The following is a 72089-nucleotide window of genomic DNA, read 5'->3' as shown; positions in this document are numbered from 1 at the left end:
AATAAGCTACTTTTCATCCGGAAAAAAATATCGCAACGGAGCTACCGATGGACATGATTTTTAAAATAAGGATTGACGAGTAGCTAACCAGTTTAGTGTCAACAGATATTTTTCATCCCGAAAAAAACATCTCTCTCTCCCGGTAAAATTCTTATTGGAAAAATTCATTTATAATTTTTTATTTGTTTATTCATACAACGACACATATTAAAAAAATAATGTATCCATCACTCAATGAGGCCAAGAGTCTTGTGTTGAGTTGGGATACGACATAATGGAAAGTGGAAGCATGCATATGTTTAAGAATAATTAAAATTAAAATTATTGCTTTTAAAAAAAAAAATTCAACATCTAGACAACACGCTCTAGTACTATATACAAATCTAAGCAATGTCTCGCAACAGTCTCCTGGGCCCCGATTACAATGGGGAGTTAACAGAGTTATCGTCGACTGTCTATAAAGAAAAATCAATATTTGTGTACGAAAATGAGTATATTTGCATGAAAATTTAAAGTATCTTAATTGGCAACCTATAATTGAACATGTTTAAAAGAAAAATAATTCATTTTACTTTGGAGATAAAATGGAAGATAAATGTTAACTTCCCATTGCAATCGGGGCCCTGCAATGGTCTCTTTCCTATACATAATCCAAACTTTCACACTTCTCCTGAAAATGGCTTTCGTTTTGGAAAACTTAATATGTACATTAGGGCCACAAAATATAAATTTCTCTGAGCGAAAGTCTACTGAGCAAACACCCAAATGGAAAGTAGTGGGAAGACCCAGGCTGAATTGGAAGACGGTGGCTGAGGACTAGAGGTGAAATGGATATCCGGTAACTACCCGGTATCCGGCCTAATTTTTATATCCGGCCGGATACCGGATAGTAGCTAAATATTCAGCGTATACCTAATATTCATTTACTCTCCGTTCACGATAATTTATAGCTAGTACACATTGCATTTACTAACTTTAATATCTGAATATTTTTTTGTTTTTTTTGAAAATTTATTTTGTATAAACCCTTCTGGCTAACATACATTTAACAAAATAATTTTTATTTTTTAAATTCATGTTCTTCATCTTCATGATAATATTTTTAACATCTTTTGTTAAGGTTGTCTGAGCCTTTTCGGCCTCGTGGTGTAATAGTCAGCGCATATGTCTACCATGCAAGAGGTCTCGGGTTCGATTCCTATTATTTAAAAGGGTGTTTTTACAACTAGAATATTTCATAATCCCTGGACTGTTACCTTAAGCGTAAGACTGATCACATTACCTTCATGTAACAAAAATTATCGAGATATTCTGCGATTGGTGTACCAATGCAGTGCCTTATGCACAATTCAGTGCGGAAAGGGAATGATGGTGATGATTAGTCTTTTGTTTAGTTTTGTCCGGTAGTTTATTTAAAATATTTAATAAATATTTGTAAATTATAGAAAATGAATGATTGGAACAGTGTGTCTATGAAGATATGTTTAGAATTTTACAAAAACATGTACTTTTTATGAAATTTATGAATAAAAAATACAAAAAAAAAAAAAATATCCCTGTTTTTTTTTACAAGAAAATTCCGTCTTTTGATTGGGGTAATACGATATTACATCACCGCGTGAAAATGAATTTTGTAGCACAGTTTTTTACGAGTTAAATATGAGAGAAATTCGGTATCCGGCTTAGGGGCTCGCCAAATATTCGGTATCCGGCCTAACCACTATCCGCTTTATCACTACCGAGGACAGACGGGAGAAGAGACGAAGTTGCGGAAGACCAAACCTCGATATGGGCCATCGGAGAGAGAGAGAGAGAGAGAGAGAGAGAGGGAGTACCTACATCAATAAATGAATAAAAAATAAAGTAAAACAGAACATATTTTAAAAACTGTCCCTCTATCTGAAACTCAGTACATACATCCTCATACATTAAAATCTAACTATATAATTCGCACTTACAAAGCGTACTGCTGTGCTTAACACGCCCGTTATAAATATGGCGCCACTTAACCCTTTATGCCGAGTGCCAAGTCCGAGGCGTGTACTTGGAGATGCCAAAATACCAACGTGTAATTAATAGCGCGCGTGGCAAAGGGTTAACTAGAACAAGATGCATTATCTACAATTGCCCTCAATTTGATGTAATGTATTTATTTAGTGTTCTCTGTGTCCCGGCGAACGCAGAATACAGTTTTGTGTGTGAAATAGCTAAAATGATACCAAAAATGTTTACTTACGCGCGGTAAAAAATATGTACGACGAAGTGTTTTAAAATGTATGAAAAAATTAATAAAAAAATTTTCAACAATGTTTTGAGTTTCTCCTATTTTCGTAGACAAAGACTGGGTTGAACCCATTAATTTATAATTTTAATGTTATTTTTATTTTTAAAAAAAACATTTATGGACCCCTGTATTTAGTAGCCTTACGTGTCATGTACAAGGCTAAGGTACTCGGAAAAAATCGGTTTTGTTTGTCTTGGAAATGGGATGTTCGATCACTGATTTTGGTTTATTACCTTTATGAGTCCAATCACCATTGTTGCAAAGTCCAAGAACAATGGCGCGTGATAACTACTTTTAACGACAGTGTGGATATCTGTTAAGGATATTCCATCTTTCCTGCATTCTGCTTCAAAATTATGGCATTGTAAACTGAAAAATGAACACGACGATGCAAAAAAGGAATTAAAAAATATATATATATATTTATACTAATTATTTTCAGACGTTGCGTAGTATGTAGGTGAAATAATTCAATCAGATGAATCTCACCCGCACAAATCAAGGTGTTTCACAAACGTCAACAGATGGAATTGAAGGAATATAGATGTTCAAATACAGGCAGAATGCCGAATGTTACATAGCGTATAAAGTGGCTGTTTCAACCAGCCAAAGAAAAGTCCCGGAATTACCTAGTCTTCCATATTTCTTTCTCTATAATGTACTCCGTCTCTGTTGTAATATACACTGTTTTAGTGGTGAAGAGATCTACGAACAGCCGTAAGGTTCCTAGTCGTGTGACGAATTGACTAATCTACACAATCTGGACATTGTGGCATGAACACAAAAGTTGCTCTTAGAAGTACATATTAGTTATAGTATATAATTCGTTACATAGGATTCATTGAATCACTTATAAACGTCAATAAAATTATAACTATGTTATTTAACAATTAGTCAATTAAACCTATCAAATGAATTTAAATAAAAAAAACTAAAATCCATAAATTAAAACCAATAATAGCGAATCTAATGCCAAGCTGTCTTGGTCCTGTAAATATTCATCGACTCTATAGTAGCTTTTTCCAAACAGCTTGTGCTTGACAACATTTTTTAATTTGTTGGCAGAGCCTGAAGTTCAAGAGGTACCTTGCTGTAGAATCGTATGCAGTTTCAGACAAAAGAATTGTTAACTTTTTGCAGTCTAGTGGTGGGCACAACTAGCATATCTTTATTTCTCGTGTTGAACCTATGGAAATCTCTGTTCCTCTCAAAATCGTCAATATTTGTACGTGCATAGATCAAGTTTTCATAAATATATTGACCTGTGACTGTCAATATAACTGACTCAAATCCTCACAGGCCACTGAGGTTTTATAAGCTATCTTCACCGCTTTAAGCTCTCAGAAATCAATATCTGTCCATGTGATGACGAGACACCCCAAGATGTCCCTCATTTGTTGATGTCCCATTTTCAGCTTAAAGTGAATGCAGCTGGAGACGCGATGCAGAAGTCTGGATGAGGACCTAGAAGATATTGTAACAGTAATAAGTCATAAAGACTTGAGGTAATATTGTACATTGTAATAGTAGGAAAGGTAATTGTTGAAATCAGAGGGATGATTATTCAAATATGTTGGATAAGAGGACATGCTGGTATCGTAGGAAATGAGAGAGCGGATGAACGAGCAAGAGCCGCAACTTGTAAAAGAACGGCACCTTTTTTCTCAGAATTTCCCCTTAGCTTTGTTAAACGCTGTATAAAACAAAATACGCAGCAGCGTTGGGAGGATCATTACCGCGCTTCTTCTACAGGTCAAATCACTAAACCCAACGCTGACTGATGCAGCAAACTTCCGTCGTCATCACCAAAGTGCTTTCGAAACGACTCAAAATTTTACCGGACACGGAGCTGTGAGGAGTTACCTGTATAGGTTTAAATTAAGGAATGATGACTATTGCCCATGCGACGATATTTCTTCACAGAGTATCGAACATCTGTTATTTCAGTGCCCATTTTTCAGTTTACAACGCCATAATCTTGAATCAGAATGCAGGAAAGATGGAATATCCTTAACAGATATCCACACTGTAGTTAAAAGTAGTTATCACGCGCCATTGTTCTTGAACTTTGCAACAATGGTGATTGGACTCATAAAGGTAATAAACCAAAATCAGTGATCAAACATCCCATTTCCGAGACAAACAAAAACGATTTTTTCCGAGTACCTTAGCCTTGTACATGACACGTAAGGCTACTAAATACAGAGGTCCAAAAACATTTAATAAAATTTAAAAAAATGAAATTAATAAAAATAGGATATAAAATGCCGAACGCTCTCAAAGTGAAACGAAAGGTCTGTTGATGCCTGTCAATAGTCCGGCTTCTCCTGAATGCGGTTTTCTTTTCCTAAAGCAAATGCGGAGAGGTTCCTTAACAAGGCCACAGCCGATTCCACACCAGATCCTCACACTATAGTCAGAGTAATTCGAAGGAACATACCTATTACAGTTAATATAAGCTTGTTGGTTCTGCAAGCAGGAAGATAAAACAGCTTAAGCTGCCTATGTCTAAGGTAGTCATTAGGAACATTAAAAGAAAAATCTCTCCATTACATCTATGTTGATCGTTATACCACGGATTAATCTGAAAAAATACATAAGCAAGTATGCAGTTCATCTTTTCTCCAAACTATTGTAGCCGAGCATTCCCAGTATGAAGTCAAACGGGTACAACCACGGATAGTATCCGTACTCACCCAGAAATTTCTTCTGAACCATCTCCAGCATAAGAGAGTACTTCAATCCGTGGGGCGCCGAGATCAGAGATCCACACTCAAGTCTGCTTCGCACCAATGAGATAAGAAGACAAATATTCAAGAACGCCTTAGCTGTTCGGAGAACAAATTCCAAAATTTTGCGCGCATTGTCACAGACAGTGCCTATGTGAGTATGAAATTTCAGTTTAGCGTCAAACATAACTCCCAGATCTTTGACAGTGGCAGTTTGCTTGAGAGAACACCCTCCCATACAGAACCGCATAAAAATAGTTTTTAATGCTCTTGTATATGAGTAAACATAACATTTAGAAACATTAAAATTTAGTGGGTTCTGAGTTCCCCAACCAAATATATTATTTATATCAGACACGCATATTGCTTTTGTGGATATAGAAAAAGCTTTTGGCAAAGTAGAATGGAAAACGCTCTTTGAGATGTTGAAATATATATATGTATGTATATGACCTTCCCTATTTAACTGCAACTAGAGAACTTTTTAAACAAACTAAGCAATTAAATATAACTGAACTCTTTCAACTAGAATCATTAAAATTTATCCATAAATTAGCCACTAAGTAATTGTAGACGAAGAACTAAAACTTGTAAAAAATTGTAGTCAACATGGACATAATACGAGAATATCAGACAAATACCATATACAACTTTCTAAAACAAGACAAGGACAATCAAGACTAATGAACCAGGGACTGAAATTATACAATAAACTACCAGACAAAACTAAACAAAAGACTCGGACAAATATTTCAAAAGATGTAAAAAATATTATTTTGAACAACAGAGTATGAATGAAAAATGCATTCAACAATGTTTGATTATGTCCAAATGCTTGCAGACTGGATTTCCTCCCTAGGGAGTTGTTCATATTTAAATTTATTTCAACAGAGAGGGAAATTTTTTGAGAAGGGGATATGGAAGTCTAGGCATTTACAGGGCTTATGACCTGTCACCTGAGAGAGTATCATGAAAAATGACAATTTTATTGTTTCGGCAGTATATATTATATACCCGACACATGCGGGCCATAGGTGTGTGGTATGTAGCATTATTTGAAAACAAAGGCAGTTTAAATATTTCCCGATGTCTGAGTGTTCTCAATCCCGCATTTATTTGTATTTTATTTAGGAGGTTAGTATCTACTTTGTAGTTTAATATTTTATACAGAAATTTTATATCGAAAACAACGCGGCGTTTTATCAGATAATTAAAATGAAAAAGAATTAGAAGTTGCTCGTAATTTGAATTTGAACGTGGGTTAGAAATTTGGAACTTATACAAAAGGTACTAACTTTTTTTGAACAGATTCTATTGAATTTATATGGTTTTGATATTGCGGACTCCATACGCATGTGGCATACTCAAGATTACTGCGAATCAAATTCATGTATAGACATATGACAGTTTCCGGTTTTTTAAAGGGTTTGGTTTCTCTCTTTAGGAACCCCAGTAGCTTAAGTGACTTACGAGTTATGTAATCTATATGATGTTTAAAATTTAATTTTGTGTCAAAATAAACCCCGAGATCCTTAATAATGTTAACCCTATTTAATGGTTTGTCACCAAGAGAGTAGTCAAAAATTATTGGGTTAATTTTACGAGTAAAACTGATAGAGTAGCACTTTTTATTGTTTAATTGCATATGGTTTTTATGGCACCAACTCAATAAAGTTTGCAAATCAGACTGCAATTTAACACAATTCTCCACTCTATCAGTTTTATTATATATTTTAAGGTCATCAGCGTACAAGAGAGACTAAGACTAAGAGATTAAGAGCTAGGTTTGTTTTTGTACTTATGAAATTGTGACATGAAGTGTCAAAAAAAATACACCGCTCTCACGTAAAGTTGAAGAAAATCACATGCGTCGTTTTTCCACGACCCCGACGATTTTAGTTTTCGGTAAGCGGTGTTGAGCGCCTTCTTTTGTAGAGCTTTCGGTGTTTATAGGAACTAGAATAATTACTGGAGCAGTGCTGGAACTATTTGGACGCCTTAATTGGAAATTCTGCTCTTGATGTTCGCGACGTTTCGAATCAATTTGCTTTTCACACTCTCCGATCAGAGTGTGACGTCACACCCCTTTCATTCGCGCCCTTCGGCGGGGCTGCCCCGAGCGCCACGTTGCGAACCGCAAAAAAACTTGAGAATGCTGCAACTGAAATGACTCGCTATCAAACTCAAATAAAGAGAAAAAAAATACGCATCGCGTTCTGTAATTTTGTAAATTGTTCTGCCATTTAACAGTAGAATCCCGTAGCTGTCAAAATACATTAAATGTTAAACAAAAAATACTACCCGCAAACCGGATATCTATCACGACACATATTGACAAATTACAACAGGGATGGAGAATTTTATTTTATTTATTTATTTAACTTTTTGTACATAATGTTATTTGTACATTGGCGGGCTTATTGCCAAATGGCAATTTCTTCCAACCAACCAATAGAATAAAAGTTTTATTTTTATAATTCGAGTTACAGAACATATTCAATAGAAAAAAAAGATTAAAAAGCTAAAGATAGATAAAAATAGAAATAAACGTAATAAATTACCTTAAATCAAAACTATTACTCAATGGGAAAAAGAAAAATAGAGGAAAGAGGAAAAAAGAAAGGAGGAGAGATTAAGGAAGAGAAAGGAGATGTTTCTTCAGATGTGATTTAAACAGGAGATACTGTAGTAACATCTTTGATGGTGGATGAGAGATGATTCCACAGTTGAGCCGCATGGACACCATATGAGTTAGAGAAGAAAGAGGAATTGTGGATGGATATTAAGAGAGTGCCTTGAGAATTAGAACGAAGAGGTAAACCATGAACTGATAAGCGTCGAAAATTTTCACGCAGGTATATAGGAGCGTTAGGACTATGAAGTACATTGAACAGAAGTGAGAGGGAGTGATAGTCTTTCCGCTGTCTAATTTTGAGCCATTTCAGTTTCCTACTATAATCAGAAATGTGGATACAGAGAATACCTTAAATAAGGGAATATGGAAGTCTAGGCATTTACAGGGCTTATGGCCATTGACATTGGCCTTATGACATTGTTATAATATATTTATTAATACAATTTGGAGAAACTCGGCCGTACAATTAAATGCTCTTATTTAAAAAATATATTTTTTCTCTATGTTACAAAAAACTTAAATCTTTATATCTCCCAAGGGAAAAAAATCCAGAAATACTATGCTCAAATACCTATTCATCAAATTACTTTTCCACTGCATATTCTCTTAAGAAATTTACCAAAATGCGTGATGGTACAGCATCTATAAAGCCCGCCATATCGCCATTTAATCAATTTGTTTTTCGAAAATGGAATGGGGTTCGAATTCCGGCGTTCCTAAAACGAAATTTCAAATTTGAATTTAGAACTCCCGCACAAGATGGCCGCCAGTCAATCCGATTGGCTCCGCTTGAAGAGTTAATTAGTTTTGAATAAGTATTTGTAACACAATGCACGCTCAGACACTAACATTGTGATTTTCCACAAAACAGTCAGCATCATCATTCCCTTTCAACACCTGATGGTGCTTAGGGCATTGCATAGGTACAAAAACCGCGGGGTGTCTTAATTTGTTGTATTTGTTTTTATTTATAAAGGTTTGCGTTATTTTTTAGGATGTTCATGACCACGGAAAATTGGTCAAAAAAAATCTTAAGCGCGTAAAATTCTAGCATAGTTGTACGGCGAAGTGTTTTGAAAATGTATGATGAAAATAAACATATATGTAGATGCTTGCATCAATAATATACGACTAATTGAAATTGAACATATTAAATATTTAGGACTAACAGTAGACAGACAATGAGGAAGTTCGGTGTTTTTTAAAAAAAAAATATTTGTTAATAGACTGTTAAACTAAGTCAAAATTTTTTTTAAAAATTTTTATATATCGTATTATCGGCGTTACGATTTTTCAAAGTTTTGTATTTCTGAAATAACTCCGCGTGTGACGTCAGAGGTTCATTTCCGCTTATTCTCATTCAGTTCTTCCTATTGGTCCAGAAGCGACAAGCAGACCGGAAATCTTCCATAGCTCTCAGATCATAGGTTGATTCACATGAACCAGTGACGTCATTTAAAGTAGTGCGTTTTTATCAAAGTAGTATTTTTTATTATTTTTTCTGTACATTTTCAAGAAACTTTGTAGTACAATTTAATGCTCTAATTTTTACCCCGCGTAAGAAAACATTTTTTGTATCCAATTTCCCGAAGTTCCTCATTGACATGGACAGCTCACATCAATAATTTGTTAATGGGCAGAATGGTGAATGTTACACAGTGCGTAAAGTGGCCACTTAAACCAGCCAATGACAGGTCATACGCCCTGCAGATGCCTAGACTTCTATATTACCTTAATAATAATAATAATAATGTTTGGATAATTTATACAGCGCCATTTTTGTGAAATTCACCTCAAGGGCGCTGTACAATAAATAAATATCCCAACACGTCTTGCAGCTACAGAGCGCATGGACGGTTGGGATTCTAGTTCTAAAATGTTCTCCATCTGTGTTGTAATATGTTAATACCAGGGGCGAATCGTCAAAGTAAGCGATTATGCACAGCTTACCATTATATTTGACTTTAAATAATAATAAATTATAGTAACCATGTTTATGGGAAAAAAAATAAAGTAATTGTCATTTATTATAAATCACCGTTTATATCTTTCTACAAAAAAATATCTATGAAGCGCGCCCAGCCCATTCTTACTGAACGATGAAACTAGCCGATTACCTCAGCGTCCATACAAAAAAGTACACTGTATTTTTCGTCTTTAACCCAAGTCGGCTTTTTTATTACTAAAACAAACTTGCAGATTACAAATATTTTTAGAAGATTCTCTATTTGGAAACTAGTATTTCGAACATTATTTCCGAAGGACTATTTTTCTTTGATGGGATACCGTTGACATATTATGTATGACATCGGACAGGTGGCGTTCGCAGTGGCCGTTTTAGGCATTATTCATTTTTAAAGAAATCGGCCAGTGCTCAAGTCTTGACAGTATTGTCAATGACAGATCATAATGGAAATATCTGCGGAATGTCATTGTGGTATTTGTTAATAAACTTTTGTGCAAGTATTGTATTAAAATAGTGTAGAATAAAACTACGTTTATCGCGTGGTTAATAATAATTGTTGTTTGAGTTGATTTTCACAGAATTACAAAAAAATAGTCATTTATAATTACATTACTCACATGTTATGTAAGTATTTATATGTAGTACAAATTAATGAACATTTTTAATAGATTACCTATAAAATAAATCACAGCTCGCCACTGGTTAATACATATATGTGAATAAATAAATTTAAATTTAAATTGGATTCTACAGAAAATAATGACATTTCTTTCTTCGGTTATCACACTATTTCACGTGAAATGTTTTATCACGTGTGTGACGTCGATTATGGCCTTTGGACCCTACATACTTTTTTAAAAATATTTTATATTCTTATATAAAAACTGTTGTTTTTCCCAAATAAATCAAATTAAAATAAAACAAAAAATTAAATAAAAAAATAAACATGAGTTGAGTGTCATATTTTTGGGGGGTTTGGGGAATGTCTATGTGTATTAATATGTCAGTGCTTAGAAGCTCTATTCATTTTTATTTTTTGTGTATCTCCTTCCAAACTCATCACCTGGTCCTACATTCGTCAACTCTTACTATGCATAACATAGTGTTGCCAGACCGTGAAAAATATACACAAATATCAAATATTTTTCTGTTGTGTTATGATACATTTTACAACAAAAATATTTTACAGTAATTTTATTTAACAATCTGACAGATGAAAGATAATCAAATTCTTAAATAATATAACTTGCGAATTCGCTTCTTACTCGTGAAATGTGATCCTATCGTTATTCCCTTTTAATCCCAGCAGTATTTTGACTCTTGCAAACGACACAACACGGCGTAGTTGAATTAAAATCGGCAGTTTCGTACTAAGCGACGTCTATTGAGTACATAATGGCGGCCTCCATGGTGTAGTGATCAAGACGCTTGACTCACGCACGGAAGGTTCCGGGTTCGATTCCCGGTGAGAACACAAAAATTAAAATGTGATTTTTCTCAAGCCTGGTTGTTCTGTAATATAATTCACTACTGAAATTAGGCCTCTTGGCCTGTTGTGGTGCAAAAAAAAAGAGGAAAAAAAAAGAGAAATAAAACTTAAAACTGTTCATTTTTGAGTAAGTTAGTCGGATTAAATTTGATGTGCGTATGCTGTTTCTGAACTATTGTTATACTATGTGTGCAAGCGTTATCTATCCATTAAAACAGCTGTTATTTTGAATTAACTAGGATTTTCATATATGTATTTTTTTAAGTTTTTTAGTACCGACGCGCAATGGAAGCTTTCATCGATGTGCTTGGCTCTGTTTGTAAATAACTTGGATATTTACTCGTTACAATAAATCAAAATCGACAATGGTTAATTGCAGTGTGTTTAGTTGCAGCAGTAGGAGCGTCAAAGGTGTTAAAGAAGTCAATTTTCACTGGTAACAAGACAGACATAACAAGAATACAAAGACATCAAAATAAAATTCTTAAACTAACATACAACCTACCCTACCTGACCTCTACGACTGAACTGTACAAAAAAAACTCACCAGTTTGACATAATCTACTTGACTAAAATTGAGACCTTAAAAATTGTGCACAAAATAACACTGGGAAACATACAAGACGACGACATAATATTAGTCAAAAATGCTGACATACACAAATATAACAACAGACAACAACAACACTATCATATTGAAAAAGCAAAGACAAACACAGGACAGTCAAAAATACTACATAATGGACTTAAACACTAAAACGACTTACCTTACTACTTGAAAACTTTTACTGGAGACAAATTTAAACTCAATCTGAAAAAGCACATGATGACTGAACTAACTAGACTAGACGAGACATAAAATGACTAGACAATATTAAATTTCTAATGTAATCCTAACGGGTTTTTTAAAATTGTAAATAAATAAAAAAAAAAAAAATGTAGTTGATTTCGATTTACATTGATTTTTAGTACAAATTTTTGACTAATTTGTTTTTTGGTTGGCTGGAAGATATTGCTTTTTTCAATAAGTCCGCCAAAGTACTCATTCCTTGTACTCGAAGATTCAAAATAAACTAAATAAGCAAATAAATAAAACGTTCATCGGGCGTTTTAGAATTATCGGGCGCTTCTTTCGCCGAATAAAGATTTCGTTTCTGGAATATGGAGGTAAGTGTGAAAAGGATACTCCATCTTGGAACATTTTCTTAGGCATCGATCTTTGCTTTTATATTCCTAGTCACGTCCAATAACCAACGGCGACTCGTGTTTAATTAAAGCAAACTGAATGACATTTCAACAAAAACGAAGGAATTTCATTTCATACGAGCCAGACCATAGAATTAAGAATAGTCCAGAAGAATCTTAGAATTTATTTATTTTTTTGACACTTTATATACATATACAATAAATATACATATAAGGGCGGGCATAATATAATAATAATAATAATATTTGGCTGATTTATATAGCGCCATTTTTGTAAAAAATCACCTCAAGGGCGCTTTACAATTGTATATCTAAACTTACATTCTAACTAAACTTAAGTGATACATTATATTTCCAGATTTAAAATTGAGGGTATGATAGTCTAAAGAAGTGGGATTTTAGTCGGGATCTGAACTGACTGGGACTGTCGATGATTCGGAAGTTTGAAGGCAATTGGTTCCGGGCAGAGGGGCCGGCGGCGGCAAAAGCACGATCTCCAAATCTAGTGTTTGGGGAGCGCCGGATTTCGACAAGTTTTCCTCTTCCTGAATCAAATGCTGACCTAAGAGTAGATTTTCTTTGACATGTATTTTCCCTAATACAAAGGTCCGATAGGTATTTTGGAGCCATTTCATGAAGGGATTTGAATACTGTCCAGCAAAGCTTGTATTTTATTCTCTCTGGGCTTTTTAACCAGTGCAAATCTCGAAGATGTTGTGAGATGTGAGAATATTTTTTTACTCCCGTAATAAGCCTCGCCGCTGCGTTGAAAACAGATCGAAGTTTATTAGTTTGATATTTTGGGAGATTTGCGTATATTCCATTACAGTAATCTAGACGCGAAACGACATACGCATTTACAAGAGCTTTAGTTGCATCTATAGGAATATTTCTCCGCACGGATTTGATCTGTCGGAGATGGAAGAAACCAGCACTTGCCGTTTTATTGACCTGAGAATGAAGAGAAAGATCTGAATCTAAATGAACACCCAGTAGTTTAACATTTGTACTAGGGGTAAGATCACAACCTGTGATTGAAATTGGAGATTGGTCTAAAAGGTGTTGTCGCTTTTTTGCCTTATATTGCCTTAAGGCAATTTCTTCCTACCTACCCAAACCGTTCAGTTTGAGAAAATTATAAATACATGGACATATTGAATCTTACAATTTTATACAAAAATTAAAAGCAAAGTAATAAAAAAATAACACTGTACTATGAAGAGTGGAAGGGGGATGGGAAGGAAAGAAGAAGGATAAAGGAACAATTGAAATATTTAGATAGTGACATTTCAATCTTGACTTAAATGTAAATAAAGAAGGGGCGTCTCTAACATTAGTGGGTAGATTAGAATCATATTTGAATACATCGGACTGTGTCCAAAAATCCCCCCACTTTGCCCCACTTTCACCGCGTGCATGCGTGAAGTCGCCGAATAATGTTGCCAGATCGCGAAAATTATAATCATTACACAAATATAAAATTATTATATTTAAAAAAAAACAAATTGTTAATTTCTCTAAAATTTTATTGTACACGCGGAAACCTTGATTGACACAACAGAATAGATAAGTAAAGGGTCATTTAATAAGAGCAATTTAACTAATGAACTTTAAACTAATTATAACTAAAATAAAACAAATTTCTATTCATTTAAACATATTACAACAGAGACGAAGAACATTTAAGAGAACACTTGACAAACTTACAACTATGCTCTATTTTTTATAAATTTATTGATATCATTCTAACTTTGCTAGAATTCCACTCGTCCATGCGCTTTGTAGCTGCACGATGATTAGTTATCTAGCTTTCATGTACCAACTTAAAAATACCTAAATTTTATAAATGGGGTCTAGAATTCCAATCGTCTATGCGCTTAGTAGCTGCAAGACGTGTTGTAATCTTACTCCTTTTTATTATTCATATTATTTTTATTTTTTTTTAGTATCAATAATACACTAAATTTATTTGTCAATTTTTAAAATGTGTAAATGGGGGCTAAATTTCTAACTGTCTATGCGCTCTGTAGCTGCAAGACGTCCTGTAATCTAGCTCCTATATGTTATAATTTTTTATTGATCTTAATTGAAAACGAGGAACTAGAATCCCAACCGTCCATGCGCTCTGTAGCTGCAAGACATACTGGGATATTTATTAATTGTACAGCGCCCTTGAGGTGATTTTCACAAAAATGGCGCTATAAAAATTATCCAGCTATATAAATTATCCAACTATATATATATATATATATATATATATATATATATATATATATATATAAGGTATTATAGAAGTCTGGGCATCTACAGGGCTCATTACCTGTCAATGGCTGGTTTAAGTGGCCACTTTACACACTGAGTAACATTCACCATTCTGCCCATATTTAAACTATGTACCTTCAATTCTTTCATCTGTTGATGTTTGTGAAGTTAAAGAGCTAAATTTATGCGGGTGAGATTCATCTAATTGAATTATTTCACCTACATACTAGGCAACGCCTGAAAATGTTATTTCTTCAATTTCTATACTTCTTCATGGACCAGGTGGATTTATCCACAATATTTTGAGTTTGTCCAATTTTTTGTAGACAAGGACTGGATTCAACTCCCTGGGGAGCTGTTTATATAAACATATTACAACAGAGACAAAGAACATTTAAGAGAAGGTAAAATAGAAGTCTAGGCATCTAAATGGCTTTTGACCTGTCAATGTCTCACCCGCATAAATGATGGTTTTAACTCTTTAACTTCACAAACATTAACATATGAAAGAATTGAAGGTATATAGATGTTCAAATAGGGGCAGAATGGTGAATGTTACTCAGTGTGTAAAGTGGCCACTTAAACCAGCCATTGACAGGTCATAAGCCCTGTAGATACCTAGACGTTTTTTATTACCTTCTTTTAAATGTTATTCTTCTCTGTTGTAATATGTTTATATAAACAGCTCCCCGGGAGTTGAATCCAGTCCTTGTCTACAAAAATTTAGACAAACTCAAAATACTGCTTTTTTTTAATAGAAAGCCTTTGATTGCCCTGAACTTTTATCTCTCATCAACTTCAGGGTGCCTGGAAGAATGACTAGACAGGTTCCACCGTTTTGTAGCAACTATTCACGGACAGTGTATACTTGTAATGCCGTATTAAACAGACTTCACGAACTCGGCAATAGTTATTCCCACGTATTTGATAAATTTAGTGTAGGGTATTGTTCCTATAGAACAAACCTTTTGAACTTTTTCAAAGATGGTGAATGGTAATTATATTGATTTATTCATACAATTTATAATATTTTCGGTTTTTAGTTCACTTTGCCTAGCTGTGTGAAAAAGTACTTATGATTTTCTTGTTGTTTTACTGTAGAATGTTTTATTATTTAAACTTTCTACCGAATATGCTGTATATTTTTTAGGTTAATTTTTAAAATATAAATCTTCTATAATTTTTGGTATATTTTTTTTTATAAATCTTGGGTATAAGAAAATTCATGTTTAAAAAAAAAAAATATTGAGCCAAATATGTTATTATTATAAATGTTTGTAAAAGGCAGATTTGCCGTTTATGTTTATAAAATAGAATAAAAAATAATCCGTATATAAAACGTCTACATGAAAACCTGCATCCATTGCATTTAAAACAATATTGGTAAATTCACAAATTATACTTGACTCAGATTTACACTCTCGCCTGATTTCATCATTCGTAACCCTGTCGTACATTGATTTCCCACACATTCGTCGAAGAGATCGCATTTCAACCGCGTTCACTCGGCTTTCATCCTTAACACCAATGTAATAATTGGAAAACTAGCACAGATTATTAGGAACAGGATAAATGGGTGAATTTAACGAGCCACCCCTGTGATTTTCTCAACCTTACATCATCCCCTCTTCTCGTTTTATTTCACCCCCATAAGCACGTTCACGCCACCCTCGAGAAAAGAAATTAAACAAATTAAGAGCAAGTATTTTTTTCACTTTTTTCAACTTTACTGCTCCGAGAAGAGCGAGGTAATATGGCCTCCCTTATCCCATAAGTCAAGGGTTTGGCCATTTTAAATAGAGTTTTACATATTTTTAAAAGTTAATTATTTCAGGAATTAAAAATTCAATAATTTTATTTTATAACGTAATTCAACAAAGATTCTTAACCTTTAGTATACTGTGCAAAAAAACTTCCTCGAGTCACTGTATGATAAACGTGAGGTTAGGAAATGATCGCCTGATAATCGCTGTCTCTTTTCATCTTATTAAAATTATATATGTGTCTTGCTAGGATATGTAATTAGATATCATCTTTTTCTCTCAAATGAATGGTTTATACATTTGTCTCAGGATACTCGATATTTTGTCATTTTCGGAGATCCTGATGGAAAATATATTTTATTTAAAATTTTCTAATTTATTTATTTATTATCATATTTTAAACATAACATTATGCTTTTATACAAAGTTGCTTTGACTATCTAACTAGGGTTATTTACTCTATAGAAAATAAGTAAAGGTAATAGACGTAGTGAAAATATAATAAAAAACATTGTAAAATACATAGTAGAAAAAAACACAGTTGATAAAAACATAGTATAAAATGTTGTTAAAAGGTAATAAAAAACGTATATAAAAACCCAGTAAAATACAAAGTAAAAAACATAGTAAAAGATGTAGAAGAAAAATAGTAAAAAAACTAGTTTAAAAACCCAGTAAACCCAAAAAACATAGCACAAAAATACATGGCCAAAAAAATACATGGCAAAAACAAAATACACAGTAAGGAACATAGTAAATAATGTAGAAAAAATATAGTAAAAAACGTATTTAAAACCCCAGTAAAATATATAGAGAAAACAAAATAATCATCATCATTCCCTTTCCTAATGGTGCATAAGGCACTGCATTAGTACAGCAATCTTAATCATTTTTGTTAGATGAAGTCAGATGATCAGTCTTACGGTCAGTCCAGGGACAATGAAATATTCTTGTGTAAAACACTTTTTTAAATAAATATTTTATCTCAACCATGTCGCGAATCGAACCCGAGACCTCTTGTATGGTAGGCAAACGCGCTGACCACTACACCACGAGGCCGAGAAAATAAAATACATACTAAAAGAAAATACAAAGTGTTAACGAAAAGGCGGACTGTGATGGAAAAACGAATTTCATTCAGTTTTGTGATAGTTTGTAAATATTTGAATAAAGGATAGAAACATGGAATGGACACCTACCTTTGATATGATGTGAATGTTCTTCAATTTCGGGCACTGAATGACGAAATGCACTATGAAATGTAACGATGTTTACCACGACGCGCGACGAATCAAGCACTTTTGATGCAATGTAATGTACTGTCAAAAATGTTGTTTTGTTTTTGTTCGAAATCCAAATCTTCTAATTTTGAATTTCTTCTATCTTCACGTTAGGTAGGTACCATAAGGACGGGTCGGGGGAAAGATGGGAAATAAAGGTGATTGGCCAGGAAAAACATTTTAAATGCTGTTTTTTTACTTAACACAGTAAGAATCATAGTTAAAAAAATAGTTAAAAATAATTTAAAAAACCCAGTAAATACGTAGTAAAAAATTAAATACATAGCTAGAAACATAGTAAAATATATATTTGCGTAGCAAAAAACACATTATTAAAAAAAAACACGTTAAAAGAAGTGATAAATAAAAAAATGTGTACACTCGTATATACATATATATACACATTAAATAATAAAGTAGACTCTTTTAACTGATTCAATAGTCTTAATGTGAATATAATATATAAAGGGGATTGTCTTGACAAAATGATAAAAAAACAAGTTAATGTTCGCACGCTGGGTATAGGAATAACTGGGATTCGAAAAACTACGCAAGACAAAGTTGTTGTCACGATGCCTTCCGCTGAGGATAAAATCAGATTCACATCTGAGTTAAAGAAGAGTCTAAATAACAAAATAACTATTTCAGATACCAAACAATTCAGCCCATTGGTAATTATCAGGGGTCTGATAAAAGACACAAAAGACGAGGACTTAATCGAATCCCTAAAACTACAAAACAAGAACCTTAATATTGACTTTAATCAAAAAAATAACATTAAGTTTAAAACAAACCAGAGAAATACCCTATTATGCAACGTAATCCTAGAAACATCACCACACAACTGGAAAACTTTAGTTGAAGCTAGCAGAGTCAATGTGGGCTATCAACGATTAGCAGTAGAAGATGGGTCACCATTAGTGCAATGTTACCGGTGTATGGGCTATGGACATACTCAACGAGTTTGTAATGAAAGGGAGAAATGTCTTCATTGTGCAGAAGAGCATAAGTTTATATCATGCCCAAATAAAAGTATTGAAGCGAAATGCTGCAATTGCGAAAATGAGTCCAAAGGTCATCGAGCGACAAGTTCCGAGTGCCCGTTATGGAAGCTGATGGATACTCGTGCTAGAGATAGAGTGGTCTACGGTGATAAATTATAAAACTGGTCTCCAAAGGAATCAAGAAAGAATATAAATATGTATGCATTGAAGACTACAATCCAGGAAAAGACTGCTTGAGAGTAATGTATGTAAATGCTAGGAGTGTGCGTAACAAATTTGATGATATCGAAGAAGTGCTGAAAGGGATCTCGGACACTATCCATATACTTGTCATCACTGAAACTTGGCTTAGCGACGGAGAAGAGCCATTCTTCAACATTGAAGGTTACCAAAGTGCGTATGCCTCCCGTACAGGAAGAGGAGGTGGTGTTGCAGTGTATACAAACAATCATTTTTTAAATGTCTCCATTATAGAAAGGATCACGTCTGAAAACTCTGTTGTCGGATTGAATGTACAGAGCGCATACTTTCAAACATTTAATATTTATGCTGTGTATAGGAAACCAAGCTCAAATATAAACGATTTTTTAACATGCTTAGAAAACATATTACACAAAAGCAAACAAAATACTCTTATCTTGGGCGATTTTAACATTGACATAAGTAAACCTTCTCAGAGTTCAACAATATATACAAATACGTTAGAATCTTATGACTTTTTTAGATGCAATAGGAAATTTCCTACTAGAACTACAGAGAATAGTAGATCTTTGATCGATCATATTCTTTCCAACAGAAAGAGTACATTTTCTTCTGTTTCAAATATTGACCATCCGCTTAGTGATCATAACATTTTGATTTTAGAACACTATAATAGTCTTAAAACGTATTCGAATAACCGATTACCTACCCCATCAATCACGAACCCAAAAATTAACATTTCCCTGTTAAAAACATGTCTAGAAACTAATGCATTTCCATATGATTCAAAAGAGAACGTTAACTGCAATTACAATAAGTTTATTGAACATTTTAAAGGGGTGATAGATTCTTGCAAATCAAATCAGAAAAGAAAAATGGGAAATCGCCTACAGGGAAATACGCCTTGGTTTGATTCACATCTAGACTCGCTTATCAAGGAGCGCAACTCGATTTTTAAACAGTGGAAACGGGACCCGTTCAATATTTTCCTGGTAGAATTAAAAAATAAAGCTAGAAATAAAGTTACAAATTATAGAAGATTTGTGAAAAAAAGATACTTCACTGAAATTTTTAAAGAAAACGCAGACAATCCTAGAAAAACTTGGGAAACTATAAACTCCATCCTCGCAAACGCTCCTCAGTCCAAAAAAACGGATATCAACTGTCTTTTAATCAATAATGTTGAGATGAATGAACCTAAGCAGATTTGTGCAGAGTTCAACAAGTTCTTTATATCAGTTGGTAGCAACTTGGCAAAAACAATTTCATCAGATCCTGATGACAAAAATACAATTTGTAATACTGCTAAGACTAATTGTTCGTTTTTTATGCACAGAACAAACAAATCTGAAATTAAAGCTATTATTTCAAAACTTAAGAAAAGATCAGCACCTGGCCTCGATGGTGTCACTCCTGCTGTCCTTGGGATCTGCAGAGATCAATTAGCAGATCACCTTGCAATTCTTGTAAATGAATCGTTGTTAACTGGTGTCTTTCCAGATCAGCTTAAGATGGCAAAAATTGTCCCAATATATAAGAACGACTGCAAAAAAGATGTGTCCAACTACAGGCCAATATCAATTCTTTCGGTATTTTCAAAAATTTTCGAATACGTAATCAAAGATAGGTTAATAAAATATTTGAATCTGAATAATATTATTACAACCCAACAGTACGGTTTTCGGAAAGGCTCTAATACAAAATGTGCTGCTTTTGATTTTATTTCCAACTTACAAAAAAACCTAGACAGGGGCAATTTCGCAGCTGGTATCTTTATAGATTTAAAAAAAGCTTTCGACACTGTTGACCACGAAATTTTACTAAATAAACTTGAACACCTGGGAGTGGTAGGTACTCCTCTTGAACTAATTCGTAGCTACCTCACCAACAGGTACTGTTCGGTTCAAATTGGAGAGTGTTCAAGTGAATTTGGAATGATAACATGTGGTGTGCCTCAGGGATCCATTCTTGGTCCACTATTATTCTTAATCTACATTAACGATGTCACTACTTGGGGCATAAAAGGTACGCTTCAATTATATGCTGATGACACTATCATCTTCTATAACTGCCCTACGATTGAGGAACTGGAGAATGCAATGCAAAGAGATCTCGCTCACCTTGCGAATTGGTTGAGAATTAATAAATTGAGCTTAAATGTTAAAAAAACATCGTATATTCTATTTGGAAATAAAAAAAATATCCATCTCAGCATTTTACTCGGAACGAATCAAATTGAAAGAGTACATGTCACTAAATATTTAGGGTTATTGATAGACTCCCAACTTTCATGGAACCATCAATTTGACCACGTAAAATCCAAGATTGTACCTGTAACTGGAGTTCTGTATAGACTTAGGGGTTTACTTCCTAAACCTATTCTACTTTCAATTTATTATGCCTTGATTCACTCACACTTGATTTATCTATCATGTATTTGGGGTTTTGCAACACAAAAACTGATCTCAGAGATCCAGGTTCTCCAAAACAGAGCTTTGAGGAGTATTTTCGGTCTGCCTTGGGATACACATGTAAAAGATATATACAGGCAAACCAAAATACTTCCCTTTAAAGTCATACCTATGCATGATATCACCAGCACCATACTAAACATTTTAAATTTCTCAGCTCTTACAAATTTAAAACACCCCCTTAATAACGAGATACATAGCCACAATACGCGTAGCTCAAGAAATCTACATATACCGAAATTTAATTCAACGAAGTTTGGAAAAAAGTCTTTGGAGAATATCTCTCGAACTCTCTATAACAAGCTAACAAGTAAAATTAAAGAAAACAAAATTCGTAAAGTGCAAAGCGTGGCCCTTAAGAATTTCTTCCTAAACCTTTTTATAGAAAACAAATATAAAGGTTATTTTTGACTGGATATTAATTTGATGTTTTACTGTTTCTATTTATAAGAAATTGTGTTTGTTTTCCTTCTTTTTGATTGCTTGCTTTTTAATGGTTTGTTTTATTTAAGGTTTCTCTATATCTGATGTTTAATGCTTTTTAGCTAGGATGTATGTTTTCTTTATTTTATAATTGCATATTTGTAGGATAAAATAGTATTTTTCTTGTTTGTTCTTCATACTATGTACTTTTTGGTTAGGATGTATATTGTATATTTTATAATTGTATATTGTAGTATAAATTTATTAGTCTATCATATTATGTATTTTGTTATAATTGTTATACATTAAACTGGTCCATTTCTGGTTGATCTTTAAATGATGTACTTTTTTTATAATTGTTAGATTTTTCTTTCAAGGTAAGATGTTTGTTTGTAGTTAGGATGTATATTTTTAATTGTATAATTGTTACACTTTAAACTGGCATATCTCTATTGAAATTAATCTGATCTGGTTGATCTTCAAATTTCTATTTGTATGAACTGGTTTAAGATTAGCCAGAAATGCGATGTCTCTTGTAACTCTTTATATCATGTACTTTATAAAATTGTTATATTTTCCTCAGTCCCGGAATGAGTTCTAATAACTCCTGGGAGTATAATGGATATGCATTGTATGATTATATTAAATAAAAAAAAATAAAAAAAAATAATCGGCGGCCTCCGTGGTGTAGTGGTCAAGACGCTTGACTCACGCACGGAAGGTTCCGGGTTCGATTCCCGGTGAGAACACAAAAATTAAAATGTATTTTTTCTCAAGCCGGGTGTTCTGTGATGTAATTCACCACTGTTATTAAATAAAAAATAAAATAAAAATAAAATAATATGGGGACCAGATAACAGAGGAGAGATTATGAACATACAATTGATTTTCCTAAATCCACTTGTCTTATTTCGGTATTCGTAGTATGTGATATTACCTCAGAGTAATAATGCGTAACCTAGAGAGAAGCCCCATCACTTTGTTAGAACGCAAGCGATGTTGGTTTGTTGGTTAGCAACCAATTGGCGGCCATTTTGTTTTATTTGACAACATAAACATAACAGTTCGATCGGATGCTTTTGTAGCTGTGCTTGGCTTTGTTTGTAAATAACTCGGATATTTACGTTATAATAAATATAAATCGACTTTGGTGAATTGCAGGATGTTTGGTTGCAGCAGTAGGAGCGTCTAAGCTGTTAAAGGAGTCAGTTTTCACAAGTAATTGATTCCGAATATTTTCCCATGGTTGACATTGATTTTTGGCATTTATTGTCCCGACACGTGTATTATGTTGCTTAAAAACTTTCCTTATATCAACATTTTTACTTCAGATACTAACATTTTCAAGCGTTGCTTTACTAAGCAGTAGGTGAAATAATTCAATTATATGAATCTCACCCGCATAAATAAATGTTTCAGCTCTTTAACTTCACAAACATCAACAGATGCAAGAATTGAAGGAATATAGATGTTCAAATATGGGCAGAATGGTGAATGTTACACAGTGTGTAAAGTGGCCACTTAAACCAGCCAATGACAGGTCAAAAGCCCTGTAAATGCCTAGACTTCAATATTCCGACTTACTTCAATCGACTGTTTGCGCCTTCAGTCCGATATAAACAATATCCCTGATTGGTGTAATACCAATCAAATGTATTTCAATATTTCAAAATGCGTAGTTTTATCTTTCACTACAGCATTGCGCACTGTATATCACAGATACGCAATGGGTGGCCACCAACTCATCCGTGTTTCAACAATTAAGGATCTTGGGGTAATCTACGAAAGCAGATTGACTTTTCATGCTCACATCGAGAGAACATGCGACCTTGAACTAGAGATGTTGGGTTTTATTCTCCGAACTGGAAGGGTTTTTGAGAATCCCCGTACACTCAGAATTTTGTACAACTCGTTGGTTCGCTCGAGGCTTGCGAGTGCATCGGTGATATGGAGTCCGCACGAAGCGAGATACTCCCTCATGTTCAGGGTTCAGAAAAAAATTCTCGGGTATCTCTACATGAGGGAGTATGGTAGTTATCCGTGGCTCTATCCTGCTGGGTTCCTCTCGGGTATGCTTGGGACCAATAGTTTGCAACTTAGAAGGGATGGGTCTACACTGACCCATTTTTTCAGACTGTTAAGGGGTTTCATCGATAACTCGGCCATTTTAGGGAGTATCAGTTTTTATGTTCCTGATGGCTATCTCCGACAGCGTCAGCGCAGACTGTTTTACCTCCCGGTTTCCAGAACCAACCTGCCTCTGGTCATGCCGATTGGAAGAGCAGTCAAGCAGCTCAACATTATCACTTTGGAGATCGACATCTTTCACATTAGTGAAACTATGTTAAAGAGGCAAATACTCTTGCTATTAGAGAGTATTATACCTTAATAATGTCGAACCATTGCTCAAGGGTTCTTGGTTTGATATAAAGTTCCAATTTAACATCTTAAATCCTTTGTTATTTGTTATGTTACTTTGTAAATAAATAATTTGAATTTGAATTTGAATTCCCTTATTCAAGATACTCTCCATCCCTGTTGTAATTTGTTAATCTTAATGACTTCCGAGGGGGTGAAATCCAGTCTTTTGTCTACAAACATTTGGACAAACTCAAATATTGCCTTATATTTCATACAAAAAAAATGTGTATATTTTGAAATTGGGGATCAAAATAAACGCATGTTTTAGAAAACAATTTTATTTAAATATAAAATCTTCATTCCATTATGTAACATCATCCATTTAGGAATTCTCGACCCGAGTACGGCCTATTGTTTTGCTGCGAACTGTAGCTAACTTAATACCCAATAGTCATATATTGGCTTTCTACGCTTGGGCTCCTCAATAGCTTGGCGCATTATTACTCTAAGGATATTTCCCTATTGTTTGGGTTATTTTTTACACAGATCCGCCACTGAAGAGTAGTCAGTAGACGTACCAACCTACGAAACAAAATAGAGAAAAACGCGAAATACGACCTGGGCGGTGAATTGTTAATCTCCAGCCTCGTTATGTCTTGAGACGAGTACTTTTTCATTATTATTTTTAATTAGTCCTGAAAAAATGCTCGTTCATGTATCTTCCCCCGCCCTTCGCAACACCCCATTACAGGGAGGGTTTAACTTTTACAAGTGTCATCCGTTTTAAAGAAATGGTTCTTTCATTCCCTCTGAATTACAAGCGCTTTAGGTGAGTTCCACCTTTGAAGCAGGGCTGCCACATGTCAACGTATTTGCACAAAAAACTAATATTTAACAAATAAAGTAGAACTCCAAAAGGGTATTTTCACAAGTCTTTTTTAGAGATTTTAATGATATCCATTGAGGGGAGTCCTAAGCCTACCATCCACCCGCAACTATTATAGAGTCAGCTCCGCATAGAGGAAAGTTTTTATAAATATTCCTAAGGAATGCAAACTCTATGCAGATTCCTTAGTCTAAACAATAAGTTAACTCGAGACAAGATCTGGACTTTTTTGGTTTAAGTTTCCAAGGATTTAAACGAGCACTAAATAAATAGTCCAGATCTTGTCTCGATGTCCCTTATGTTTGTCAATGCTTCTTTTCTTTTCAAAATATTTTAAACTTTGGATTGGAGAATTAAGGCCATAGTTTGCTCTATGCTGATCGACGAACAGCAGCTCATTGTTTCTCAACCTACGAGTCGGAATATAGAATTTTACCTGTCCCAGTAATGATGGAGCATTTAGTATGCCGAACATATATATGGAATCAATATTAGTTCTTCGTTTTTCTACAAAATTCTACAAAAAAAAAAAGTCTACACTAGGAATATTGAACATTGACTATATCAGCATAAGAATAATTACCTCTCTCTAGTTCAAGCATCCACGATACTTTTCAAAGCGAGCGATGTTGGATTCATTAAATGCGATTTATGCGATTGACATAAAATGGAGACCAGACCACTATTCTAGAAGAGAGCGAACATATTTACAATAAAATAACAGCCTTGAATAAAGAAATACTCCCTGGGTGATCAGAGGCAGAGGATCCGAATACCACCCCCGTAAGGGGAGGACGAAACAAGAGAACGTGTGCGTTCCGATCGAAACAAAGCACAGTCCCAACTGTATCAGCATCCCAGCATCCCTCTTTCTAGAGCATATAGGACATGCTCAACGGATGCACTCCCGATTATAACGGGCTTGTTTCCTTTAGATCTGGAGGTTCAGCGACGATCTGCAAATTTCCACCTAAAAAGAAGGCGTTCCTCTGTTATTGGTGGCGTCCGTCTACTCCCAACTGAAGGAATGTCTCACTCGAATATTAAAAAAATGACTTTAAATGCTCTTCTTAATGCTTGGCAATCGCGATGGGAATCTTCCCCTTCAGGGAGGGTTACCTTTCTTTTTTTTCCTTCAATCCGTCAGCGCTTAGAATCTTCTTGGGTTATCCCCGATCACTGGACTACGCAGTTTTTATCAGGTCATGGTAAATTTAATGAAAAATTATTTGTTTTTAATATTATTGACTCCCCTTCGTGCTGCTGCGGATATCCTAACTTGTGGTCTAGTCCCTTTCCCCTTCTTTATGATTACCGAATGGAGCTTCTCGCTACTATCCGTGGCCCTGTTATAGGTCCTGTCGGATATACAGATCTGGTGGCTTCTAAAAAGAATTTCAAGGCTTTTAAAAAGTTTTATAATCATTTCGGCGAATTAAACATGTCCAATCAATTTAATCCCAGTCAGTGAAGAATTCACTTCCCTCTCTTCTCAATCCAATGAAGTACATATTATGTACTTCTGGATTACTTTCTTTCAGCACAAAGATGCTAAGGCTACCAGATTTCAGAGAGCTCCTTCGGGCAGCTTTTCTCGTTTGACAACGAGCAAATTTTCCGTGTATGTGGGCACCGCCAAGGAGACTTATGTCCTCAGATGCGGTGTGCGGTATGTGGTGGGTAAGCTGTATCACCATCCCACAGGGGCAGTTGCCTGTCCCACCATATTTTACCCACCTAGGCGTCCGCGCATCTGAAGAGCTCCCAACGCCATACCCAAGTCCGGACAAACCGACGGAAGAGTGAAAAATTCGTTCTGATGGCCATCACCACATTCCATGCTGGTCGCATGACTCCTGTCAAACCATTCAGCATCTCATCAATGTATTCAAAACAAGTGAGCACATATAAAGTGGCTCGCAGTTGGCTTCACGTCATTTTGACGTCACGCGTAATGGCCGCCGACTGCGCTTCTATTAAACATTGCGTACGAGTTTGGCACCAAAACGTCATACGAGCGTTTGTCCCACAGGACGCCAAACGTCTCGTTTTCGGGTAATTCAAAACATGCCTATTTTAAACCATTGTATAAAATTTATTCTCTTTATTTTTATTGACTCTGAAAGTGAACACTATGAATAGGCTGGAGGTTTTTGAGATGTGGTTGCATCGCAGAATGCTTAAGATATCTTGGACAGACCTAATAACGAACGCAGAAGTCTTAAGTCGAGCTTGAACGAGCAGAGAACTCTTAACCACCATAAAAGTTCGTAAAATTTCATATCTGGGGCATATAATGCGCGGAGAAAAGTACCACTTGCTTCATTTGATTTTGAAAGGCAAGATTAAGGGGCACAGAGGGGCCGGAAGAAGACAGATGATGTCCCGGCTGCGAAATATACGAGACTGGACTGGCTTCAGGACTGTGAAGCAGATTTTCCGGGCAGCACAGGACAGGGAGACTTTTGCCAGAGTGATTGCCAACGTTGGGGATACCTGACAGGGCACTAAGAGAAGATAAAATTTATCCGACGTCACTCGAATAAAATATTAATGCGTGTTTAAAAATATTTAAAAAACATGAAATATCCGAATTATCCGAACTCCGGCTATCCGAATCGCTTTTAGAATTTAAGAAAAATAAAATGGAAACGTATTGCGTCGCAAAATAACGACTTGGCTGCCCGAAAACGGATGATGACAGTCAAACAGCTTACTTTGACCGAGATGTTCAGCAAGATCCTGCAATATGACGCATTAAAGTAATTATGGTCTTATGTCAAAAGTACCATCCCAAAGAAAAATAGTCCTTAAGAAACAATGTTTGAAATACTGTTTTCCAAATGAAGAATCATAAAATAATTTGTGTAATCTGCAAGTTTAATCTAGGAGAAAAAACCCGCACTGGGGTTAATACATTCAAAATATGGTATACTTATTTGTATGAAAAAATAAGCTGGAATAATCGGCTTGTTTCTTGGCTCACCGCAGGCGCTGGGCGCGCATAATTAAAATTTATATTTATATTAGGATAAAAATACAAAAAATGATTTAAAATAAATGGTAATTATTTATTTGTTTTTCTGTAAATAAAGTTACAATAAAAAATTATTATGGTTAGTCAAATATAATGGTAAGCTGTGGATAATCGCTTCTATACACGGTTCGCCCCTGCTACATACATATTTATAGTAAACAAACAGATATAGTGTATAAACTCAGAACTAATGACAGATTTTTTTTTTTTTTTTTAAAAGAAATATTTGCGTTCTTATGATTTACCCAAATATTTAATTTTGAGGGCCATTTCCAACGAGTTGTAAATAACTCACTATTAGAAAATGGAATCAAGTTGGGGTAGAGTGGGATTCGAACCACGGACCTTTGGTCTGTGAGTCCGAGACGCTAGCCACGGGACCACAACCCGATTTACATATTAAATAAATACATATAAGTTTATACATATAAAAATGTTATTTTCATGTACTCGTCAATATTTTTCAATAATAAAATATTTTTTTAAGAACAGTAAGTTATTGTAAATTGGGTGGGATTAGGACAAGGATGCTTGAAGAGAGGATAAGGAGGGGAAGGGAGATGTACATATTTATTATTATAGTGTCTACTAAGTTACATAATGCATTTTTAGTGTAAATTTTAAATCTGACAGAGTGATGTTTGTGTAATCTATATCTTTAAATTTTGTATTGTACATTGAAAAAGTACTACGAAAAAAAGCATTTTTGACATACGATGTTTTACTTATTGGTATATGAAACAGGTGGTACCGTCTACAAATCCTGGATGGCACATGTATTGTTATTAAACTAAGTAGTTCTGCGCAGTCAACTATTCCTGTCATAATGTTGTGAAGCAGTAGTCGGGCCGCACACACTCTGCGGTATTGTGGAGAAGTGATTCCATGGTAGGCGGAGGCAGCGAGAGTTGATACATAAGAAATACCGGTTTTGTATTTTAGGGACTTTATCAATTTGTTTTTAATATTTTCTATTCTGGTTATATACGAGTATGTTTAAAAAAGAAGTGAAAAGTTACATTTATAATTCTTATTTGTGTAGCACTGATTAAAAACACCGTTTATATTTATTTTTTTTAAATTTATAATATTATCCTAAAAATATAAGTAATTAAAAATTAACTAAACAAACTATTGTAAGTCATCACTCTTCGTCCATTATCTTCTACACAAGAATTGTTTATTTATTTACGTAATGGAAACGTTAATGTTAATATATGTATTTAATTCATTTAAAAATTGTTTTTAGTAGTAATATTGTATCCTGATATTTGTTATCTGAATAAAATATTTTTAAAATATATTTTTTTTAAATCTATATTTTCTTCACTTGTGTACAGGTGTTTCGTAGGTATTTTGTTACATTAAAATTGATTTTCATTAATATTTTATACTTTGTTAAAGGCGTAAGCCGTCGAATAAGTAAATAAAATAATTTAACCCTTATACAGGGTGTTCATAAAACCCTGTCACATCCGAAACCACGATGACCAGTATAAGCAAGAAGACATATTGGCACATTAAAATATTTTTTTAGAACGAACCAAATTTAAAAAAATAAAATATCAAAAAAGCAAATGGTTGTTTACTTCTGCAGGGGTGAAACGAGGAGGGGGAAGGGGGGAGTCTGATACTGCGCCGCGCTCCCCTCACTTTTCCCCTGCAGAAGTAAGCAACCATTTGTTTTAAATATTTTATTTAAAAACAATATATTTTTCTAAATATTTTTTAAAATATGCTAATATGTCTTCTTGCCCATACTGATCATCGTGGTTTCAGAGGTGACAGGGTTTTAAGAACACTCTGTATGTTTATAAATTTGTATTTTACTAAAATAATTTAATTTTAATATACAGGTAGTAGATACTAATCATCATCGTCATTTCCTTTCCACTGCTAATGGTGCATAGGGCTCTGTATTGGTACACCAATCGCAGCATATCTTGATCTTTTTGTCACATAAAGGTAAGATGATCAGTCTTGTGCTTCAGGCAGCAGTCCAGGGACTAGGAAATATTCTAAAAACAAACACTCTTTTAAATAAATATTTCATATCAACCGCGTCGGGAATCGAAACCAAGACCTCTTGCACGGTAGGCAGAAGCGCTGACCATTATACCACGAGGCCGACAAAGTCCAAAAAAGACAGTACCAAATCATTAACTGTTTTTTTTTTATGTGAACAGAAATAATATGATTTAAATTAAATGAAAAAAACATTTGATAATTTGATACGATACCGACATCTTTGAACAATAAATTGAGTTTCAATAAGTTGGACAGGACGCAAACCATTCCAAAACATTTTTAGCCATAAAAGTTAAAACAGGTTTCTGCTATATTCTGGGTGTTTATAAGTTTTGGAGCGTGAACGTGTCATTTTTTATCTTAAAAGTTTAATGTCACATTGACCGGTTGTTTTGAAATAAAAAACATTTAATTTCGTAAGTTGTTTTGATTTCAAATCTTGAATAATCAATTACTAAGTACAATTTCATTGATTATTCTGAATCAAGTTTTTAGTTCAAAAGTGCCCCGTGAAACCCAATCTTTGAGGTTAACTATTTATATCGAAACCTCAAGATAAATTTGTTATCTTAATAGTTTCAAGTGTTGTAAACACGGGAACGCGCCCACGAAAAATCAACCGATAAGCTGGCCGTATTTTCTTTGAAGCCGCGTGGTTTAATTGGCATTTCTAATTGCAGAAATAACTCGCTAAAATGGTCGTGGACGAGAAGAACGCGCAGCCCGCCGAGGGCGAATCTGCTCAGAGCAAAAAGGCGGCGAAGAAATTGGCGAAGGAAGCCGAAAGAAAACAAAAGAAAGCCGAACACAAGGTACGCTATTTTTAAAATGTCTTTCCTTATCCAAATGGCAAAGCGCCGATGACGAAATTGTGCAAATAAATTTGTTTACTTTACAAATTCACTTGTTTACAACATTAATTACGAATTGTGAATTTTTTCTCTATGCCGGTTGAGTTCAATGTCGCGTATTGGCTTTTTAAAATTTAAATACAACAGATGTGCAGGTTAAATGTTTATACCTAGACATGCCCTCAGTCCTAAAAAATGATGACACTTAACTCATGCCCGAACGCTCACTCATGCCCGACACATATTTATTCGTTCTTCGACCGCCAGCCAGGCGTGATGTTAGAATGAACCAAAATACCCGATTCTGTCATGAAAGCATGTAAACCATAGCATTATAATATACCAAAATGTTCATGGAGTTGATTATTTGGGATAGTTGCTGAATGTACATCTTGAGTGGTCTATGCTATGTATATGTGCCCCATGTAATGTATATGTTTGTGTATGTTTTATATGTGTGTTCATGTGTGTGTGCGTGGATGGCTCGGGGTGTGCATTCGGTATTTTGATTTATTACCAATGATAACGTCCATGGAAAACACAAATGTTAACAATTATTCTTTTCCCACTTTAGTTTCTTATTTATTTATTTTTTTTGTCACATTTATTGTTTAAATCTTTTACATAATTAATGAAAACTTAATTGGTGGTCTTTTTATCTTAGAAAATCGTTGTTTTTAATATTTTTATGGATGACTGTATGTTTTCTGAATAAAATAAAATAAAAATAAAAAATACCGGTAGGCATGTAGAACTAATTTTGTATACATCGTTTTAATATGCATAACATAATGTAATTTTATTAATATTTAAATTTATTTCAAGAGAGGGAAAACATTTTTGAGAAAGGAATATAGAAGTCTAGGCATTTACAGGGCTTATGACCTGTCATTGGCTGGTTTAAGTGGCCACTTTACACACTGTAACATTCACCATCCTGCCCATGTTTAAACATCCACATTTCCTCAACTCTTCCATCTGTTGACTTTTGTTGAAATAAATTTAAATATGAATAACTCCTTAGGGAGAAAATCCAGCCAGTCTGCAAGCATTTGGACATACTCAAACATTGTTTAACTTTATAAAATTTATATGTGCAAGCATAGAATTATAATTTACCAGAAGGCGTTTAAATGGCATGTCAAATATATCAATAGATGAAAAAAAGCATTATAGTTAGAGCAACAACGATAGAGGAAAGTGTGTTGTGCGTAGTTAGTGCTACAGACTGGCAGATGGAACAAATACGTATTTCTTGTCACACGAAAGGGGACATTAAGATTAATTTTGAAGAGTAGGTTAAAATATATAGTGTTTAAATAAATAAATATAGTGTTTAATTAAATAAATATAGTAAGTGTACTTTTATACAGTATGTAAATTAAAAACATTAATTTCACAGGCATCTTCCCAGCCCCAGGAAGCCGAAGATCAGGCAGAATCCCCTGACTACTCTGTTGGGAAATATGGAGTCACCAAGCTCATCCAGTCAACGGGAGAGAACCGGGACAGAGTGTACACGGACGTTAGGGATCTGGATGGAGGAATGGCTGGGAAAAGTGTGTGGATCAGAGGTAATAAATAGGTTCCTTCAAAATATGATGTACAAGTGCCGATCATGTTCAATCCGTTGACAATTAGTTTCAAATTATGTTCTTTAAAAATATGACTTTGAAAAGTGTCAATAATTCATGTTTCTTGTAAATATGCTGTTTACAAATATCATGTTCCTTAAAAATATTTCACTGACCACATGTGTCAAATAGTATCCCAAAAAACTCTATGGGGCCAACTGCCCTGTGTCAACAATAATTTCAAATCAGTTCTAGAAACTATTCACAAAATGCTTATCTTAACATCAAACGACATAATAATAATTGTCTTCAAAGTGCTCATTGTAATTGCCCAATATTGGATAGAACAGACAATGTCAAATATTTAAGAGTTATTATTGATATGAATTTAAAGTGGAAACAGCAGATTGAAAATATTACTAACAAACTTAAAAGGCTAACGTATATATTCAAAATATAATTAATGTACAGGAACTTTTAAAGATTTATTTTGCATTGTGTCAATCAATTTTGGAGTACGGTATAATCGGTTGTGGTGGTGCGAGTGACACAGTTTTAAATAGTGTATTTGTTGCACACAAATCCATAGTTAAAATAATACTCAGAGTCCCGATACAGACATCTACTAAAGAAGTATTCCACAAATCACAACTTATGACACCAAAACAATTATACGCTAAAACAATACTCACTTACAGATTCAAAAACTACTCTTACTCAAATGAAAGACATAACCCCCACAATACATCACATACAAATAATATAATCACTAGACCCTCAACACAAAGACAACTTAAAAAAATACAAACTAATATCACTTTCGGACAAAGGAATTTTGAGTATTATTCAATTAAAATCTATAACCTACTTCCAGTATCTATTAAAACAATTAGTAACGAAAAAATGTTTAAAAAGACTATAAAAAAATGGATAGTGGAGCTAGGTAGAAGTAAAATGGATTGTCTCATTCGCCCAAGCCAATATTGAATCAACCGCTCCACAAGTGTATAGCTTATGTTAGGTTTTTGTTATTTTCATTGTGCGTTTTGTAATATAAATAATATAGATGTACATATATACCTTGTTTTTGAAACTGAATATTTTGTTAATTATCTCTGTTTATTAAGTTAGTCTTCTTTGTTTATTCTCTAATGTAAAAACATTTCAAAAAAGTATATTGTTAAGTGTCCCCGGCACGGGTAACCCCAGTGAGGACACATTATTTTTATTATTAATTATAGTTTGTCAGAGAAAAATATGAATAAATAAAATAAAATATGTAAGTAAATCTTAAAAATGAAATTATTTTTATACATTAATTCTTCGTTAGTTACAAAGGATGTTTTAAATTATTCCAGGTCGCCTTCACACGTCACGGGCTAAAGGAAAACAATGCTTTGTTGTGTTGAGGCAACAATCTTCTACCGTCCAATGCTTGGTGGTCGTAACCGATACTGTCAGCAAGCAGATGGTCAAATTTGCTGGAGGGTAAGATTTAAAAAAATATATTTTTAGTATTTGTAGAATTTAGGTTGTTGTTGGTTGGAGCCGTACCCCAGTTGGAGGTCGACAGAAAACACGATGTCGGTGTTCCGAGGTGTATTTATAACATGGCGAATAAATATCCCGAACTTTTATGGAACACGAGAGCAATGGTGATGATGTGTTGAACTGATCGCACTTGGACTGCATACTAGAACAGAGTGACTGCATTGAGCTGACTTGGTTGGGCTGACTGATTATACCGCGCCCTGCGGTCTCTTTATAGGCCGCTTTCCTTCGTTCTTCATGTCTCCATGGTAGGAATGAAGTTAATGTACTGAAGGACATTGCTCTTATGTGGACGGATATTTTATGTGCAATCCTGGCAGTCTCGCGGAATATGTTGTGCTGTATTCAATATAAAATAATGATTCGCTTTATTGGTCGTTGCTCTATATTTCGGGTGAAATCATTGCACGAGTGTTTCGTCGATCAATGGACTACGACCCCTGGCTGGCTGTTGCATTGTAGTTGATGCACCTCTAAGCCTATTAAAAATATGAGATGGAAATAAGTTAATTTCGAAGTCGAATTAAATTCCGACATAACTGTCAGTTTTGAAAACGAGCGCCTAGATCAGTGGCTAGATGCTGCCATATTAACATACAAAAGCATATAGCCGTAAAATTTTACCACTGTAAAAAATAAATTTAGTTATTATATTTTTTCCATCTGTTTTATTATCTTTCTGAGTCTACGTATCGAGAACCGGCCTTGTAAACGCTCAGTAGATAAATACAGACGATCGTTGAGCATACCGTCTTGATAATTGTCAAAAGTCTTTTAAAAATCATGTTCAAGCGAGCATTTTTTGCTTGAATTGGGATTCATTGAAGTTTATAATAATCGCTTTGAAGTGGGCACTTTCTATCACAGAAGCCCATTTTAAATATAAATGAGAACTATTTTAAATGTTAATGAAGTAAGGAATGCGGACTAAATTTGTGCGGTCATTCATTGGTTTGTTTCGATCATATGACCTCGAGATGACAAGCAGGTAGAACATCTTCTTCCAAGTCGGTCCCTCAATGCTGAGGATCGTAATCACCATGAACACTCCTGATTAGTCTGTTCCACTCCAGTCTGTCCTCAGCCCGACGAACTGACTCATCAAATTTTAGCCCCGTAGCCACCTTTATTTGGTCAGTCCATCTATATAGTCCCTCTTCTAGAATATGCCTCCGTGGTCTGGTCTCCATTCTATGTCAATCGCATAAATCACATTGAATCAGTCCAACATCGCTTGCTTCGAAAAATAGCGTGGATGCTCGGACTAGAGAGAGATAATTATTCTTATGCTGAAATAGAGTCAATGTTAAATATTTCTAGTCTACAAAAACGTAGAACTAATATTGACTCCATATATATGTTCGGCATACTAAATGGTACAATAGATGTTCCATCATTACTGCGACAAGTAAAATTCAATATTCCGACGCGTAGATTGAGAAACAATGAAATACTATTCATCGATCAGCATTAAACAAACTATGGCCTAAATTCTCCAATGACCCGCCTTTGTCGTATTGTTAACTCAAGACAAGATCTGGACTTTTTTGGTTTAAGTTTACAACGATTTAAACGAGCACTAAATAAATAGTCCAGATCTTGTCTCGATGCCCCTTATGTTTGTCAATGCTTCTTTCTTTTTTTTAAAAATGTTTTAAACTATTCTTTTATTGTAATATTTAAACCTTATAAATTGTATACATGGACAATGTCCATTAATAAATAAATAAATATGGTAGAACATACCGAGGTAGATACAGATAGTACTGAAGTTAAGTATACCGTCTCGATAAGTTCAGATGAAGAAAGCGTTCATAATTGAGGCCCTGGAGCGTAAGAATGATCACCTTACGTTCATGTAACAGATGATCGAAGTATGCTGCATTTGGTGCACCACTGAGTGCAGATATGGAGATGATGATTTTATTATAACGTATTCCTTATTTGGAAATTCAATTTTAATCTAATTTATTTTATTTTTAGGGTGTCAAAGGAGTCCATTGTCGACGTGGAAGCAACCGTGGTACGCGTAGTTATTCCCGTAGAGTCTTGTACGCAGAAGCACGTCGAACTTCACGCGACCCAAATGTTCCTCATCTCGGCGGCCAAGAGCCAGCTTCCCCTCCTGCTGGAGGACGCTTCCAGGCCGGAGAAATCTGACGTAAGTCGGTTTCAGTTCTTTCACTTTACAAAAGTCAACAGAGGGAAGAGTGGAGGAAATGTGGATGTTCAAACATAGGCAGAATGGTGAATGTTACACATTGTGCAAAGTGGCCACTTAAACGCACTATCCTGGATTCAAACTAAAGATATGAACTCTTTTTTTCCATGATATATTTTATTTATTTATTTATTAACGGACATTGTCCATGTATACAATTTATAAGGTTTAAATATTACAATAAAAGAATAGTTTAAAACATTTTTAAAAAAAGAAAGAAGCATTGACAAACATAAGGGACATCGAGACAAGATCTGGACTATTTATTTAGTGCTCGTTTAAATCCTTGTACTCTTAAACCAAAAAAGTCCAGATCTTGTCTTGAGTTAACAATACGACAAAGGCGGGTCTGGAGAATTTAGGCCATAGTTTGTTCTATGCTGATCGATGAACAGTACTTCATTGTTTCTCAATCTACGAGTCGGAATATTGAATTTTACTTGTCCCAGTAATGATGGAACATCGATTATACCATTTAGTATGCCGAACATATATATGGAGTCAATATTAGTTCTACGTTTTTGTAGACTAGAAATATTTAACATTGACTCTATTTCAGCATAAGAATAATTATCTCTCTCTAGTCCGAGCGTCCACGCTATTTTTCGAAGCAAGCGATGTTGGACTGATTCAATGTGATTTATGCGATTGACATAGAATGGAGACAGACCACTATTCTAGGAGGCATATTCTAGAAGAGGGCGAACAGTTGAGCAATAAAAAGTTTTGATTGTATGGACATTAGTAAAATCAGAGGATATTCTGTTAATGAAGCCAAGTAATTTCAGTGATTTATTTACTGTATTATCTATATGCTCGTTGTATATTTTGTTGCCCTTTAATAATAAGGAATATTTTAATGTTTTTTTATACTATTTATTTCCTTTTTTAATTACTATAAAATAAAAAATTACCTTATAATCTTTTACAGAATATTTACTTTTCTCTTTCTTATATTTCACAAAAATATTATAACTGTCTATTTATTATAGGAGCAAAAATTCATAAACATTTCTTGTATACCCACGAACAGGCCACGCCTTTGTGGGATTTTTTGCTAACTATTTTTACTGTTAATATGTATTTCATTGCTATGCAATTATCTTTTTTTTTATACTCTGTTTTACCTCTTATGTATATTGTAAAAAAAAAAAAAAGACCAACCCAGTAAATGCCTAGAATTCCATATCCCTTCTCAAAAATGTTTTCTCTCTCTGTTGCAACAAATTTAGATCTAAATAACTCCCTAGGGAAGAAATCTAGCTTGTCTACAAACATTTTGACATACTCAAAACATTGGGATTCTAGTGACCCGTTTCCAATTATGTTAAATTCAAGTAACGTACAGGACCTAGATCTCAATACGTCTTGCAGCTACAGAGCGCACGAACAGTTAGAAATCTAGCTCCCATTTACATTTTATAAAAAAGTGATTAGGGAGTGAAAAGGACACATGCTTTTAGTAGCTAGCACTGACATGCACTGTTTTATTTTATTTTTATGCTTTGTTTTAGGATCCCGAAGCTCTGAAGATCAGGGTTAACCAAGATACCAGGCTGGATAACCGAGTGCTGGACTTGCGGACTCCTGCGAACCAGGCCATCTTCAGGCTCGAAGCCGGCGTATGCAAACTCTTCAGGGACATCCTGACGCAGAAAGGTATTTATTTATCGGAACAAAAACGGATTCCCAGTGACGTTTACGTCGACACACGCAAAATGAAAAATAACCGTGACAGTATTTATTTATTTATAAACGGCCAGAGGGCTCTTACAATATTTGGTTAAGAAGTATTATAGTAATTGACACAAAATATAATCACAATTATTTCAAAACAACAAACAAACAAACAAACAAACAAACAAACAAACAAACCATCACGCCGTTTCTCCGTAGGGGTAGGCAGAGAGGATAGAACGCCATAACACTCTATCTTGGCATACAGACCTCGCTTCCTCTACATTCATACATCTTCTCATGCACGCACGCCGATTATTCCTACTTTTGACATGTCCATCTTGTCCACTTGATCGTGCCATGTCTTTCTCGGTCTTCCTCGTTTTCTGCATCCATCAACATTCGCATCGTAGATCCTTTTAGCAGTTCTTTCGCTGTCCATTCGCTCTACATGTCCAAACCGACGCAGCACCCCTTTCTTGATTCTGTCGATAATGCGTGTCTCAGCCTTACACACTTCACGGATCTCGACATTTGTGCACCTATCGTACATCGTTTTACCACACATTCGCCTGAGGGATCGCATTTCGACAGCATTCAAACTATTTTCATCATCATTTTTCCAATTCCATACTTTGCTCCCATACATTAGATTTGGCACTAGAACTCCGTTGTGAACTGCTAGTTTAGCCTCCTGCGATAAACATTTGTTTGCCAAAGTAGATTTCAGTGCACCGTTCACCCTGTTCCCGGCACTCGCCCTCCTTTCAATATCTTTCTCGGCCTTTCCGTCCCTAGCAAACATACTTCCCAGGTACACAAATTCTTTTACCTGATGTAGAATATCTCCGTTCACACGGATCTCACATTTAGTTATATTTTCATCCCTTTCAAAAACCATCACTTTGGATTTATCGACATTCATTAGCAAATGGCTTTTCTTGCATACATCGTAGACTTTTGTTACCAAGAGTTGCGGGTCTCCTTTGCTGCTAGCAAGAAGCACGGCATCATCAGCATACAGAAGACAGTTAACTGTATTAAAGGTAAATTTGATTAAGGTGATTGTGCTGAGCATGTGTATTTGATTGATCACAAATTGGCAATACTGCAGTGAGAAGTACAATGAAAGCTTTTAAGTCACTATAGTCCTTAAAATGTAAGATGATTAGAATGACAGTTGTCAGAAAAACTGACGACATAACTTTGTAGTAACTTCTAAGGAGTGATTTATATTGACACACGAAAAATCTTTAGTTTTTGGTAAGTTCATTTATTTTTTTAATACAATTCTTGACATATAAATCAACATACTACTACTACTACTACCATCACGATATTTCTCCGTAGGGGTAGGCAGAGAGTATGGACCGCCACACACGTCTATCCTGGCATACATTCCTAGCTTCTTCCACATTCATACATGCCCTTCGGTTCTGTCTGCTTTTGACAGGACCAGACTTAACACGTCTTCCTCGATCGTCCTAGTCACACGTTGCCGTTCATTTTCGCCACATATACTTGTTTTACCATTCTCTCGTCGTCCATTCGTTCTACGTGACCAAACCATCTCAGAGACCCTTTCTTAATCTTATCAATTATACTTGACTCAGATTTACACACTCGCCTATATAAAATCAGCTTTAAAACTTGCAGCACTAAAAAATTGCAATAAAAAAAACTAAAATAAACCCAATTATTAACGACGTTCTTACAAGGTTATATCATTTTGCAAAAACGTTAGAGATGGGACAAATTGATCAAATAAAAAAAAATCGTCTGATAATGTTGACGAAAAAAGTGTAAATGTCTTATTTTTGGTGAATAATTGTATTCAACACACTATAATAGGCTTGTTTTTGCGTCAATTTTCGGAAACAGAGTTTCATATTTGCATGAAAAAACTGATAAAATCGATTTGATCGGTACATGATCAGTGATCAGTAATTTCCCATCACTAATGAAATTAGTTTGACAGCTGTCATTCTAATCAACCTATATTTTAAGGACTATAGGTTTTGCTGTTTTCGAGGTTTGATTATAAAAAAATATAAAATTTTCGCTTGATTAGTTTTTTAAAAATGTGCAGATATCACGCATTGAAAATATTCAAAAAAAAATCGTAAAGTTCATGTGTTTCCGGTTGAAACTTGAGTTTAAATCTGACCAGTAATTCATATATGTAAAAAACATCACCTACTGCCTCTGCAAAAACGTCGTGAAATAGCGGATATAATTTATTTACTTAAAATTGCCTCTGGTTCAATTGACTGTCCTGAACTACTTTGCAAACTTTCTATCAATGTTCCTTCCAAAGTTTTAAGAAATAACCCCTTCTTCACATACCTCTTGTTTCATCTAATTATAGGCAAAATTCATATTTATGGCGAACTTTTAATAATTTTAATGTAATTAATAAATCATTTAACATAGATTTATTTGCAAATAATCTTAATAACGTGCGGCGTTTGCTTTCAAAATAACTCGTAGTATTTTTTTTCTTTTCTTTTAAATTTACATTTAATTACTATTCATTTTATGTTCGAGAATCTTTTTTAACTTACTGTGATGCTACTTGTGAAAACCTGTAATTGGCTTATTTGTTATTTGTTTTGTTATATAAATATGATATAATTATAGCTGTTGGTTATCCAAATAAATAAAAAAAAAAAAAAAAATAAAAAAAATTGATAGTGAATATGCAAAACTGAAGAAAGACACGAGTCTTTATGAACAGTTTTGAAAAAGGGGTGGGTGCTTTTATTGAACAACTCTGAATGTATCCAACATAGCTATGGGTTACTTACTAATATTTTAAAAATCTAGCTCATTTGTAAACTAAGTTACGAGTAACATTTTTTCTGCAGGATTTGTTGAAATTCACACTCCGAAGATCATCTCTGCAGCGTCAGAAGGGGGTGCCAACGTGTTCACTGTCAGCTACTTCAAGAGCTCTGCATATCTGGCACAGAGTCCTCAACTCTACAAGCAGATGGCCATCGCAGCTGACTTCGACAAGGTAAATTGAAAATGTACAATTTTTAATACAGAAAATGAATTATTTCTTTACATTCAAACCAGAAAAATAGCAAAATTTAGAAACTTTAAATGTTATTATTTTACCCCTCACTGCAGTATAGTTTCCATTTGAAAATAACAATTTTGGACTTGTACTACACTACTATTATTGCTTATATATAAGAGGGACCTTAAAGAAACCACATCTGTGTGTTTTTTTTTTGCTTTGAACTAAAAGTCTTTGATGTATGCAAGAAAAGCGATTTGCTAATGAATGTTGATTAATCGAAAGTGATGGTTTTTGAAAGGGATGAAAATATAACTAAATGTGAGATCAGCGTGAACGGAGATATTCTGAATCAGGTAGAAGAATTTGTGTATCTGGGAAGTATGTTTATTAGACATCCCTTTCAGGCGTTTCAGGCTTTCAGGCTTTTGGCATTCCTTTCCATCGAAAGACAGAAAGATATTGAAAGGAGGGTGAGTGCCGGGAACAGGGTGAACGGTGCACTGAAATCTACCCTGGCAAACAAATCTTTATGGCAGGGGGCATAACTTGCAGTTCACAATGGAGTTCTAATTAAATATGTGAAAAATAATTATGAAAGTAGGATGAATGCTGTCAAAATGCGATCTCTCAGGCGATTGTGTGGTAAAACGATGTATGATAGGTGTACAAATGTCAAAATTACAATTTAAGAAAAAATTAAAGCGGCAACAATTTCGATTATCCAACGAGTTGGTATAATGATAGAGACTATCTTCAGACTCTTGTGCTGTCAGTTTTCAGTGGGGATTGCAATTTTTCTTTTACCAACAAGTTGGTATAATGATTAAAGACTAACTTCAGACTCTTGAGTTGTCAAAAACACGAAAATTTATTATGCCATCGGTAACCTCACTTCCCCTTTCAAACACCTTATCACTTTTAACCAATTAGCTCTCCAGACATACATTCTGGAGACTATTTGGTGCAAATCCTCCTTGCTGCTTGCTAAAAGAACTGCATCGTCAGCGTCCTATTATGATTTGCCTTGTCTGCAGGTTTTCACCGTCGGCGCCGTCTTCCGCGCCGAAGATTCTAACACGCATCGCCACCTCACCGAATTCGTGGGCCTGGACTTGGAGATGGCCTTCAAATTCCACTATCACGAGGTCCTCGACACCATCGGCGAGACCTTCACGCAGATGTTCCGCGGGCTCCGCGACAAGTGAGTTCTTGCAATATCTCTTAACATCAATCACTATCAACATCGATAACTCTTAACATTGATAACTCTTAACATTGATAACTCTTAACATCGATAACTCTTAGCATCGATAACTCTTAACAGTGATAACTCTAAACATCGATAACTCTTAACTTCGATAACCCTTAATATTGATAACTCTTAACATGATAACTCCTATCATTGATAACTCTTAACATTGACAACTCTTAACATCGATAACTCTTAACTTCGATAACTCTTAACATTGACAACTCTTAACATCGATAACTCTTAACATTGACAACTCTTAACATCGATAACTCTTAACTTCGATAACTCTTAACATTAACCGCACCAAGTGAGTTCTTGCAATATATCTTAACATCGATAACTCTTAACATCGGTAACTCTAAACATTGATAACTCTTAACATCAATAACTCTAAACAGTGACAACTCTTAACATCGATAACTCTTAACTTCGATAACTCTTAACATTAACTGCGACAAGCGAGTTCTTGCAATATCTCTTAACATCGGTAACTCTTAACATTGATAACTCTTAACATCAATAACTCTTAACATCGATAACTCTTAACATGATAACTCCTATCATTGATAACTCTTAACATTGACAACTCTTAACATTGACAACTCTTAACATCGATAACTCTTAACATTAACAGCGATAAGTAAGTGAGCTCTTGCAATATATCTTTACATCGATAACTCTTAACATTGACAACTCCTAACATTGACAACTCTTAACATCGATGACTCTTAACTTCGATAACCCTTAATATTGATAACTCTTTACATGGTAGCTCATATCATTGATTACTCTTAACATCGATAACTCTTAATATGACAACTCTTAACATCGATAACTCTTAACTTCGATTACTCTTAACATTAACTGCGACAAGTGAGTTCTTGCAATATCTCTTAACATCGGTAACTCTTAACATTGAAAACTCTTAACGTCAATAACTGGCGTGGCGTCAAATCAAAAAGTGGCGTTCCTCAGGGGTCGCATATCAGGCCATTTGTCAGCATCATTTCCCAGTAGTGCATGAGAAAATGCTTTCGCACCCCGATCGCTGCGTATCTAGTTTATTTTTATTTATCATCATCATCTTTTCCTTTCCGCACCTAATGGTGCAAAGGACACTGCATTAGTACACCAATCGCAGCGTATCTTGATCGTTTCTGTTGCACGAAACTAAGATGATCAGTCTTACGCTTCAGGTGCCAGTCAATATTCTAGTGCGAAAACACCCCTTGTCCCCTCTCTTCCGTCGTTCTTCCCATGATGTAAGCCCTAGGGCTTTTGATCCACCGTTTTGTGAATTATTTTCAGTTACGCGGCGGAGATAGCTGCCGTCGGTCAACAGTACAACGTGGAGCCATTTAAGTTCTTGGATCCGCCTCTGAAACTGGAGTTCTACCAGGCGGTAGAGATTCTCAAGGAAGCTGGTTAGTTAAAACTTACGCATTTTTCCATGTCTTTATTTAGCAATAACAATTTTTTTTATTGCAACATTTTTATGCAATCATTTTCATAAATAACAAATGTACAACCCCGTTTTTATGTTCCTCGATTTTACGTTTTCCCACTTTTTACACCGAAATATTTAGGTCCCACTTTTTTTCCATACATTCTCATTAAAATATTCCCCGTAAAATGTAAAAAACGTCAGTTTTTTACATTTTTCATAACCTCGGTTTTACGTCGCAATTTTTTCACAACTCGTTCGATCTGTCAAAAGACGGTTATAATCAACATAAAAAAACGTTAAACGAGGGGTAATTTTTCATAGAAAAAAAATAGGACTTGAACATTTCGGCGTGAAAAGAGGGAAAATGTAAATTCGAGGAACGTAAAAACGAGGTTATACTGTATGCTGAATATTTGTTTTGTCAGCTGCGTGTTTTTTTAGTGGTCAGCGCGTTTGCCTACCATGCAAGAGGTCTCCGGTTCGATTCTCGAAATGGTTTTTTTTTTAAATAATTTTTATTTAGTTTTTTTTTACAATATACATAAGAGGTAAAACAGAGTATTAAAAAAATAAAGGATAATTACATAGCAATAAAATACATATTAACAGTAAAAATAGTAAACAAAAACCCCACAAAGGCGTGGCCTGTTCCTGGGTACACAAGAAATGTTTATGAATTTTTGCTCCTATAATAAATAGACAGATATAATATTTTTGTGTAATATAAGTATATTTTTGTGTGGCGGCCTCCGTGGTGTAGTGGTCAAGACGCTTGACTCACAGACGGAAGGTTCTGGGTTCGATTCCCGGTGAGAACACAAAAATTAAATGTGATTTTTCTCAAGCCTGGGTGTTCTGTGATGTAATTCACCACTGTAATTGGGCCTCCTGGCCTGTTGTGGTGCAAAAATAAAAATAAAATAAAATAAGAAATAGAAAAAATAATATTCTGTAAAAGATTATAAGGTATATATTTTTTTTTATAGTAATTAAAAAAAGGAAATAAAAAATATATAAATATTCCTTATTATTAAAGGGCAACAAATATAACATAGAAAAAAAGAGTTCATATCTTTAGTTTGAATCCAGGATAGTGTGTTTGATATGAAATCTTTATTTAAAAGGGTGTTTTCACACTAGAATATTTCATAGTCCCTGGACTGATACTTCAAGTGTAAGACTGATCAGCTTACTTGACTTGGAATTGAAGAAATTCAACCCTGAAGAATACACCGTCATTTTGAGGTAAATAACTATGTTTCATTAGGTGTTGTATGACTCAGAAACCCTTTTATGAATCTTCATCTAATCAATGAATTCATGACTTATTGACCTTATTGTTTATTATTATTTTTAGTTCTACAAAAATACTGTCGGCCTCGTGGTGTAATGGTCAGCGCATTTGCCTACCACACAAGAGGTCTCAGGTTCGACTCCCGACACGGCTGACATGAAATACCTATTTAAAATGGCATTTTCACACTAGAATATTTCACAGTCCCTGGACTGGTATCTGAAGCGTTAGACTGATCACCTTACCTCGACGTAACAAAAAATGATCAAGATGCGCTGCAATGGGTGTACCATTGCAGTGCCCTATGCACCATTAGGCGCGGAAAGTGAATTATGATGATGATGAAGTATCTGTTACAGGTGTGACGATCGGTAGAGAAGACGATCTTTCCACTCCCGATGAGAAACTCCTGGGAAAATTAGTAAAGGCTAAATACGACACAGACTTCTATATGTTGGACAAGTACCCGTTGGCAGTTAGACCTTTCTACACCATGCCTGACCCAACTGACAAGGTAACCTTTTTTACAACCAACAACTCAGCAATAAAGAAATATCACATACTCAATTCAATTGATTTATTTTATTTATTTATTTATTTTATTTTATTTGGGATTTTTACAGCTATACATAAACAAAATAATTAGAAAAATCTTAACAATACTAAAGCCAATTTAAAAAATCCACTGTAAATATAATGACACATAATATACAAGAAAAGAAGTTTAGTAATTGTATTTGTGTGACGTTTGTATTCATGTGTATGTGAATGTGTGTATGCGTGAATGTATGAGGGAGAGGATACATGCGCGTGTGGGAATGAATGAGGGAGAGGGTGCGTGTGTGTGTGTGCGTATTTTAAATATAACATATACTAACATATTACAACAGAAACGTAGAACATTTAAGAGAAGGTAATATAGAAGTCTAGGCATCTACAGGGCTTATGACCTGTCAATGGCTGGTTTAAGTGGCCACTTTACACACTGTGTAACATTCACCATTCTGCCCATATTTTAACATCTATATTCCTTCAATTCTTTCATCTGTTAAAGAGCTGAAACCTTTATTTATGCAGGTGAGATTCGTCTAGTTGAATTATTTCACCTACATACTAGACTAGGCAACGCCTGAAAATGTTATTTTTTCAATTTCTATACTTCTTCATGGACCAGGTGGATTTATCAACAATATTTTGAGTTTGTCCAAATTTTTGTTGACAAGGACTGGATTCGGCTCCCTGGGGAGCTGTTTATATAACATCAGCATGAATTTTAAAAGGCAGTGTATGGACGAAAACGACTTAGCAAAACTTATAATGAGTTAAGATCATAATACTACTACAATTAACATTATCCATCTTTCTGCATTAAAAAAAACATTCGAGTGGGAATAGGACAAAACCGTTACATCAGTCTCTTTATTAATCAGAGAATTTAGAATCCGTGTCAGTACGGAAGCGACGCTATTAGTATTGTGTTTATGTTGCTGTGTGAAGGACGCAACGCAGACAAACACATAAGGCCTTACTTATAAATCAGGTATAAAGTTAAGCTTGAGAATAATGATGGTATAATCTATATGTATCTTTAAAGTGTAATACCTAAATAATACTATGTTGATTTCGATTGTTTACCGTTTATTGACTTATATCTGTATTCTAAATAAGTATTTTTCTAACTTCTTCTAATTTTAAGATTATTTTAATACAACCTATACGCAAAAATGTACTCCTGATCTCCACTGCAATAATTGTGTAATGTATTATTACGTATCCCCATATATTTTCAACTAATATGTAATGATTTTTTTTTATTTTTAAATTTAATTTTTCTTTCTCTTTAATTCATTTTTATTTTTGCTCCTTTCTTTGTGTAAAATGCATTTCTGTCTTCATATTTAAAAATGCACTTCTGTTCTTTCCACTTTTATACTAATATGTAAAGATGATATTTCTGATATTTTTCTTCTAAAAATCATTTATATATATTTTTTGCTACTTCTTTGTAAAATACACGTCTGTCTTTATTTGTATATATGCATGTAAAACATGTAAAAGCCTAAAAGGCGTTAAAATAAATAAATAAAATAAAATAAATTAATAAAAATAATCTCAGGTTTATCGACCACACCGCGCAACAATGGATAAAAATGTGTAGTCAAATCACATTCCTTCTAGTCTCTAAACTGTTGTAGCCGAGCATACCCTGGAGAAACTCGGTCGGGTAGAGCCGAGGATAATACCCGCACTCTCATGTAGAGATATCTCCTTTTGGATTTTGTCTATCATAAGAGAGTACTTCAGTTCATGTGGCCCCAGAATCATCGAGCCACTCTCGAGTCTACTTCTAGTTGTAAAGAGTTCTCGGTACGTGGGTATTTTCGAAAACCCCGGCAGCACGCAGAACAAATCCCTACATCTTCAATGCATTACCACTGACTGTCTCTATGTGTTCATGAAATGTCAGAGTGCTCACAAATCTAACATTAAACTACGAATACCGATAAAAATATATGAAATGGATTGCGAATAATTCATTGTATTTTTAAAATCAATATGGAGAAATGTTTTTCATACATAACTTTAAATTGAATTGGGTTGTGGTCCCGTGGCTAGTGTCTCGGACTCACGGCTCAAAGGTCCGTGGTTCGAATCCCACTCTACCCCAACTTGATTCCCATTTTCTAATAGTGAGTTATTAAATATTTGAGTAAATCATAAAAAGCGGAAAAACAATGTATGATAGGTGCCCTAATATCGAAATTAGAGCAGAATGCAAGGCTGAGTTAAGCATTATCGACAAAATTAAGAAAGGTCTTTTGCGATGGTTCGGTCATGTGGAGCGAATGAATGATGAAAGAACGGCTAAAAAGATTTATGATGCGAATGTGTCTGGTTGTAGAAGTCGAGGAAGGCCGAGAAAGACATGGCATGATCAAGTACAACAAATTCTTGAAAGTGGTCATGTGAAAAGTCGGAATAATCGACGTGCGTGCATGAGAAGATGTATGAATGTGAAGGAAGCAAAGGAAGTGTGCCAGGACAGAGTGGTGTGGCGTTCTATCCTCTCTGCCTACCCCTCTGGGGAAATGGCGTGATGGTTAGTTAGTTAGTTAGTATCATAAGAACACAAATATTATTTTTTTGCTTTAAAAAAAAACAATTATAAAAAATACGTTCCTAGAAAAACGCGACATGTTTTGCATTGATAATTTTTTTAAATATTTTTTTATTGTTTATTATGTTAATGATAATTAGGTTAATTGGATTAATTACTTTTTTTTTGTTGTTGTTATTATAATGTTAACTTTGTTAAATATCTAATTTAAGGCATGTTTCACATTTTGTAAAATGTTTCCCTCGGCACGGGACACCCCAGTGAGGGAACATTATTCTGTACAAAAGAAAATACTAACAATGTAAAAGTATAAATAAGTTAATTGTGACGTCAAGATTCGTGACGATGTTCTAATGATTCTGATTTTACTAATGTCCGTACAATCAAAACTCTTTATTGCTCAACTGTTCGCCCTCTTCTAGAATATGCCTCCTAGAATAGTGGTCTGGTCTCCATTCTATGTCAGTCGCATAAATCACATTGAATCAGTCCAACATCGCTCGCTTCAAAAAGTAGCGTGGATGCTTGGATTAGAGAGAGGTCATTATTCTTATGCTGATATGGAGTCAATGTTAACTATTTCGAGTCTACCAAAATGTAGAACTAATATTGATTCCATATATATGTTCGGCATACTAAATGGTATAATCGATGTTCCATCATTACTGGGACAAGTAAAATTCAATATTCCGACTCGTAGATTGAGAAACAATGAAATACTGTTCATCGATCAGCATAGAACAAACTATGGCCTAAATTCTCCAATGACCCGCCTTTGTTGTATTGTTAACTCAAGACAGGATCTGGACTTTTTTGGTTTAAGTTTACAACGATTTAAACGAGCACTAAATAAATAGTCCAGATCTTGTCTCGATGTCCCTTATGTTTGTCAATGCTTCTTTCTTTTTTTAAAAAATGTTTTAAACTATTCTTTTATTGTAATATTTAAACCTTATAAATTGTATACATGGACAATGTCCGTTAATAAATAAATAAATAAATTTCAGATATCATCCAATTCCTATGACATGTTTATGCGTGGAGAAGAGATTCTATCCGGAGCGCAGAGGATTCACGACCCGGACTTTTTGACCGAGCGGGCCAAGCATCACCAAATAGGTCAGTTGGTTTTACAAAATCTCCGATATAAATTTCGTCCGTTCCTTGTAAAAATGAACATTTAATGGTTCTCATATTTTTTCCAGATATTTCAAAAATCGCCGCATACATCGACTCCTTTAGACTCGGCTGCCCCCCGCACGCCGGTAAACTTGAATATATTTTATTTTAAAAATCACTAATTGAGTACATTTTGTTAATCAGGATTTGCTAGGAGATGGTGAAATTTATTAAATTTTTTTATTTTGTTTATTTTTCCATACATATATTTACATAGAAATATAATTACAAAAATACACTTTAGAAAAATATATCTTAAAATTAAGCTATAACATGAATTGGAAAAAATGCCCACAAAGACTTCAGCGTCTGAGCGTGGGCCATTCCTTTTTTAATTATTAAAAAGTTTATTGCATGTAAGTATGGTATGAATACCCCTTAATATAGATATTATCTCTATTAGTACAAATAACACACCAATTCCTTCTTATACTCAATAAAGAAAACATTCGTTCACATCACCCGAGATTTGTTCCTCAAAATTTATAAAACATATGTTCGTAATATACAACAACAACAACAAACCATCACGCCGTTTCCCCGTAGGGTAGACTATCTTTGCATACAGATCTCGCTTGCTCTACATTCGTACATCTTCTCATGCACGCGCGCCGATTATTCCGACTTTTGACATGCCGATCTTCGAGTATTTGTTGGATTCGGTCACGCCATATCTTTCTCGGTCTTCCTCTATTTCCGCATCCATCAACATTCGCACTGTAAATATTCTTAGCCGTTCTTTCGCCGTCCATTCGTTCTACGTGTCCGAACCAGCGCAGAGCTCCTTTCTTGATTTTGTCGATAATGCTCGTCTCGGTCTCACATAATGTACGGATCTCGACATTTGTGCATCTATCGTACATAGTTCTACCGCACATTCGCCTGAGAGATCGCATTTCGACAGCATTCAGCCTACTTTCATCCCTGTTTTTTCAATTCCATACTTCGCTTCGACCAGGACTCCGTTGTGAACTGCCAATTTTGCCTCTTGTGACAAACATTTATTTGCCAAGGTCGATTTAAGTGCGCCGTTCACTCTGTTCCCGGCACTCACCCTCCTTTCAATATCTTTCTCAGTCATTCCTACCTTAGTAAATATACTTCCCAGATACACAAATTCCTCTACCTGTTTTAGTATAACTCCATTCACAGTGATTTCACATTTAGTCATGCTTTCATTTCAACAATATTTTGAGTTTGTCCAAATTTTTGTAGACAAGGACTGGATTCAACTAGGGAATTGTTAATGTTAATGTTAATGTTAATATAAACAGAGCTGTTTATATTAACATGTTACAACAGAGATGAAGAACATTTAAGAGAAGGTAATATAGAAGTCAAGGCATCTACAGGGCTTATGACCTGTCAATGGCTGGTTTAAGTGGCCACTTTACACACTGTGTAACATTCACCATTCTGCCTATATTTGAACATCTATATTCCTTCATCTGTTGATGTTTGTGAAGTTAAAGAGCTGAAACCTTTATTTATGCGGGTGAGATTCATCTAATTGAATTATTTCACCTACATACTAGGCAACGCCTGAAAATGTTATGCTTTCATTTCTTTCAAAAACCATCTTCAATATACACCTTTTGAAAATAGTGTTTATCACAAAAACGACATTTCTCAATTTGCAGAAATAATGTTAATATTTCCAGGTGGCGGTATTGGACTTGAGCGAGTAGTCATGCTGTACCTCGGGCTGGACAATATTCGGAAGACCAGCATGTTCCCGAGGGATCCTAAACGCATCACTCCTTAGATGTAAGGATGAGCGCAACTTATATATCCGAGGTCTTTCTCTGAATGCATATAATATATTGAAACAGGTGGAGATTAACAGGAAGAGATGATAAAAACAATATTTGTTACAACACCACTATGTGTCAAAATTACTAGAAATCCACCATTTTGTCATTTGTATCTATTTTTCACTCGTTTATTTATAAATTTGCATCATCATTATAATTCAGTGTATGCAGTGTATTTTGATGCACGTCACATGCGGGTAAGGCGATCAGTCTTACGCTTCAGGTGCCAGACCAGAAACAATGAAATATTGCAGTTTAAACAGTCTTTTAAATCTCTACCATCCTGCCAGGAGTCGAACCCAGGACTTTGAGAATTATCTTCAACTCGATTTCCTTATTCAAGATTTTATTCGTTCTGATTCTATTTTACACATATAACTGGACTTCAGTGGCGAGCCGTGCTTTATTTTATAGGTAATCTATTAAAAATGTTCATTAATTTGTACTACATATAAGTACTTACACAACATGCGAGTAATGTAATTATAAATGACAATTTTTTTGTAATTCTGTGAAAATCAACTCAAACAACAATTATTATTAACCACGCGATAAACGTAGCTTTATTCTACACTATTTTAATACAATACTTGCACAAAAGTTTATTAACAAATACCACAATGACATTCAGCGGATATTTCCATTATGATCTGTCATTGACAGTACTGTCAAGACTTGAGCACTGGCCGATTTCTTTTAAAATGAATAATGCCTAAAACGGCCACTGCGAACGCCACCTGTCCGATGTGATACATAATATGTCAACGGTATCCCATCAAAGAAAAATAGTCCTTCGGAAATAATGTTTGAAATACTAGTTTCCAAATAGAGAATCTTCTAAAAATGTTTGTAATCTGCAAGTTTGTTTTAGTACTAAAAAAGCCGACTTGGGTTAAAGACGAAAAATACAGTGTACTTTTTTGTATGGAAGAATAAGCTGAGGTAATCGGCTAGTTTCATCGTTCAGTAAGATGGGCTGGGCGCGCTTCATAGATATTTTTTTGTAGAAAGATATAAACGGTGATTTATAATAAATGACAATTACTTTATTTTTTTTACCATAAACACGGTTACTGTAAGTTATTATTATTAAAAGTCAAATATAATGGTAAGCTGTGCATAGTCTCTTACTTTGACGATTCGCCCTTGCTGGACTTACACATATAAATTCGCTTGGACGCAGAGGCACTAAGTTTTTTAAAAATGAAATCAAAGCAGAATCAATAACAGTATAATTTATGCACTTACTTCACAGAAACTAATTATTTTATTATAAAATATGTATTTAAGATAAATCGCAATTAGTTTGATGAATTTGCGTCATCTGTTGAAGTTTTACTTTAAAAATTAACAATGCATTCGTCGTGTGAACTTTGTAATTTTATGATATTATGTACCTACATGTTACATAATGGGATGAAGATTTTATATTGAAATAAAATTGTTTTCTAAAACATGCATTTATTTTGATCCCCAATTTCAAAATATATACTATTTTTTTCTATGAAATATAAGGCAATATTTGAGTTTGTCCAAATGTTTGTAGACAAAAGACTGGATTTCACCCCCTCGGAAGTCATTAAGATTAACAAATTACTACAGGGATGGAGAATACCTTAAATAAGGGAATATGTAAGTCAAGGCATTTACAGGGCGTATGACCTGTCATTGGCTGGTTAAGTGGCCACTCTACACACTGTGTAACATTCACCATTTTGCCTATATTTGAACATCCATATTTCTTAAATTCTTCCAGTATGTGAAATAATTCAGTCAGATGAATCTCTTCACAACAATTAAGGTTTCAGCTCTTTAACTTCACCAAAATCAACAAATGGAAGAATCGAAGGAATATGGATGTTCCAATATAGGCAAAATGGTGAATGTTACACAGTGTGCCAATGACAGGTCATAAGCCCTGTAAATGCCTTGACTTCCATATTCCCTTATTTAAGGTATTCTCCATCCCTGTTGTAATTTGTTAATGAAATATAAGGGTTGATTGATATGCTTCACCCCCGACCTATTTCAAAGATGATGAGAAAAAGCTTTAGTTTGAAAAAAAGGTAATATATATTTTTTTTTCATTTACATTTTTGCTACTTATCAGTAGCATAATTTTTTTTTTTGTTATTTTGAATTCCCGCAAAAACGTCCATTGAATTGACCCCCAATATGTCAAGATTCATGTTAATTTTCAACTTTGTTCCTAGTTGTTAAATTTTTTTTTAGAACATCACGAATTCCAGCAGAATGCTCGTACGAGGTCTTCCTGTAATTGGAATTATTTCATTCTAAAAACACTACGACGTTTGCTCAGAGGGATTTCTCTTTTGTGGCCCCGAGAGTATTCAATGTCCTGGATGAACATATTAAGTTATCCAAAACGAAAGCCATTTTAAGGAGGATTGTACGAGTCTGGTTTTTTTCTGAGGGAAGAGACAATTGCAGGAGACTGCTGCGAGCTATTGCATAGATTTATATATAGTACTATTTAAGCGTGGTGTCCAGATGCCCTTTGAAATATAATAATATTTAATTTTTGCTATTATTTAATTATGTACGTGCTTCCATTTTCCACTATGTTGTACCCCAACTCAACACAGGGCCCTTGGCCTCAGAGTTTGGGATACATTATTATTATATTTTTTTGTAATATGTATGTATTTGTATGAATAAACAAATAAATAAAATAAATTTTAACATCACAACTATGCGAAGCATGTCGCGTTTTTCTAGAGACATATTTTTTTTATAATTTATTTTTTAACCTTATCCTCACTAAGCATCCAAAAATTACACATGATCCGAACGGGGGGACCCAACGACCCCAGCGCCTGCTTGTACATGGCGTCAGGAGAATAAAACATTGGAAGTTTTTATGATCATGCAATAATTTATTCATGTTTTTGCGTAGACATATTTTACTAAAGTCCTCAAAATATAGCTTGATTAAAATGACAGCTGTTAAGTTTAACATTATTAGTTATATTAGTTAATGTCACTAGTGCCGGGAAATTACTGATCACTGATCATGTACCTATCAAATCGATTTTATCAGTTTTTTCTTGCAATCATGAAACTCTGTTTCCGAAAATTTATATAAAAACGCAAAAACAAGCCTATTATAGTGTGTTTAAAACAATTATTCACCAAAAAATAAGACATTTATACTTTACAACATCAAATGAATTATTTTTTTATTCGATTGATTTACATCGATCAATTTGTCCATCTCTAACATTTTTGCAAAATGATGTAACAAATGTCGTTAATAATCAGGTTTATTTTAGTTTTAAAGCTGATTTTATATAATTATGTTGATTTATAATATGTCAAGAATTGTAGTAAAAAAATAAATTAACATGCCAGATACGAATAATTTTTCGTGTGTCAATATTAATTACTCCTTAGATGTTACTACAAAGTTATATCGTCACTTTTGCTGACAACTGTCATTCTAATCAAGCTATATTTTAAGGACTATAATTCGTGTATTTTATTCATTTTTGTTAGTTTGCCGAATGCTAATGTACATAAAGCAAAATTGACCCTTGTATTATGTCTTTTTTTATATGTAAAAAAAAAACTTTTTTTTTTGTCATAATTTCAAATTTACTCCAGGTATGTATAATACTTGTGGGAGGTATGGTGAGCGGTGATGGCGGGTTCTCCAGTGCAGATGAGGAAACACCTATACGTGTTCTGTGTGAATGTGATGCTTTATATCATAAAAGGAGCCTCATCCTCGGGTTAAACCTGAGGATTTTAAAGAGCTCGCCCCCTACCTATTAGTAGCATTTCATATATTTTTATCGGTATTCGTAGTATGCGATATTTGCCAATTGCCACCATGATTCCATTTGCAGTGACATTCTATGGGAGATAAAAGAAAAAACACGTTCATTTCCAATTTTTTTTATTCAATTTATTTTAATTAAAAATAAAACCTTAACCTAAAATGCAGTTTTGAGATTTTCATAATTACAGTTACATAAGAGTTAAGAAAATATTATAACATAAGCAAAATGTGATGACACCATATTACAATTAAAACTGTACAGCCAAATTTGGATTTTCATTTGTTTTATTCGATATTATTTTACATATATAAATCAATGTATGACGGGGTTACGAATGATGAAATCGGGCGAGATGTAAATCTGAGTCAAGTATAATTGATAAGATTAAGAAAGGGTCTCTGAGATGGTTCGGTCACGTAGAACAAATGGACGACGAAAGAATGGTAAAACCAGTACATATGGAAAAAATGAACGGTAGCCGAGGAAGACGTGGCATGATCATATAAACCAAAATCTTAAGTCTGGTCATGTCAAAAGCGGGCAGAACCGAAGGGCATGTATGACAAGATGTATGAATGTGTATGAAGCTGGGAATGTACGCCAGGATAGACGTGCCTGACAGAAAAAGATAACTGCACTTCAGACTGATTATGCCAAAAAAAAAAAAAAGATTTTTTTTACATATCGTATTATCAGCGCTGTGATTTTTTAAAGTTGACGTCAGAGGTTGTTCTCTGTTAGTGCTTCCCATTGGTTCGTTCACGGTAAGCCAACCGGATATCCTTCACAGCTGTCACATCATCGGTTGGTTCATATGAACCAGCGATGTCAATCAAAGTAGTGCATTTTTATTTAAATATTTTTTATTATTTTTTAGTACGTTTTCAAGAAATTTTGCGGTACAATTTAACGCTCAAGTTTTTACCGCGCCCAAGAAAACATTTTTGTATCCAATTTTCCGTAGGGTTGAAATTACTCATTGTATGAAAAAGTATCAGATATTTTCTGTGTTGGCAGATTTTGCTTTTTCAAAAATAGTTATAGTTAGATTTGGAGATAAAACTAGGCGCTTTTAAATGTTAAAAACTACAAAACTGCATCATGAATTTGACTTATCAAATCCATATATTTTCGAGTTAACGTTTTTTGTCCGTATACCCTCGATATTACCTTCAGGAAAACGTTCCTATCTCTGGTCCCCAGGGAGTTGAATCCAATATTTATATTTATCTACAATAGACACAATAAAAAAATATTATTTATGCCTATATAATTCAAATAAAAATGCATTTTTTGGCTGTTCAATTTTAAATATAAAAAAAGTGGTGTAAAAAAAATACATACAAAAACGCTTATGATTGAAACTCCTTCGTAAAAAGTTACGAATTAACTAAACAAATGCAATCGATTTCTCTCTCTCATTATTTACATATCTAACGGTGTATAGAGCACCGCACTGGTACACGTAGGATGGGTCGATGCGATCGGGATACTTTTAAACAATAATACAAAAGTGGACTCCAGTGTTTTACCCTCCAAGGTACAGATTTATATTTTTTCACGTCTCTAAACTTACGAGCGGAGACGTCCTGACGAACTGCAAGATCGACGTTTCGCAGATCGTAAAACATTTTTTTGCAGCACCTAATTGTAAGTACAACTTCATTATAAGTAAATTTTGGTATATAAACGTTTAAAAAATTAAACCTATTCTCGAATACAATTACAGTCATAAAGACAATGATCAAAAAACGTAACCAACAAAAAAACTTAAATAATATTATCATTAGGATAACTTACAATAAAAAGTAATACTATTGTTTTCCATTTGTACACATCTTTCTGTTCGATAAATCATATTTAAAAAAATTGACATAAATTTGAACCGACCTCTGTAAACTCAATTTCAAATGGAAAAACCACGATTCTTTAACATTTTTACACATTTAAAAAAAAAAAACATTATTGCGATTCCTCACACGGTGTAAAACGGGAGTCTGATGTACTATGTAAATTTCACGTAAAAATATATGAACGGCGAAACCGGTGATTATAAATTTTCGAGGGATTGAAATTGAAATTTCCCATAGCGCTGAACTTCCTCATTGCGGGAATGTCATTTTCGGGTTTCACCGCAATCCCCTATTTATTTAAATACATTTTAATTCGTCAACAATTCATGTTATCTGTATTTGATTTTTCTTCAACGGAGAATGGGCCGATTTGCTTCACCCCCAACAGTAATAAGAGGTGTCTTTTGACGGATCGAATGAGTTTCGAAAAATTTTCAACGTAAAACCGGGTTATAAAAAAAAAAAAGTAAAAAATGTTAATTGGGGGAATATTTGAATGAGAATGTGTGGAAAAAAATGGGACATTTTAGTAACATTGAGCAACGGGCTTATTACGGGAGTAAAAAAATATTCTCACATCTCACAACATCTTCGAGTTTTGCACTGGTCAAAAAGCCCAGAGAGAATAAAATACAAGCTGTGCTGGACGGTATTCAAATCCCTCCGTGAAATGGCTCCAAAATACCTATCGGACCTTTGAATTAGGGAAAATACATGTCAAAGAAAATCTACTCTTAGGTCAGCATTTGATTCAGGAAGAGGAAAACTTGTCGAAATCCGGCTCCCCCCAAACACTAGATTTGGAGATCGCGCTTTCGCCGCCACCGGCCCCTCTGCCTGGAACCGATTGCCTTCAAACTTGCGAATCATCGACAGTCCCAACTGAAATCCCACTTCTTTAGACTATCATACCCTCAATTTTAAATCTGGAAATATAATATATCACTTTAGTTTAGTTAGAATGTAAGTTGAGGTATACAATTGTAAAGCGCCCTTGAGGTGATTTTTTACAAAAATGGCGCTATATAAATCAGCCGAATATTATTATTATTGATATTAACGTAAAAACGGGGTTTTACTGTATATCGTTTGAAAGATATATTTTTGTTACTAAGACGATACATCTCAATCGGCTGTTTGATAGTGATTAAATTTCCTTTGATTGATGGGACAATACTCGACAACCTCTTCTCTTTCGTTTCCTGGTATCGAATTGCTGATACACGGCCACTTACTAAAAATGACTTTGCGTAGGCTGTCTTTAAAGATTTTTACAAAAGACCACAAGATGGCACACGCTCTATTTAGATGTGACATTAGTAGTTTTGTAAAATTTGACATCAGTTCGTCGTTGTTAAAACAGCGGCAGCTCAGAAATCCTAGTTAGCTACAGATTACAGCAATACTAAACACATTGATAATATTAACACATTACAACAGAGATAAAGAACTTAAGAGAAGTAATATAGAAGTCTAGGCATCTACAGGGCTTATGACCGGTCAATGGCTGGTTTAAGTGGCTTCTATATTACCTTCTCTTAAATGTTCTTTATCTCTGTTGTAATATGTTAATGTAAACCGCTCCCCGGGGAGTCGAATCTAGTCCTTGTCTACAAAAATTTGGACAAGCTCAAAATATTGTTGATAAATCCACCTGGTCCATGAAGAAGTATAGAAATTGAAAAAATAACATTTTCAGGCGTTGCCTAGTCTAGTATGTAGGTGAAATAATTCAATTAGATGAATCTCACCCGCATAAATTTAGCTCTTTTACTTCACAAACATCAACAGATGAAAGAATTGAAGGTACATAGTTCAAATATGGGCAGAATGGTGAATGTTACACAGTGTGTAAAGTGGCCACTTAAACCAGCCCTGTAGATGCCTAGACTTCTATATTACCTTCTCTTAAATGTTCTTAATCTCTGTTGTAATATGTTAATATAAACAGCTCCCCAGGGAGTCGAATCCAGTCCTTGTCTACAAAAATTTGGACAAACTCAAAATATTGTTGACATTGATAATATTGTTAACAAATCTCTCAGACTTCTCGGTTTTATCAATAGTGTGATGACGGCTTCAAAAATATTAATACCATCAAAACTCTTTACTGCTCACTGATTCGACCCCATCTAGAATACGCTTCTCCTATTTGGTCTCCATTCTACAGGACTCATATTGACCATGAGTCTGTCCAGCACCGTTTTCTAAGAAAAATGGCATGGTCGCTCGGATCGCAAAGGGGTAATTATTCCTATTTTGAAATAGAGCAATCTCTGAATCTGTCTTCATTGGAGAGACGTAGAACTGAGATGGACCTTATATGCATTTTAAAAATACTTAATGCTTTAAGTGATGTCCCATCTCTGTTGCAATCAATTTCTTGTCATGTTCCCAACCGTGTCACCAGAAGTCAAAATCTGCTATTTATAAAATCTTCTAAAAGCAACTTTGGTTTTTATGCCCCAATGTCCAGAATGTGTAGATCAGTCAATTTGTCAGACAGCTTGGAATTCTTCAGGATAGATCTTCCGGCTTTTCGTAGATCTCTTCGCGACTAAAACAGTGTGGGATGAATATGGATTGGCACGGTTTAGCTCGGAGCCTTATATGTTTATCGTGTATATGAATATATTGTATACCATTATTTTATTGTCCTTGTTTGTCTTTGCTACATAGTTTTTATGTTCTTTTCGTTCAGTTTCTTGTATATTTGTTTCTTCATATGACTGTTGTAATTGGCTGTGCCACTACTAGACTGTACTCTCTTATGATAGAGAAAATCCAAAAGAAGTTTCTGAGACATCTCTACATGAGAGTGCGGGTATTATCCTCGGCTCTACCCGACCGAGTTTCTCCAGGGTATGCTCGGCTACAACAGTTTAGAGACTAGAAGGAATGTGTATTTGCCTACACATTTTTATCGATGGTTGCGCAGTATTGCCGATAATTCTGAGATTATGATGAGTATTGGTTTGTATGTTTCTGATAATTACCTAAGACAGCGTCAGCATAGATTGTTTTATATTCCGATAACCAGGACCACCCTGCCGTTGGAAGGGCTACCGCTACGCTGAACAACATCGCTCTGGATGTTGATCTGTTCCATGTATCCGAAGGGGTTTTCCAGAGCATGATTCTCCCACTACTTTGACATGAGTCTCTTTCATGTATTTTTTTTATTTTTTGTAATATGTCCTTGTATTTAATGTATGTTTGTAATGTATATGTTATATTTTAATGTATATGTTATATTTAATTGAAAACGGTCATAAGCCGCCCTATAATGTCAAGATTTCTATATTTCCTTCTCAAAAATGTTTTTTCTGTTCGTTGCTACAAATTTAGATCTAAATAACTCCCTTAGGAGGAAATCGGGCATGTCTACAAACTTTTGGACCTATTTAAAACATCGTCGATTGGTCTTAGATTGTTTAAATAATAAACAAATTGAGATTCAAAGCCCAGTAGCCCATCAGAACACAAAACACCGATATACAGGACCAACGTGCCTATGGTTATGCCTGTTGGAAAGGCTACCGCTATGCTGAACAACATCGCTCTGGATATTGATCTGTTCCATGTATCCGAAGGGGTTTTCCGGAGCAGGATTCTCCTACTACTTTGACATGAGTCACTTTCATGTATTTTTTCTTTTTTATAATATGTACGTATTGAATATATGTTTGTAATGTATATGTTATATTTAAATAAATTAATTGAATTGAATTGACTCCAAAATATCAGTTATTCTTTTGCCTCAAACTGCGTACGCTTCTATAGTGCATACCTTTTGATATTCAGACTTTGTCAACAAAGAAATTCAAGGATGTACAAGCACAGGCTGTTTGGAAAGAGCTGATCGTACAATATTTGCAGCTTGGCAAAAGATTTGTCGGTTTTAATTGCGTTGTCGATTTTTATTTATTAGTTTGTTGATTGAATTGACTAATTGTCGAATTGACATTGAAATAAATGAATTAGGAATTACTGTTAAGTGTGAGGCAATGCTCCAAATATTTCCGCCCATTCTCCGAGGGTTGATCCGTTTTGAGCGGCCGCATTATAATTATGTACAGTAAGGCAAATCGAACAAGTGTTGTGATCCAGCGATTGATCGTTAGTTCTGGGGTCTCTCAATCGAAGAGTTTCTTCAGATCGTGTTCGTACATGGCTATGAGCAGCATTATACCGATTCCACACACGAGGCCGGAGAATTGAAGAAGGCACTGGCAGAGGGAGCCTTCGTTGGAGTGGGAAGATGACAGCTCGGGAATCTAGAATAATAAAAAAAATACATACATAAACGCTTGTTTTTTAATGTTTTCCATTGCGTAAATAAAAATATATTTTTGTGAACAATAAGTGACGTTTTAGAGAACACATTATTAAAAATTATCTTCGACGAATGTCTTGAACAAGCAGAAGAGTTTGTGTATCTGGTAAGCATGTTTTCGAGAGACCGAAGAGTAGAAAAAGATGTTGAAAGTAGAGTAAATGAATGGCGCACTATGGTCCTTAAAATATAGCTCGATTAAAATGACAGCTGTCAAACTAATGGCACTAGTGATGGGAAATTATTGATCACTGATCATGTACCGATCAAATCGATTTTATCAGTTTTTTCATGCAAACATGAGACTCTGTTTCCGAAAATTGATATAAAAACGCATAAACAAGCCTATTATAGTGTGTTTAAGACAATTATTTACTAAAAAAAAATACATTAAATACTTTTTTTCATGAATAACAACAAATGAATTATTTTTCATTTGATCGATTTACATCGATCAATTTGTCTCATCTCTAACATTTTTGCAAAATGATGTAACTTTGTAAGAACGTCGTTAATAATTAGGTTTATTTTAGTTTTAAAGCTGATTGTATATATTTATGTTGATTTATATGTCAAGCGTTGTATTAAAAAAATTAATTAACATGCCAGATACGAATGATTTTTTTTTTGTCAATATAAATAACTCCTTAGATGTTACTACAAAGTTATGTCCTCACTTTTGCTGACAACTGTTATTCTAATCAAGCTATATTTTAAAGACTATAAGCACGGTAACTGCTAATAAAAATGTGTCAATCGAAGCTAAATTGGCAGTGCACAACAGAGTTGTAGTGCCAGCACTTACATAAGTGTTCCATGTTTCACTCCGTACATATGGAAGTGAAACATGGAACTGGCAGAGAAAGGATGAAAGCCGAGTGAACGCGATCGAAATGCGATCTCTTGGACGAATTTTTTTTTTTTTTTTTTAATAGTATAATTATACATTTTTAAAATTTAAAAAAAAATTTAACTTGTTATATTTTTACTAAAACTAAAATCCCACCAAGCCACTTTCTGTAGCTTGTTGGTGAAGATTATATTTATACTAACTTAATAATATTATTTACATTTATAAAAACAATGAATAACAGATCAAAATTAACAGCAATGTGTGTGAAATCAATGTATGACAGGGTTGTTACGAATGATGAAATCGGGCGAGAGTGTAAATCTGAATCTGGTAAAACTGATAAGATTAAGAAAGTGTCTCTGAGCCATTTTATATCCAATTTTCTTTGGCACTGAACTTCCTCTAAAAATGCAAATTGACATTGGGGCGGTCGGCGTGCAAATGCACTCACCATGTCGACGAGCGCGATGTACAGGAACATGCCGGCGGCGGCGGCGAATATCCACGCCGTCGCCTCGGGCGCGTGGCCCGCGATGATGCCCACCACCATGCCCAGCAGGCAGAGGATGGACGAGAGCAGGTTGTAGCAGACGGCCCTCTTGGCGGACATGCCCGCCTTGAGCAGCACGGCGAAGTCGCCGATCTCGTGCGGCAGCTCGTGGCAGAGGACGGCGATGGCGGTCGAGAAGCCGCCGGCGATGTTGCTCGAGAAGGCGGCCCCTGGAGAGAGAGATATTATTCTAGAAATTTAAGTGACGCACAGAACTGAATTATTTATCGCTCGGACACAGGAAAAACTACAGTAAAACCTCGTTTTTACGTTCCGAAAAGTTTGGGTCCCATTTTTTCTATACATTTTCTATACACTTACGAGTTATTATTGATATAAATTTAAAGTGGAAACAGCAGATTGAAAATATTACTAAAAAATTTAAGAGACTGACGTATATATTCAAAACAATTCGAAATATAATTAATGTACAGGAGCTTTTAAAGATTTATTTTGCACTGTGCCAATCAATTTTGGAGTACGGTATAATCGGTTGGGGTGGTGCGAGTGACACAGTTTTAAATAGTGTATTTGTTGCACAAACATCCATCATTAAAATAATACTCAGAGTCCCGATACAGACATCTACTGAAGAAATATTCCATAAATCACAACTTATGACACTAAAACAATTATACGCTAAAACAATACTCGCTTATGGATTCAAAAACTACTCTTACTCAAATGAATGACATAACCCCCACAATACATCACATACAAATAATATAATCACTAGATCCTCAACACTAAGACAACTTAAACAAATACAAACTAATACCACTTTCGGACAAAGGTATTTTGAGTAATATTCAATTAAAATCTATAACCTACTTCCACTATCTATTAAAACAATTAGTAACGAGAAAATGTTTAAAAAGGCTATTAAAAATGGATAGTGGAGCTAGGTAGAAGTAAAATGGATTGTCTCATTCGCCCATACCAATATTGAATCAACTGCTCCACACGTGTATAACTTATGTTAGGTTTTTGTTATTTTCATTGTGCGTTTTGTAACATAAATAATATAGATGTACATAAATACCTTGTTTTTAAAACAGTCTGAATATTTGTTAATTATCTTCGTTTTTTTAAGTTAGTCTTCTTTGTTTATTCTCAAATGTAATTTTAAAAAAGTATAATGTTAAGTGTCCTCGGCACGGGACAACCCAGTGAGGTCACATTATTTTTATTATTAATTATAGTTTGTAAGCAAAAAAAATATGAATAAATAAAATAAATATGTAAAAAAAAAAAATTTTAAAAATACGGTTTAACGTTGAAATTTTTTCGAAACTCATTCGATCTGTCAAAAGACGCCGAGCCGTGCGGCCCCGCATTTGCCCAAAATGGTGAATAAAACCGAGGTAAATAAAAAAAATGTGTAAATTGTTGTCTTAAACTAATTTTAAAGTAGGTAAGTGTAATTGACCATTTTGTTTATGTGCCTAATTTTGACATTTGACTAAATTGAGACATGCGGATGACGCATGAAGAATAAAATCTTACGTCGATGTTTGAAAGTTTAAAAATTTAGCAATAGAAATATTATTTAAGTTAAGAAATATAATTTGGAAAGAAGATTGTTTAAGCAGTTATCATAAAAGTGTGAAACCCACTAATTTTAGAGACGCCCCTTCTTTATTTACATTTGAATCATTTGAAAGAAGATTATATTTGCTCTGCGAAATATGACAGAAAAGTTTCTGGCTAAACATCAGAAACTTTTCTGCGCATTTGTCGATCTGCAAAGGGCATTTGATAGAGTTGACAGAGAGAAATTGTGGAAGGTTTTATCGGAGTATGGAGTAAATGGTAACCTGACGAGGGCTATTGCGTCACTGTATAAGGACAGCACAGCATGTGTGAAGGTGAATGGGTCATTCTCTGTTGAAATAAATTTAAATTTGTAATTTATACCCGATTTCTGATAAAATGCTTTTTTTGTGCCTAATAAGTACTTATCATTTAATAACAAATTATTTCAGTGGATACGTAAATGTGTAATGGAGGAATACTGAAAATCTAAACCCAATATTTATTATATTTATAAAGATATTATAGTTATTAGACGCAATGTGTACTGGCTGCACATCACCGCGCACCGGGGAGGGAGGGTCAATAAGTATTTGGCTCCTAAACCGTGTTCAGCTGCCCGATTGCTCTTCCAATCGGCATGACCAGAGCCAGGTCGGTTCCGGAAGCCGAGGCGTAAAGCGGTGTGCCGACGCCATCGGAGGAATATGAAAAAAGATACTCTCGAAATGGAGTTATCGATATAGCCGCTCATCAGTCTTACCTATAGCCATGCCGTCCGTGAAGTTGTGCAGCCCGTCTCCCATTATGACCATCCAGACCACGGAACTGAGACTGGAGGGGGGCGAGTGGACGTGGCCGTGCGAGTGCGAGTGGCCGTGGTGAGTCTGCGAGTGTTCTCTGTAACAGCAAAAAAGAAGAGTTTTACGTACCATTATGTTAAGATTTTTCTAAAGCATAAATAAATATATTTTATACAAGCGAATCCCAGATATAATTTTAACACTTTGCTGGCTATCAACAAGACCACTATAAAAACTTGTTATTTTCTTAATTATTTTTTACAGATTTTAACTATAACTTTCATCTCAAGTAAAATTTAAATAATCAATACACGTGTGTTCTTATGCCATAAATATAAAGATCTGTATTTGTCTCTTTACAATTTTTACAGAGCTCCCTGTGATATATCATCATCATTCCCTTTCCGCACTTAATGGTGCATAGGGCACTGCATTGGTACACCGATTGCAGCGTATTTTGATCATTTTTTGTTACGTCGAGGTAAGGTGATCAGTCTAACGCTTCAGATACCAGTCCAGGGACTGTGAAATATTCTAGTGTGGAAACGCCATTTTAAATAGGTATTTCATGTCAACCGTGTCGGGAGTCGAACCTGAGACCTCTTGCGTGGTAGGCAAATGCGCTGACCATTACACCACGAGGCCGACAGTATTATTGTAGAACTAAAAATAATAATAAACAATAAGGTCAATAAGTCATGAATTCATTGATTAGATGAGGATTAGCCCGTGTTATGTTTTATATTTTTAGTTTATAAAACCCTTTTCAGTTTTCAACATTTTGGATAACTTCACTTTAAAGTTTAGTTTACCGGTGTAAAAAAAATAAAATAATAATAATTATGTTTTATTTTAATCCTACTATGCCTCATATTATAAACATAATATAATGTATGTATTATTATGTCTTAATGGTGTATTATGTTAACTATGTAACTTTATTTTTAAATTTAAAAAATATATTTTTTAAATTTTTATATTTGATAAAATGTTAATTATGTTTAATGTGTAACTTTTTCTTATTATATAGTATGTATAATGTAAAAGCCCCATGGGCGTCAACAGAAAGAAAAAAAAAATAAATTTAAAAAAAAAAGGGTTTCTGAGTCATACAACACCTAATGAAATATAGTTATTTACCTCAAAATGACGGTGTATTCTTCAGGGTTGAATTTCTTCAATTCCAAGTCCTCAATTTCCATAGCACGATCAGCACTTCTCGACCTAACGTGACCCTCTTTGATGTGGACTCCAGACTTCTTCTTTCCTCCGTTGGCTTCCGGCTTGTTGGCTCCGTCGAGGGCAGCGCTCGCGTCTCCCTTGAAATATTCCTTATTGTTCGTCCGGCCCGCCGCTGAGGTCGTTTTCGAATCGGAAAGAAGAGAGTCGTTAACGTCCGGTTCGGTGTTTGCGCTTTCTTTTTCCGCCATTGAACTGAAGGACAGAACGCACAACCCTTTATCGTTCTTTGCGTTGTTCCGAACGTGATGATCGTCGTGCGTTTCGGTAGTTTCAGTAGCGATTTCGTCGTAGCAATACGGGTATTCGGAATACTTGTGTTTGCATATTTTTCCCGAGCTCGGGACCGCGTTCGCGTCGTCGCTTTTCCTGTTCGAGCTCGGCTTGAACACGGACAGCGCCGTCGGCAATTTCAAAAACCCGTCCTTTTCGGTGTGCGAGCTGAAGCTCCCGGACCCCTTGAGGCAGCCGAAATCGTTGCGCATGACGCGGACGGTCGGCGGGAACTTATTCTTGTCGGCGTCGTTGCGCATTCTTCGCTTGCGCCATTCCGTTATGAGCATGAGGCCCTTCTCCGTGAAGTAGAAGAACACGACGCCCATCATGGCGACGAGCCCCTTCCACATGCTGTCGTTGTGGGAGTGCTCGCTGCCTTTCCCGTGCCCGTGGGAGTCGGGGGACAGGGCGTGCGGCAGGAGATGGAGGAGCGCGTCCCCGGAGAGCGTGCCGACGGCGAGGGCGACGAAAAACTGAAGGATTTGCTGGTAGTACACGTGATGCATGATCGGGATGACGGCGACGCCGAGCAGACCGCACGCACTGATCGCTAGAATGCAGAGCGAGGAATATATCCAGACTGCTGTGCGATTTTCGGAAATCTTCGCTTCGTGGAAGTCGTCGACGTCGTCGTTTTCGAACACGTGCAATGGAAACGCGTCTAGCTTACCTCCACTCGATTTGGGGTACTCTCTTTCGACTACGCAACCCTGGCGCTCGTACGAGGTCGGAGCTACCTTCTGGTACAAGAGGATGGGGCAGATTCTTCGCAGAAGTTTAGCCCCTACCTTGATGCTACCCTTGAACAGTTGGAGCGATTGGTTGGCGGGTTTCGTTGGTTCTTCCTCCGCGTGGCTGTGGGAGTGCCCGGCGTGAGGGTCTACTTGCTGCGCTGTTATACTTGACACTAGATCGGCACTGTTCACACACTGTAAGAAAAAAACATCCCATTTTAAAATTAAGAATATATTTTTTTAAATCAATAAATGGTGTCCAATGTATGCTGAACTCTTAGAGCCAAAGTCTCCGGGTTCGGATTGAACTTTAATTCTTGAACAGTCTTTACCTATCAAAAGAAAGCGGTGATTCCTGTATAATTTATATATCGTCACCTTAATTTGAATACAACGTAAGTAAGTCAATGCCCCGCGCATGCACAGTGTACCTACATCTGTTGACAAGCCGCAGATGCCATTGCGGCATCAGTCAATCGTGTTTACATTCGCTGTCGAGTATTAAAATGCCTCCGCCGATAGAATACATACATTTGCTTAGTGGTAAAAGCATGAAAGCAGTTGACTTTCACTGTCAAATGTGTGCCTCAGTTAGAATGTAAGTTTACATATGCAACTGTAAAGCGCCCTTGAGGCGATTCTTCACAAAACCGTTCTTCACAGAAGCCTAGTCCATATTCCCTTTTCAAAAATGTTTTCCCCTTTTTGGTGCCACAAATTTAGTTCGTATTAAATTAATCTAAATTGTAATTGCATTAAATTTACTTACTGCTACATTGGTTGAGTTCGATCTAACTCCGTTGACGATGGTTTCTATCGGAGGTACTGACCCGTGATCCAACACCATTCTATCCAAATCTAACTCCTTCAGCATCTGATCGAAGCCTGCCAGGTCCATCGTCATAGAATCCCTGTCTCCAAACTGTATAAACAGCTTTTTGATGTAAAAATCCACGTCTATATTTTTCAATGCAATTTTGTAATCCGAAGAATTGTCGGCGGTTTTCATATGACCGTCTTGCAGATGTGCGTCGCGCTTTTTTCTCTTGAATCGAATCTCGTCTCCGCTTTGGTTCGATTCCGCGGACGTTCGGCTGTTCGGGTGTTCGTCCGATCGTAGCCGATCGATCGGTTCGAGCGGGGATTTTAAACGAACGCCCGCAGACGGAACGGCGTCCTGCGCCACACGACCGTCTTCGAAAATGTTTATGATCACCCGAGGCTCTACGTCATTTCTACGCATCCAAACTTTGCTTAACCTAAGGTTTTTCTTTTCGATTGCGGTGAGCTCTTCTAAATGCGGACTTGCTCCGATCCGGCTTTCGATATCTTCGATTCGTCTTGATATGTCGCTGTGGAATTCGTTAGAACCTTCAATTTTACCACGCCCGGAACCGAGTAAAGATTGTCTTCGGCGGTGCCGTAAACTATTGTCTTTGAGTTCGTCGTATCTGCGCTTATTATACGGCCGTCGTGTCGTTTCGGAGTAACGATCGTTGCGATCGTACGCGACATCGTTGCCGCGCGATCGCCAATCTTCTTCGCTAGCGTAGTTTAAGATACTGTAGTCTTTGGAATACCGGTCCTCCTGTATATCGCTGACTCCTTTGAGTCTTTCCGGCCTGACGTTTTGGTAATCCGTAAATCCCTGCGGGGGCGCGATGGACCCATCGTGAGCGGAACACGACAGATGAGACGCGCAGAGTAAGCACAGACAGACCGTTACGAGATGATGCGAAGAAGCCATTATAGCAGAAATATGAGAAAACACGATGAAAAAATATATCAAATTTAGGAACTATTATTTCTTAAAAGCGAAAGCACCAATTTTTAAACACGATTATTATCTCTTGATCGATAAGACTATAATTAACATAGAAAACTAAATAAAGTTTTTAAAAAAATAAACAGAAACGCGTATATTTTGGTATAAGTTAGCACAATATTTTGTCCAATGCACGTGGAAGGGTTTGACGCGACGTTTTTAGTTTAATTGCTGCGTTGTCTCGGCCGTAAACCAACCACAGTTCTGCTACCAGAGCTGAAGGTGGAAATAGAAGTTCATAGCTCCTGGAACAAGAGAAAAACCACATTAGAAAAATCAAATTATTTCAAAATTGGAATGAGGATAAAAAAAACAAGTTCTTCTGAGAATAAAAAATATTACATTGTTTGAAATTATAAATGCCTGAATCATAGAATTAAGAATAGTCCGGAAGGAGCGTAGAATCACATGTGAATACATCAGACTGTCTCCGAAAATTCCCCCACTTTCGACGCGCGCATTCGTGAAGTCGCCGCGTAATGTTGCCAGATGGGAAAAAATATAATCATAACACAAATTTCTCTAAAATTTTATTGTGCACGCGGAAAAATTGATTGACACAACAGAGTAGATAAGTAAAGGGTCATTTAATAAGAGTAATTTAACTAATGAGCTTTGAACCTGAAATATAAAACTAATTTTATTTCACACAAAACGGATATTTTTATATCATGTTAAATAATATTTCACGTTTAAAGATAATGTCGGCCAAATGTCCACCACAGCGTTGTTTAATCCGAGGTCCAATTTTCATTCGTTTTCTCATTAGATGAGCAAAGTAGGTTAAAAAAATAATTACTATTCTGGCAACACTACCGAAATGTCCATTTTGTTTTCTTTGACAATCTGAGAGACGGAAAAATAATTCAATTTTTAAAAAATGCATTTGCTACTTATACATGCATTTGCAAATTACACATGAAATGTGATCCCATCCTGTTTCTTCAAGATCTCAGGAGTATTTAAAAGGACACAACACGGCATAGTTAATTTCAAATCGGGAGTTGCGTACCGAGCGACGTCTACAAAGAAACTAATGGGTCAAAACGTAAAACTACTCTTTAGCCTTCTGTTAGATGCGTGTATGCGGTTTCTGGACTATTCTTAATTCTATGTCCTGAATATTGGACACCTCGTGTTTTTTATTTCAGGAGAAAAAATACATTCAGAATCACATATTTTTCTTTCCATAATCACAACGCATACTAAGGTGGAACGGTGAATGCTATAGAGTGCGTCGAGTGATCACTTGATCAGCCAATGAGGTCGCAAGCCTTGTAGACATCCTTATTGCTTTATCAAAGAAATTATCTATCTTTCTTGAAACACTTATCAGTATTGATAATCTTCCTAGAAGGTTAAATCCACTACGTGTCTATGAAGATTTGGATATACTCAAAATATTGTCGATAAGAAATGACTTATTTATAATATATTTTATCTCTAACTATATAAACTCAGGGTTAGCACAATCTTAGTTGAAATTGCGATGATAACCAGCAGATTATTTCAATTAAAATCGTTGGTTTAATCAAACATTTTTATAAAAATTGTAATGTAAAGTGAAATTGGATGTCGGCTTCTGTTCTAGTTCGGCCTAAACCGAAACGAGTTTAATTAAGTTAAAAGTCACTTCGAAACGCCCAAAATTAGGCGTTTTTATCATTAAACCTTATGAGTTAAAATACACATTTATTTTATAAAAAAGAAATATTAGCGTTTTAATAATTTACCCAAATATTTCAATTTTGGTGGCCATTTTCAACGAGTTGTAAATAACTCACTATTAGAAAATGGAAATCAAGTTGGGTTACAGTGGGGCTTGAACTTCGGACCTCTGATCCGTGAGTTCACAACACTAGCCACGGTACCACGACCCACATTGAAATAAAAGGCACAAATTCAAAGAGTAAATGTGCTTATTTTTAGCGCATTTTGGTTTTTTGTTATGTTATACAAATATACCCTTAATCGGGTTGTGGTCCCGTGGCTAGTGTTGCGGATTCACAGATCAGAGGTCCGAGGTTTGAACCTCACTCTACCCCAACTTGATTTCCATTTTCTCTTCAATCCGTGCCTCATGTCTGAGGATGGTGATTACGCCTGACTCCGACATGGCTCGTCTGTGGACAGTCTTCCTCCATCTGGAACGGTCTTGCGCTCTTCTATAGGCATTCAACAGTGATGATTCTGATAATTCAGTGACTGTGGAGAATAGTTTTCTCCAAACTATCAGAGTCTCCCCTGGAAATATGCCCAAAGAACTGCAGGATTCTTTTCTCGCACATGGATATCAGTCTTTCTCTTATGTCCAGTTCCTGGAGAATAGATGCATTCGTACGTCTGGCCGTCCACAGAATCCGCAGCACTCTTCAGATTCACTCTTCACTTTTCAGATTCCCTCAGTGTCCAACACTCCACACCGTACATGAACACTGAGAAAACCAAGGCCTTCACCAGTCTCTTTTTGGTGTTGATGGTTATACTGCGATTCTTCCAGATCTTCACCAGCCGACTCATGGCACTTTTGGCACTAAGAGTGATTTATTTACACCTCATTCAAAATGGCCCCAAAAATCGAAATATTTGGCTAAATTATAAGAACGCAAATGTTTCCATTTTTATTTTTGAAAAAATTTGAGAAATTTAACTTATTAACTGTAAAGGAAGGGTTTTGTTTTTAAGAAAAATAAAAAGGTATGATTATATTTTAGATTTTGTTATTATTAAAATTAAAAGGATATAAAAATATTTGTAGATTATGTTATGATTCTCCACGAAAAGAAGAAACAACTAAAGCAAATAAAATAGGATGCTTTTAACAGTGTGAGAATTTAATTTAGTACCGACGAACTGGCGAGTTAGTTTTAATTATAAAAAAACTCATTGTCATATCATGTCGAAATTAGAGCAGAATGCAAGGCTGAGTTAAGCATTATCGACAAAATTAAGAAAGGTCTTTTGCGATGGTTCGGTCATGTGGAGCGAATGAATGATGAAAGAACGGCTAAAAAGATTTATGATGCGAATGTGTCTGGTTGTAGAAGTCGAGGAAGGCCGAGAAAGACATGGCATGATCAAGTACAACAAATTCTTGAAAGTGGTCATGTGAAAAGTCGGAATAATCGACGTGCGTGCATGAGAAGATGTATGAATGTGAAGGAAGCAAAGGAAGTGTGCCAGGACAGAGTGTGTGGCGTTCTATCCTCTCTGCCTACCCCTCTGGGGAAATGGCGTGATGGTTAGTTAGTTA

General features: G+C 35.1%; 2 protein-coding genes across 2 annotated transcripts in view; one reads left to right on the top strand and one right to left on the bottom strand.

Annotated features, from left to right (window-relative positions):
- Nucleotides 1–30329: 30329 nt before the first annotated feature.
- Nucleotides 30330–52485, top strand: AspRS (aspartyl-tRNA synthetase). Its single transcript, XM_088224925.1, has 13 exons — nt 30330–30441; nt 30706–30837; nt 32279–32450; nt 33809–33938; nt 35985–36162; nt 37737–37881; nt 40767–40918; nt 41962–42128; nt 43488–43603; nt 45280–45434; nt 49046–49157; nt 49244–49303; nt 50879–52485. The coding sequence occupies exons 2-13, from the start codon at nt 30721–30723 to the stop codon at nt 50980–50982; spliced, it is 1608 nt and encodes a 535-aa protein (XP_088081051.1). The 5' UTR covers nt 30330–30441; nt 30706–30720; the 3' UTR covers nt 50983–52485.
- A 6903-nt stretch (nt 52486–59388) lies between these two features.
- The window catches only part of foi (solute carrier family 39 fear-of-intimacy), a 25646-nt gene continuing 12945 nt past the window's right edge, over nt 59389–72089 (bottom strand). Inside the window, exons 2-6 of the mRNA XM_088224924.1 lie at nt 67781–69081; nt 65903–67206; nt 64723–64859; nt 62328–62596; nt 59389–60964 (exon numbers count right to left, since the gene is read on the bottom strand). Coding sequence (XP_088081050.1) covers nt 60824–60964; nt 62328–62596; nt 64723–64859; nt 65903–67206; nt 67781–68758 — 2829 coding nt within the window. The 5' untranslated portion in view covers nt 68759–69081 and the 3' untranslated portion in view covers nt 59389–60823. The remainder of the gene's footprint in view (nt 60965–62327; nt 62597–64722; nt 64860–65902; nt 67207–67780; nt 69082–72089) is intronic.

This window comes from Micrasema longulum, unplaced genomic scaffold, assembly GCF_059751315.1.
Source record: "Micrasema longulum isolate JH-2025_06_02 unplaced genomic scaffold, ASM5975131v1 h1tg000320l, whole genome shotgun sequence".
In the NCBI taxonomy this organism is placed as follows: Eukaryota; Metazoa; Arthropoda; class Insecta; order Trichoptera; family Brachycentridae; genus Micrasema; species Micrasema longulum.
Note: the sequence above shows the minus strand (reverse complement) of the source record. Positions and strands in the feature narration are given on the sequence as shown.

Coding starts and splice junctions, on each gene's coding strand:
- AspRS (XM_088224925.1), top strand. CDS start 30,721: ATGGTCGTGGACGAGAAGAACGCGCAGCCCGCCGAGGGCGAATCTGCT. Junction 45,435..49,045: donor TGCCTGACCCAACTGACAAG/GTAACCTTTTTT, acceptor AATAAATTTCAG/ATATCATCCAATTCCTATGA. Junction 49,158..49,243: donor GGCCAAGCATCACCAAATAG/GTCAGTTGGTTT, acceptor TATTTTTTCCAG/ATATTTCAAAAATCGCCGCA.